Raw genomic sequence first — 72,089 nt, forward strand, 5'->3', positions numbered from 1 at the left:
TACGAAAAGCACAATATTAAATGTTTTAAATTGTAGAATTTTGAGTTCGGGTATTTGATTACTAATCAGTTATAGATATTCATGTCGGCCTGTAACTGTGAAATAAAATCATCTATGGTTATAAAATTTTTTTTACCGTTCTGTTAACGTTGATTCATCTGGGGAATATCATATTTCATCGAAATAATTATGCACATCAAATACAGAGGTGTATTTGCTTTGAAGGATTTACAATGTTTCCACAATCGCTACTTAAATTTGTAATTGTGACACTTCCGAAACAACGTTGTACTGCAGCTAAAATAACAGAGACAAATGCTCCATTTAACACTTGAAGCCGGTCGGTGTGGCCGAGCGGTTCTAGGCGCTTCCGTCTGGAACCGCGAGACCGCTACGGTCGCAGGTTCGAATCCTGCCTCGGGCATGGGTGTGTGTGATGTCCTTAGGTTAGTTAGGATTAACTAGTTCTAAGTTCTAGGGGACTGATGACCTCAGATGTTAAGTCCCATAGTGCTCTGAGCCATTTGAACCATTTTTTTAACACTTGAATGTCGAAAATCATTACGTGCATTAACATTAACAACAGCATTAATATCAGTAGTGTCAGCCTCTCTAAGTGTCCAAAAAATATCTAAACTCCTCCCGAACACGCCATGAAGGGCCAACGGTATCGACCGGCCGCTGTGTCATTGTCAGCCCATAGGCGTCACTCGATGCGGATATGGACGGGACATGTGATCAGCACACCGCTCTCCCGGCTTTATGCCAGCTTCCGAGACCAAGCCGCTACTTCTCAATCAAGTAGCTCCTCAGTTTGCCTCACAAAGACTGAGGGCTCCCCGCTTGCCAACAGCGCTCGGCTGACCGGATGGTCACCCATCCAAGTGCTAGCCCAACCCGACAGCGCTTAACTTTGGTGATCTGACGGGAAACAGTGTTACCACTGCGGCAAGATCGTTGGCTCTAAATTCCCTACCATTCTGCATTACCTGAGATAAAAGTGTTACTGCTGAAATGAAATAAAATGTTTACGCATCAGTATCTGTGACATCTGAAGGCATCTATTCTCCAAAATCTCTCCACTAATCAGCGAATCCTGTTGCGATATAACCACGTTTGCACGTTTGTTTTCAGGAATTTAGCCTCGCCCCATTAGTGGAGACCCAAATTCACCACTCTCACGAGTACTCTTTCTCTTTTTTTTTTTTTTTTTTTTTTTTTTTTTTTTTTTATGAAATCCCTCCACTTCTGGCTGCAAAATCTTACTTAGTGTGACTGCAATTTCGACATGTGGTCATGTTCAAGTATTGTATGATTTTGTAACCCACTCGATAATATAAAGCCGTGACACGCTGTGTAAGAGCAGTTGTGTCAAGTTTTGTGAATTTATATGCTGTTCCATATACCATATACGTTGTAGAGCTGGTGAAAAAACAATGTAAACATTGAAGTTTAAATTTCATATAGTAGACGTGGTAAACGGACCACAAAAGCGGCATCTCTGCCTCTTTTGTGACACAGTTTCTACACCAACTACATGAAACTTAAGCGGATCACGAAAGCGGTATTTTTGCTGCTTTTGTTGTCCAGTTTCTACGCCTACTCCATGAAATTTATACTTCCGTATTTACATCATTATTTCACCAGCTCTGCAACGTACATGGTATATTGAACAGCACATAAATTCACAAAACCTCATGCAACAGCTCTTACACAGCATGTCACAGCTTTTTATTCCTGACTGGGTTACAAAATCCTAGTATGCTTGAAATGAACAAATATCGAAACTGCAATCACAATAAATATTTTAGCAGCCAAAAGCACAATCATTTTATTTCAAATTATCACGTAGACTGTGGACCCAGTTATCACCAAAATTCTTATTCTTATTGATGTTGCATTGACCAGAGTTACAGATCCACAGCATTTCTTGATGTCTGTTGTTATACTATAATTTTAACGGCAACAAAAATCTTCACAGGTATTTTTGTGTGTTCTTAACGTAGAAAGGGCAAACATATATCTGGATCTCATTAATATGGCTCCTGTTAGTGTTGTGACAGTAATATTATTTAAAAACAAAATGTTAGGCAAAATAAAATATGGCGTTTCAGTGTTCGATCGCTATTCTTTATTTTCAATTACCGGTTTCAGACTAGCTGCCCACCTTCAGATCATATATTGTAGTTACAGAGTAACTTGTCCGTACAGAACACTCGGTTCGCTGTCACAAGTTACTCTGTAACTACAATATATGATCTCAATATGGGCAGCTAGCCCGAAACCGGTAATTGAAATTGAAGAATAGCGATCGAAGACTGAAACGCCATATTTTATTTAATGAACGATCACGGAATTCCCATTGAGACAATCATGTCTAGTTTTGATAAAAATGTTAGGCGTAATTTGTAATCATAAATTGAAAACTACAATCAAACATGAAAGCTGGTAGAGAAAATATGCTGCCTGACAAGAAAATGAAACACCCAGAAGAAAACGAAATAAAACTTCAGTAGTTCCAAAACTGAGTCGAATTTACAAAGAAGTTGATTCAAACAATGGAAAATCCAGGACGGAATGTTATATCATTATAAGAAGGAAAGTTGCTACTCACCGTACAGCGGAGATGCTGAGCCGCAGATAGGCACCACAAAAAAGACTGTCACAATTATAGCTTCGCTCCGTTAAGGCCTTCGTCAACAACAGACCCTCATACGCCCGCCCACACACACACACACACACACACACACACGCATACACATGCAAATGCAACTCTCTCACACACACGACTGCAATCTCAGGCAACTGAAACCACACTGCCTTAAGGGCCGATAGCTGTAATTGTGAGAGTCTTTTTGTTGTGCCTATCTGCGACTCGGCATATCCACAATACGGTGAGTAGCAACTTTCCTTCTCATAATATTACAAAGAACTTGGCACCCCAATGTTCAGCATATATGTATTGATTTCGTTGGTAAGGGTTGTACCACTCCTGATGCAAGTTGGTCCACAACAGTTGTAAGGGGTCCTTGATATCCTGGCTGTTGGCACTGGGACGGAACTGAAGTCCTAGCTGATCCTGCACACATTCCATCTAGGAGAGATCTGAAAATCTCTTGCTTGTCACAAGAGTAACTCAACATCACGCAGAGAGTTCGTAGAGACACGTACCACACGTTGACGAGCATTGGACTGTTGAAAAACGCATCACGATACTATCACGTGAGAGGCAGCACACGAGAACGAAGGATGTCCGTAAAACACCGTTGTGCCGTCAGAGCTCCATCAGCTACAATCAGCCGTGACCTGAAGTCAAACTCGATGGCTTCCTACACCATGACGCCATCGCTGTGCCTGAAAGGATGAGACCTCTCCCCAGGTCACCGCTACACTCGCTGACGATTGTCCAATGTTGCGGGGTGACACAGAATGTTGCAGGGAGTCCATGCGTTGTTCTCGGATGGTAGGCACAGATGTAAAGGGGTTATACTGGGGTTGTTGAACAACACGGCGATCGTCCCTTGTGGTGGTCAGATGTAGTTGACCCTAAACCTGGGCCGCTGTGGCCGAGCGGTTATAGGCTCTTCAGTCCGGAACCGTGCTGCTTCTACGGTCGCAGGTTCGAATCCTTCGGGCGTGGATGTGTGTGATATCCTTAGGTTTCTTAGGTTTGTTCTAAGTGTAGGGGACTGACTTCAGATGCCCTTAAGTCCCATAGTGCTTAGAGCCATTTGAACCATTTTTTAACCTAGAACTGGTGACGAGTACGCCTGCCCTCACGTTCATACGCAGTCCGACATCGGCCCGCTGTCCCATAAAACTGGATACTGGCCATTTCGACCCGCTAGCCAACATGAGATCCACAATGAGGTCCCCTTCAAACTCCGTACACTGCGATACCTCTGTGTCCTTCACAACGATAATTCGAGATATGATGCCGTTCACACTTCTTATATCTCTACCGCCGGCCGCTGCGGTTGAGCGCTTCTAGGCGCTTCAGTCCGGAACCGCGCTGCTGCTACGGTCGCAGGTTCGAATCCTGCCTCGGGCATGGATGTGTGTGATGTTCTTAGGTTAGTCTGGTTTAAGTAGTTCTAAGTCTAGGGCACTGATGACCTCAGATGTTAAGTCCCTTAGAGCCATTTGAACCATTTGATGACCTCTGATGTTAAGTCCCATAGTGCTTAGAGTCATTTGAACCACGTACTCTACCAACCTAGTAACGACACTAAACACGAAAAGCAGTAATGCACTCTGGAGGCCGTCCTCTGTCACAAACAACTGTGACTCTAAATCATTCGCGTATCCCCAAGGATGTAACAGGTGTACGGAGTTACATTCATTTCCGACCGTATCTTTTATGTGCACCTCATTTTTTGTCAGCCAGTGTATAAGTGAAACAGCTTGTCTGAAAAGGGATTGAAAAGTGAAGCAATTTAAGGTTGTAGCTGAAAAAGTTTGCTACGTTGCATCAGAACCAATTATTTTACCTCAGAATATATGTTATGATGAACAAAGTGATTTCTGCCTGAAGATAATGACTGTATTTACAAGGCTCGTCCAGGAAGTAAGTTCCGATTAGTATCGAAACCACAATGAAAATAAGAAATATTTTATTTGCGACAGTTAGCTAATAATTTTCAGCTACGTACTTCTCAACGTCGTCGCCGCTACGACTTTCACAGTGGTCATAGTGTTGTGTCAAATTTTCCAGTACCCTCGTCATAGAAGGCAGCCGGCAATGAGTAAACGCCAATTATCCACGTTGGTCAGTAGCTCGTTGTCTGTGTCATAATGATGTCTCCTGTCTCCATAACCATAGGTTCATCTGAGCATAGATGAATATTTGAGGGAGCCAAATTACACGAACATAGCTGTGTGTTGGCTCAAAGCCACGCACAGATTGCCTGACAGCATTCAAAATTTTCCCTTTGAGATTGAGACATGGGCGACACAAACATCCATAGGTCCATATTCAGTTTCCCTTAAACGATTAGTACACAGTTCCGACTCACGGTCCATCGCATAGCAGAAGCTACAGACGGCTCAAGGATTGCTGCACAATAAGTTGATGTACGTGATCGGACAGAATATACATTTTATGATCAGAAGTATCCGGACACCTGGCTGAAAATGACTTACAAGTTCGTGGCGCCCTCCATCGGTAATTCTGGCATTAAGTATGGTGTTGGCCCACCCTTAGCCTTGGTGACAGCTTCCACTCTCGCAGGCATACGTTCAGTCAGGTGCTGGAAGGTTTCTTGGGGAATGGCAGCCCATTCTTCACGGAGTGCTGCATTGAGGAGAGGTATCGATGTCGATCGGTGGGACCTGGCACGAAGTCGGAGTTCCAAAACATCCCAAAGGTGTGCTGTAGGATTCCGGTCAGGACTCTGTGCAGGCCAGTCCATTACATGGACGTTATTGTCGTGTAACCACTCCGCTACAGGCCGTGAATTATGACAGGTGCTCGATCGTGTTGAAAGATGCAATCGCCATCCCCGAATTGCCCTTCAAGCAAGAAGGTGCTTAAAACATCAATGTAGGCCTGTGCTGTCACAGTGCCACGCAAAACACGGGTTGAAAGCACCCTCCATGAAAAACACCACCACACCATAACACTACCGCCTCCGAATATTACTGTTGCCGCTACACACGCTGGCAGATGACGTTCCCCGGTCATTCGCCATACCCACACCCTGACATCGGATAGGCACATTGTGTGCCGTGATTCGTCACTCCACACAACGTTTTTGAACTGTTCAATCGTCCAATGTTTACGCTTCTTACATCAAGTGAGGCATAGTTTGGCATTTACCGGCACGATGTGTGGCTTATGAGCAGCAGCTCGATCATGAAATGCACGTTTCCTCACCTCCCGCCTAACTGTCGTAGTAATAGCAGTGGATCCAGATGCAGTTTGGAATTCCTGTGTGATGATATGGATAGATGTCTGCCTATTACACATTATGACCCTCTTCAACTGTCGGCGGTCTCGTCAGTCAACAGCTGAGGTCGGCCTATAAGCTTTTGTGCTATACGAGTCCCTTCATGTTACCATTTCCACGGAGCGCCCCATTCTGCTCTCTCACGATGTCTAATGACTACTGAGGTCGTTGAAATGGAATACCTGGCAGTAGGTGGCAGCACAAATTCTCCGTGACTCTGACCTCATCAATTTCGACGAGATTTCAGTGGTTCCCAAAGACGGGATAAGCGTTGTCAGTCGACGCCTAAGAAAAACCATGGATAATAATCTGGCTTATGGAGAACAAACAGTTCTGTGGGGTCAAATTTTTTTTTCAGTTATTACCCGTCCTTACACATGGCAGTAGAAATGCGAATGTCGACACTATAGCTAAACGATCACCCTTACGGCCTTATGTTAAATTTCACAAGTTGATTTAAAATGTGAGGGAAAATGGTGAACTCATTTACACTGAATTGTTACTGAAACTAATTAACGGTGATTTAATTTACTTAAGTGAATCGTTCAAAACCCCTAAACATTGTTGTTGTAGTTAGAACAGTTTTATTGTTACCATATTCAGTGCTACAGAAATCAAGGAACGAAATCTTTCCCAATCTTATTCAACTGCGATTCTACGTCCAGAAAATGATGATTGTACATGCAACAATTAACGAATAGGCGTTTCCAGTTTGTTACTTGGAGCGGCAACGGTTTACCTCATTTCTCATTCTGCATCACTTGAAGAAATAAACAAAGTTCAGTTGTACCTCGTAGAATACTTGAACTCTTCAATCCGTCTGGTTTACCACCTCATCAAACGCTTTTCCAGAAAAATCCTGTTCACTGAAAATTTTGACGTTAATCAGTGATTAATTATTGGTGCACGATTAGCGGTACCTCACTTATGCGAGTACATCTTCACTGCTAAATTCACTGACTCCGACAAAACTATGCTCATACACCGCAATACTTCCTGATCCAATCACGCTTTTCCTAATGATAAAAAAAAACAGTTTCCAGTAAAAGTAGCCTTCGCTATGACGATTAATAAAGCAGTACGTCAGACGCTTCAAAGGGCCAGACTTTATGCACCAGAACCTGTTTTATCGCAGTGACAGTTACATGTTGCTTTTTCACGAGTTCCCAATTTCAGTGACTTTTATGTTTGTGCCAAAGACAAACACAGTAAAAAGTAAACGATAGCACATTATAACTGATAACACTGTTTTGAAAGAAACATCGTAAAGCAAAGAATTTTAAAAAATAAAATTAATCTGACAAAGACAAGATTTGCTTTTTAAATGTTTGACAGTTGACTATATTGTACATAATGATGTCGATTCTTTATGATGACACTAATATTTGTTACTATTATTCAAAATATAATACTTTTTACCAACAAATATTTGCATTTTTTTCTCCATTACTACATTACTTATTGATGACTGATCAGAACAGACTGTGAATTACTCGCACGGGTCAATTAGTAATAGATATGTATTATTTAAAGTATAAGATAATGATTATGTTATGCTTCCTAATGATATTACGAATCATCAGTGAAATAATACTCAAAACTTTCATTCTTTATGAAAGGGAGAACCTGATTACTAACCCTCATCTCTGTGCGTTTGCAGTAATGGTGGTTAACTATAAGTCTTTATCTTACTTGCCACTCTGGGCAAGACAACAAGATAATCCGACCGATTATCTAGCAGATGTACCAACGAGTCGCTGTGAGCTATGTATTCGTCACACTGTAACCAGAGTGGGAAAATTAAGAAGCTCTGAGAGCATTTGGACGTCAGGAGTGCTTTTTATTTCTCGCGTGCTTGTGGTGAGACTGTGTTTATGCGGCAAGTGGGCAAGCAGCTATCTCACTCGCACACGGCACGATACCGGAACTCTTCAGAGAGAGGACAACTTAGTTCAGCGCGGTAGGCGGGTTTGAGAGCTGCAGCGTGCGTCAACCGATAGTGAGGGAGCCACAGTCAGTCAGCACCAGTGGCTTTCACTGTCGCTTCGGATATGGTGATACGGCAGCTCGGCAGAATATAGGGCCTCAATTCGATAAATGCGTTGAGTTCCGTGCCATAGTGCTGTATACAAAAGCTGTCACATTCATTTGGAAGTTGGTTACTTTTCTTGTTATAACTCGACGACAACCTTTTTCGTCAGTAACTTGGTTAGATCGCGTTGCGCAATTTATTCAAGAAGCAGACAAGTTCAACACGAATTAACACTAGGCCAAACTCACAGAGATAGTTATTGTCATTCGAAATTCTTAATTGAACAAACAAATGATTTTGACAGTAAATTTTGTGCATATTTACACACGAACTTTCATTTTTTTTTCTTTTAATTTCCCACCTACCCTTCCACCCTCTTCCCAGCTGCAGATCGCTAACGTTTGTTATCAGTATTATGCAAAAGCGCAGATCTCACATAATTATGGATGAGAGAGAGATTGCAAGGGACGGTACTGTCATTGATTGATGGCCTGCAGACGTCGTATGGTATTTTCAAAAATGAAATAAAATTTCCCCTAAACAGGGCTCGTTCCGAAGCTGTAGGCTCTGGTCGCTAGACCACCTTCCAACACTTTTTCCGACCCACAAGCTGCGTGTGTTCATTAACATGGCTCAGGAAATCGTTAGGATCACCTCACGTTTATTCCTCATAAATACTGTTCCTTCGCCTAGTATATAAGGCCAATGAAACAAATCGGGTCAACAATTTGGACACCTTTTCATTAATTACAGCTCATTTTATCGAATTAATAAGAGAGCAATTATAGCACCCATCTTACATTCAAGATCGCTGACCCTTTCCTTTTATTCTAAAAGTCACGCCGTGAAAGAATGGGTACAGAGCATAGAACTTCTAGCGCAATGCGTGCTCACAGACAGCTGGATCTTACTATTATCTCAGGTGCATCAAGTGCTCGATAATGAAAGATATATTACAGTTGTACACGCTGAATCAGTGAATGAAATGTTTCAGTTAGAAGATCCACGGTACTCACCGATGTCTGTAAATAATTAGCAGGTAGTTTGATGAAATTCGTTTTCCCAGAATAAAGAAACCCGCGGTATGCTCCTGACTCGGCGGCACGATTTATACACAGTACCAGCAAGAAGAAGAAACATTTCACGAAACGGTGGCAATGAAACACTCTCATATCGCACGTCGATCCCATCTTCCTCCTCAGGGCTGTCAAAACGACGGTATATTCATTGATGAGTTAAAACATTATTACCACCTGCTTATTATCTGGTTTTTTCGTCTTTGGAACGAAATACATCGGTGATTGTGCATATCATAGATCTGAGAGGTCGTTTGTTAAGTTCGTGGAGGTATGGTTCAAATGGCTCTGAGCACTATGGGACTTAACATCTGAGGTCATCAGTCCCCTAGAACTTAGAACTACTTAAACCTAACTAACCTAAGGACATCACACACATCTGTGCCAGAAGCAGGATTCGAACCTGCGACCTTAGCGGTCAAGCGGTTCCGGACTGAAGCGCCTAGAACCGCTCGGCCACATCGGCCGGCTTGTGGAGGTATGTAGCATTAGATGTCTACGCACAGTTCATGTAATTCGCGTAAATAACGGGGCTCAAATTTTTCTACGCGATGACGGCGCCCGACAGCTACGCAGATGGGTTCTATAGCATTTACATCACGTGAAATTGGTCGCTGAGACATCAACATGAATTCACTGTAATGCTCCTCAAAGCACTGTAGCTCGGTTCTGGCTCCGAGTCACGGACAATTATACTGATGAAAGATGACATCACCGTCGGGGAAGACAAACGTGAAGGGGTGCAGATGTTTCACAGATATCAATGTGTCTTCGATCAACACCACCGGCCCCATGCAAGCCCAGGAGAATGTCTCCCATAGCATAACACTACTCCCTCCAGACTGCGTCCTTGGCGCGCTGCACGTTTAGAGGCCTCGATCGCCTTGATGACGGCGTTTGTGAAGGCGACCAGCGGTATAGTGTGGCAAAAATGAAATTCATCCGAAGAGCTGACATGTTTACATTGTTGTGGACGGTCGAATCCCGATAGTCCTACGCCCAATGCAATCTTTACTGACATTGTCGTTTGATCAACATATGGACAAGTAGCGGTGGTCTGCTGCGGAGCTCTATGTTCAACAATTTACGATGAACGATGTGCTCCAAAACACTTGTCCGTGCACCAGCATTGTGCTCTTTCGGCACAGATGCCACAGATCACCATCTGTCCTACTTTACAGAGCAGACAAGCCTCCGATCTCCACGTTCTGTACAGAGTCGCCGGCCGCTGTGGCAGAGCGGTTCTAGGCGCTTCAGTCCGGAACCGTACTGCTGCTACGGTCGCAGGTTCGAATCCTGCCTCGGCATGGATATGCGTGATGTCCTTAGGTCAGTTAGGTTTAAGTAGTTTTAAGTTCCAGGGGACTGCTGACCTCAGATGTTAAGTCCTATAGCGCTCAGAGTCATTTGAATCATTTGTACAATGTCGTGGACATTCAACCATTTAGCGCCTAGTGGTAGTGAAATTACGTCTACCTCTTTCCGTAGACGCTCACGACAGTAGCACGTGAACATTCGACCAGGTTCGACATTTTCGAGATATTCGTCCACAGGTTCAGATTTTGGAGCATATACCGTACTCGAACATTATGAATCACCTTGAAGAAAATGACTTATTGATACTTAATCAACACGGATTTAGAAAATATCGTTCTTGTGCAATGCAGGTAACCTCTTTATTCCCATGAAGTAATGAGTGCTGTCGACAAGGGATCTCAGATCGATTCCATATTCCTGGATTTCCGGAAGGCTTTAGATACCGTTCCTCACAAGGAACTATTAAGCAAATTGCGTGCATATGGAGTATCGTCTCACTTGTGTCACTGGATTCGTGATTTCCTCTCAGAGAGGTCACAGTTCGTAGTGACAGGCGGTAAATCATCGAGTAGAACAGAAGTGATATCTTGCGTTCCGCAAGGTAGTGTCATATGCCCTCTGCTGTTCCTGATTTACATAAATGATCTAGGTGATCATCTGAGCAGCCCCCTTACATTGTTTGCAGATGAGGCTATAATTTACCGTCTAGTAAAATCATGAGGTGATCAATTCCCATTATAAAATGATCTAGAGAGAATTTCTGTGCGGTGCGAAAAGTGGCAATTGGCACTAAACAAAGAAAAGTGCGTTGTCATTCACATGGGTACTAAAAGAAATCCGATAAATTTTGGGTATACGATAAATGGCACGAATATAAGGGCTGTTAATTCGACTACATACCTAGGAATTACAATTACGAGCAACTTAAATTGGAAAGACAACATAGATAATATTGTACGGAAAGCGAAATGAAGACAGCGCTTTGTTGGCAGAACACTTAGGAGATGCGACAAACCCACTAAAGATACAGCCTACATTACCACTTGTCCGTCCTCTGCTGGAATATTGGTGCGCGGTGTGGGATCCTTACCAGGTAGGATTGACGGAGGACATCTCAAAAGTGCAAAGAAGGGCAGCTCGTTTCGTGCTATCGCGCAATAGGGGTGAGTGTGTCACTGATATGATACGCGAGTTGGGTTGGCAGTCACTGAATCAAAGGCGGTCTTCTTTGCGGCGAGGTCTATTTACGAAATTTCTATCACCAATTTTCTCTTCCGAATGTGAAAATATTTTGTTGACACCCACCTACGTAGGGAGAAATTATCGTCATAATAAAATAAGAGAAATCAGAGCTCGAACGGAAAGATTAAGGTGTTTCTTTTTCCCCACGCGCGATTCGAGAGTGGAATAGTAGAGAAGTAGTATGAAAATGGTTCGATGAACCCTCTGCCAGGCACTTGCAGAATAACCATGTAGATGTAGATAATACTCTGCTCTTTGTCAAAGTCGCCTAACTCAATGGATTTCCCCGTTTGCAGCCCATATCTTCACTAGGATGATCCGCGTCTGTGTCTGCTCCGCTTACATACTTTTTTCTTGCCGCGTTACGTGCCCGCAAAGCCACCAGGTGGCACTCAACGTCGCGGTGGGAAATCGTCGTAATGTTTTGTCTGGTCAGTGTTCAAGGTCTGACGATATACCATTAATGTGATAACAAACTATCGCATTCACTGTGGATGCAGAGAGAGAGATCTCTCTATCACAATAGCGATACATAATTCAAGTCCTACTGAGTGTATATGACACGGAGGAAATGGACTGGTTCACACAAAGAAATTCACACTGCTGACTTAAAACTGTAGCGTTAGGAAGGATACGGTGTTGTATGGACACGGTAAAGTAGGAAGAATGAAAAACAATTTGTAGTTATAAGAGGCAGTCAAATGAAAACGAGGCAGGCGGAAAAAAGTAATCGCCATAATGTCAAATATACTTATGACACTGTGGGAAAAGGCGATCAGTGTCTTCACAGAAAATTGTTTGCAAGTGCTTACTGGACCATGGCTGTACCCAGGCGTGCGGGCCCACATGTTCGCAAGGTTGCGTCGACTACGCTGCAGAAGTATTGCTGGAAAGCCGTTACACATCCTCCATGCAGTCCCGATCTGTCCCACAGTGATTTACATATTTTTGGAGGCCCGTACAAAAAGCATTCGTGGCTGTAAATTTTTTTTCAGACAACTAGGTACAGCCATGCTTCAGTAATAAATCTCCATCATTTTTCCATGAAGGCAGTGACCGCCTGATCTCACATTGGGATAAATAAATTAATAGTATTGTGATTCTTTGAAATAATAAACAGTTTACTTACGTTTTTCCGTCTCTTGCGGTTTCATTTGACTATCCTTTATAACTTAAGGGTATAAACGATGCGAAAATTTAGCACACAGCGCTATTACCTCTGGCAGCATCACTGCCTCTAAACTGGCTGGGAACAGAGTCCAAATGAGCTTGTGTGACACACATGGGTACGTCGTTCCACGCTGTTTCAGTTCTTTGACAGGGTTCATCAGTGACCGGCGAAAGGAGACCTAACAATCTCAGCAACAAATGACCAGACGTTTTCAGTGGGTGACTGATATGGAGAATGGGTTGGCCAGAACAATAGCCGAACGCCTTTTGTATCGTAATAGGGCAGGGCACCAAACGCGGCGTTGCATTATCGTGTCGAAAATTACAATATCGAGACTTCGAAAATAGGTCCGAGAGAGGTGGTGCAGCGATTAAGGTACTGGAATCGCCTTTGAGAGGACGACAGCTTAAATATCCGTCCAGTCATCCTGGTTTACGTTTTCCCTGATTTCCCTCAGTCAGTCAGGCTGAGTAGGTGCGGTGGTTCCATTGATGGTGCTCGGTCGATTCCCTTCCCCACCCTTGATACAATATGAGATTCTGCTCTACCTCTAATGATCTCAGTATCACGAGAGTTTAAATCCTAGTCTTCCTTTCGTCCTTTCTTCCTTCCTTCCGCCACCGGCCTTAAAACTGAAGCCTTAAATGCCTGCTGTCCAAACTACCGGCTTTGCGGACCAGAGGTGATCGAGGTGGCTCTCATTAGCATCGCAGCTGGTGTCGGCCCAGTACGATAGTAACGAATGTCGTAAGGTGGTCATGTCATTTTAGTTTTTATGTGTTATCGACGTGCACGTCAGAGGGAGAGCCAGTTACGCTACTGTTAAACAGTCTTTGGTCGTGTCGTGCCACGGGCTTGGCCTCTGCGCAATCTGATACAGTTTTAGTTGAAGTGTGGTAGGTGATAGAAATATTTAGTAGTGCTGTGTCGACTTGTGATTGTAACTGTTAGATGAAGAAAGATTTATTATAAAGGACCGCAAAGATGAATAAGATGTATATATCGGAAAGCGAAGAGAATATTAATTTTGAATAACTTTTTTTTTAGAGAATAAGCTTGAGGTAAGACTGCAGCACTGCGCAGGTAGTTTATCGGAATCATTATTGTCAGCTAGTTATATTTGTTCATTTCCTGAGAGCTGAGAGAAAGACCACCCTATTTCCCTGAGTCGTGCATTAACTGCTTAAGCAGTTTGATTTTTACAGAATTCTTTGTTAATGTTTCACCCTCATTAAATTATTGTTCGCATTGTTAAGCACAGTATTGTTCAGACCTGTGTTATGTGTGAAGATCACGCGAAGTATTACTCTGTCTTTTTGAATACATACTTCATTTCAAAATTACTGTCTTGGAACATCACTTCAAAGGAATAGACTAGTTACTCTCCCCATCCCACTGTTCACCATCACACATTAGAAAATTGTGCCTTGTGATATGAAACAGTTTGAATGTGGTTTGAAAACTCCATTAAGAAATAGAAACCTAGCCTAGCTGCTGCCTACTTTCTGATTGATGTGTGCTTTCGAGATGTTTGCAACAATATGGTCAAGACGTCAGGTAAGTGGAAATTTTGATTATAGCCAGACAATTGTTTAACTTCAGTTGCTCATTTAATATAAAGACAAGTAGCATTAGATTACATATAGTTCAGTTCAAATTAGGTTTTGTTTAGTCAACGGTTAGCATATGACTTTTAAGTTGGATGGCAGTTGCGGGCACATCATTTAGGTAGTATATAATTTTTTTATACAGTGGGTGGTAAACATGGGCTCAATTTCACACAGCAACAAATATGATGAAGAGGTTACATATGGCTACCCTCCCAGCATGGTTCGTTGGTTCCTTTCGTAATACGTAGTCAGTCAGTGCTGGATTTCTCGAAAGCAAAAAATACCGCTACGCTAATTTTACTAATGTTGTATTTCTTTTTCAGGCAATTCATTCAAAATTCTGTTTTCAATTTATGAAATTCTGTGTCGTCTGATGATTATCGATTTCTTTATCACATAAACGTTTGCCGAAATATTACACATTCTGTGCGAATTTGATTCATTGTTGACTATTTGTGAGCACAGTGGTGAAGTTTTGTCTTTGTTTGATTGGTCATTTTAGCAATTCTGTTTCTCCAAGAAATAGTGTTTCATCATGGTTGGTACAACATGAATCAATATGAAAATCCGTCGTGGCACAAGACAACAGAGGGGGTTGCAAAATAACGATTCGATACAGGATGAGATAAACCGCCTTGAGCAAATTAGCAAATACCGATAGTTTACATGAGATTGCAGGAAACTGCGCGGACCGCAACTGATTATCGTACAATAATGAAACAGTACACGCGGGGGATAATGAACATGTGAGTTCTGAAGTTGAGTCGGTCGGCGGTAAGTCGCCACAGTCCAGCGAAAGCTTGCCAAAGTCACCACAGTCGTGCGAAACTTTATAACTGGTAACAGACACATTAGAATCAGATTTTGTGTCAATATCGTTTGAATGAACACAACACACATCCCCTTCGGTGAACAATAATACAGAACCACACTGCGTGAATCCAACAAATTTTCTAGAATCAATTCCTCGAGGAAACGCAAGACGAAAACACTGAATCACAGGAAGAAACAAAAAACCACAGGAAGAGAATAGGAAATTATAGGTAGAAGACAGTAAATCACTTAGGGACGAAATAAAAAAATCACAGAGCGAGAACAGAAGGTCACAAGAAGAGAACAGAAAATAGCAGGGAGAAATGAAATTGCAAATACAAAATTTATCAGTTGATATTGGGGAAGAAATTAAAAACGACGTTCAACCAATAATTAGCAGTTTTGCAACTAGATTACCCGACCCTGAAACACAACACGAAAACCTGAAATCAAATCACTATAATGACAGGGAACAATTCGGTTCGCTAAAATCAACACTGTAGTTCCGAGTGCGATAGTCACACATATAAAAGAACAGAACGAACATCTTAACTCAACGGTAAAAGAAAATGTTGATGAATTGACAACGCAAATGCCAAATTTGTCAACGATTGTAGATGGAGATTCAAATGATACAATGACACAGCAGAATATCAGACAACAACAAATTTTAAAGACAACCAAGAGAAAATCAATCGAGAAAATAAGCATTGTAGAAACACTATTAATGAGAAAATCGAGAGTCATGAAAGAAAGTTTAACCGTGACGACCAAGTGGACGAATAGGACCGTGTACATTCACATTCAAAAAACTTTGCGGAGCATACATATTTATGGCGTTTAGGTGATTTCCCACGAGAACAGTACCAGACATCCAGATACGACAATGAATCGCCAATGTGGTGCAACAGAGAATATTCTGGTTCACACAGAAATGGTACTCGATTACAAACACTTTCTGACAGTACGTGAATTCAGTGTTTTCAGGAATTACAGTACCGAAATTCACACCCCGACCTGGACTGACGATTTCATGTGTCTTTACACCAAATTGGTCAACTGAACACAAATTACAATTTCTATGCGGTTATTTGAAAAATGAAACTACGGGAAGCATGTGCTCAGCAGTAGGAGATTGTCAAAGTGTAAATGATTTCTACCGAGCATTTTTGTCAACCTACTTGTTGAAGGCTACACAAGATCGGATAGAACATAGCATTATAGTGTTACGGAACTTTGAACAGTCTGACTTCTCTAGCCCAGCAAAATATTCTGAAGACTTAGTACGCAGAAATCAGTAATTCTCAAACCCATAGAGTCCGTCAAAGCTGATCCGCATTTGTTTGACAGTTACCTACGAGTTCGAGGCACATAATTTTGGCCGGCAGATGTGAAGATGATTTAGAAGCATTTCAAACATTACTTCAGGAATTGGAATTGGTCAGTGACCACGGTTTAACGAAAAGACGCAATAACAATCAAAATAGAAACTATGACACGCATGATGCGTCTGTACAGCGTGAAAACGTAAACTATGGGACTAGCATGACAAACACAACCACAGAAACAGTTACAGACTGAATGACCGACATCGTCCGTATGATCCACAATTCTCGCAGTTGAATAGTGATTATTGTGATAGAAGGAGTTGAAGCTACATAGCGAGATAATATACGGCGAGGCAGTAATGACTCGCGAAAACACTGCCGAATCCTTTACCTTTCCGTGTGTTGAGGACATTAGAGATAATTCACTGAGAGAGGATGATTAGAAACAACTCTCTATAGTCCATACAACAATAAATATTTCACTAGGCAACACCACATATTCAATTGTGCTTGCTTGTGGTAGCCATGCCGGCCGGTGTGGCCGTGCGGTTAAAGGCGCTTCAGTCTGGAACCGCGTGACCGCTACGGTCGCAGGTTCGAATCCTGCCTCGGGCATGGATGTGTGTGATGTCCTTAGGTTTAATTAGTTCTAAGTTCTAGGCGACTGATGACCTCAGAAGTTAAGTCGCGTAGTGCTCAGAGCCATTTTTTTGTGGTAGCCCTGTTTCTGTGCTCAGTGACACTGTATTCTACACATATATGACAGCAATAGATTGCCCCACTTTACCTCTACGTAAGATTAAAATACTACGTGCGATTTCTGGAAAAAGTGCTGACGTGAAGCATCAAATATGACTTTCTGCGCCTAGGCTATAAATTTTCGGTGAATTTCTTGACTGTTCCTCTCTTGTCCACTGAAATAATATTAGGAGTAGAGTTTCTAAACAAATATAAAGCTGTTTTCAATTTCAGTGCTGCCGAAGTTGAAATGGAAGTGCAGGGTAAATTAGAGAGATTCGAGCGCGCACGGAGGCTTTCCGGCAGTCGTTCTTCCCGCGAACCATACGCGACTGGAACCGGAAAGGGAGGTAATGACAGTGGCACGTTAAGTGCCCTCCGCCACACACTGTTGGGTGGCTTCCGGAGTATAAATGTAGATGTAGATGTAGTTTCATTAACATTTCAAGACTGGATCTCAAATCAAGTATCAGAAATAATTTTTTTAATATTTTTTGACAGATAATGCATCGCAAATTCCACCCGAGTATTTTCGTAATGACACAAGCTGTGCATATATATTTTACGATGAAATGGATCAGGAAATCGATATACACAGTCTCATTCAGGAAAAGATGGATAGAGTAGAGCAATACAGGGTGTTACAAAAAGGTACGGCCAAACTTTCAGGAAACATTCCTCACACACAAAGAAAGAAAATATGTTATGTGGACATGTGTCCGGAAACGCTTACTTTCCATGTTAGAGCTCGTTTTATTATTTCTCTTCAACTCACAGCAACAAAACAGACCAGCGTCGCATGGAATCCCTGATGCGCTGATGCAGCCCTGGAGAATGGCGTATTGTATCACAGCCGTCCACAATACGAGCACGAAGAGTCTCTACATTTGGTACCAGGATTGCGTAGACAAGAGCTTTCAAATGCCCCCATAAATGAAAGTCAAGAGGGTTGAGGTCAGGAGAGCGTGGAGGCCATGGAATTGGTCCACCTCTACCAATCCATCGGTCACCGAATCTGTTGTTGAGAAGCGTACGAACACTTCAACTGAAATGTGCAGGAGCTCCATCGTGCATGAACCACATGTTGTGTTGTACTTGTAAAGGCACATGTTCTAGCAGCACAGGTAGAGTAACCCGTATGAAATCATGATGACGTGCTCCATTGAGCGTAGGTGGAAGAACTAAAATGAGCTCTAACATGGAAATTAAGCCTTTCCGGACACATGTCCACATAACATCTTTTTTTTATTTGTGTGTGAGGAATGTTTCCTGAAAGTTTGGCCGTACCTTTTTGTAACACCCTGTATACAGAAACCGACAGAAAGGATCTTCTTGACATTCTCCGCACACATTCCATTATTTGAATACATCGTGCAGGAACTATTACGGTTTTTCAACATAAATTCCAGGTCAAAGAGCACAATAAGTTTTGAATTAAACCATGCATCATTCCAGCTTGCAACAGAGAAGAAGTGAAGGCAGAAATTCTGTCCATGCTAGAAAGGAAGTCATAGAACCTTCAGTCAGTTCATATAACAGCCTATTACATATTGTGAAGAAGAAACATGGCTCGATTACACTTGTATTAGAGCCTAGACAGATGAACACTATTATTTAACGGAAACAGATAGACCACAAACATTATAAGCACTCTTGCAAAATTTCTATGGTGTGCAAATTTTGTCTTCTGTAGACCTGTGCGGAAGTCTTTGGCAAATAGCGTTACACCCAGATTGTCGAAAACATATTTCTTTCTTATGTTGTGTTGTGTTTTGCAAGTTTCGTAGATTACGTTTTGGTCCCAATATCTCGTCAGCTATTTTTATGCAAGGTCTGAACACTAATTAACCTGACTGTCTGAAGAGACAAATAACATCCTATGTTACTGATAGTCCTGTAGCAGAAAAAACTTGGTCGCAGCATAACCATATTTTGAGAAGCTTCATGCACAGTTTTGAGGGTTAGGGAATCACTGTCAACTTAGAAAAATCAGAGTTTGGAAGCACAAAAATAAAATTTCTTGGTCACATCAGGAGGTACTGAACCAAAGCCAGAGAAACTTGAAGCAATTAGGGCAATCACTCCCAATCGTTTTTTTTTAATGAAAATTGTTGCCCTCTCAAATTATGTCCAGTTAGTGGAAAAAAATACCATATGCCACTGGGAAAGAGTTTCAGAGTTTGAAAGATGCACTTCTTAATGTTGCAATACTTGCTCATCCCGATTCATCACGAAACTTTTGCTTGTAAACAGACTCATCAAGAATGGGGCTTGGCGCTTATCTATTCCAAGAGTTTGAAGAGAATGGTATAACTGTGTAGAAAAGGATAGCTTTTGCCAGTGGCGTCTAGTCTAAGTCTGAAAGAAATTATTCTGTAACCGAAATGGAAGCACTGGCAATTATTTGGACATTTTCTAGATTTCGGTTCTTCTTTTTTCGGTACTATACTAAGGCGTACACTAATCATCGAGCACTCCAATTTTTAATGTCATCTAAACTAAACCATGATCGTCTGAAACTATGGGCTCTGTATTTACAAGAGTTTAACTTCACTGTTATTCACATTTCTGGTACTTGTGAGGTAACGGGCGAGTAGTCGCGCCCTGAAAATATTCTGAGTTCGGGAGAGTACTGCACACGACATGGGAGGTGCTGGACGGGACGGCGCGACGCACGCACAGTCTCGAGAGGGACTTGGAACGTGTGGAGCGGTTTACGCATGGTCACGGCAGATAGAAATATTTCGTAGTGCTGACTTATGCACTTGTGAGATTTCTATGGTTTCTACAGTGAAGCCGTAGTGTGCGTTTAGAAGTGAATATCTCACGAGCTTTGTTGTTGTTCATAACTAATTACGTGCAGTAGGAATCTATTGTTTCCCTGTTATTCAAGTTATATTTTATTTAATTGCTGGACCATCGACACCAGTAAGTGTTTTGCAGAAAATACCGCATTCTCAGAAATACTCCTACTATCATACTCATCATTTAAAGTCGTTAAGATAGTACGTGCAGATTTTATTTAATTGCAAATCTTTTATTTTTAAATTTATATCTTATTTCATAATTCGCAATTGCCGAGTGACAGAAACCTTCGACCATTCGATTCGTGTGTGTATTCTTATCGTATACTGTAGACTCAGCAGTATTTGGCTAGTAATGCAGCAACTACGTATCCCAGCCCCTAGACAACGAAACCAGCCAAAACTTTTAATATAGCAACGTAGAGTCAGAGGGTGCGTAGTTATTTGAAAGCCCGCATACTCAAAATGTTGTACCGGATATTTCTTCACGATCTTCTATTGGGTATGTCAAGAATACTTATGAAAATTATTTGCTAAAAAACTTCAGTTTGTTGCATATAGAAAAGGTAGCCTTTGAAAACTTCATCTCCTTTTCCTCATAAGGCATAGAGCATGAAGTGGATAAGATGTAAAACGTACAGGAAAGTTGTAAAATGTAAGTGGTATGACAGAACAAACACAACAACAAGACAGTTTTATTTATTACATAAAAACATTCTTTTCAAAAGGTACACAGTCAGTGAATCTCTTTGGGTTGTGTGCATACCCGATGATTTTGTAAATAAGCTTATTTGGTATAGACACCTCAGCTGTGCTAACTTTGGTCTGAGAAAATGATTTCACAATTTCGTACAACTTCTTCCTTTAATAAAAAGCAGGAAAGAATAAAGAGAATTTTAGCAATATGCAAACTTTCTCAGAGAGACAAATCATCAACCATTACCCATTGAGCACCATTATTTCCTATAAATCCTTCTAAACTAATGGGGCTGGCTGCAGTAGACCAGTTAGGACCTCTTATCAGATCACTCAATGGATTCTCACACATTTTTGTTGCTATTGAATTGACTTCAAAATTCGTTTCATTCACTCCTTTACGGAATGTTACTGCCAAAACAGAATAGAAAGTCTTTGTCAATAATTTTCTAAGAAAAGATGGCCGCATTGATAAAATCATTTTAGACAATGGTCCACAATTCCGCTCAAATAGTCGGTTACGTCGTTTACGACGTCGCAATGTTAGACCTGTTTTAATTTCGATCTACTGGTCTCAATCCAATCCTGCAGCACGCATTATGAGAGAAATTAACAAGCTGTGCATAACATATTGCCATCGACAACACCAGACTTGGGACAAAAACATTCACACATTCCAAGAGAGTATTCTCCATCGTTATTCCGTTGCTTGTACTCAAAAATCAACACAGCGTTAATATCATTTCCAGCTTCGAAAAAAATTACGTCGTAAGGAAGAAATAGATACAGCGGTAAGCTACATCAAAAAAGCTGCAGATAGAAGAAAGAAATCTCAGAAAGGACAAAGTTTGACAAAAAATTTTGGTTCAATCTCGTAGTTTACCTTGTGAAAGGAAGTACCTTAGCGACAAATTCTTTCTTGCATATAAGGTACCTTATAGGGTTTGTAGAATTGTAACGACAATGTTCTGGTAACTGAAACTATTTGGACACACAAGAGCAAGGGACTTCAACATGTTTCACATATCAAACTATATGTAGAATAACCCTATTTGCTAAAGTTGTTACAATTACATTCACTTATTTTGAAAATATTTCTTGAATTACAGAGCACAACAACAGTTAGCGATAAACAATGCTACTGCACCACATTCCAGAGCGACTCCCGTAGCGCGGCAGGAAACTTTTGACAAGACTCGGTCGACTGTCGTCCCTCAAAAATCTTCAAAAAATGGTTCAAATGGCTCTGAGCACTATGGGACGCAGCTGCTGTGGTCATAAGTCCCCTAGAACTTAGAACTACTTAAACCTAACTAACCTAAGGACATCACACACATCCATGCCCGAGGCAGGATTCGAACCTGCGACCGTAGCTCTCAAAAATCTTCATCTATCACGTAACGAGTAAAGCGATTTGATTCCAAGACGCGTACCCTAAACAAACTCCGAAATTTCATCTATAATCCGAATAAGAATCTATAATTTGCAATAAAACGAACATTGACAGCATTTTTTCAAACCAGTTCTGAGAGGATACACAGGTTATCAGCAATTTATTGTTCACTTGAGAAATATTTTTGGCTATACACAGTGATGTGAATTTAAGGAGATGATAACTGGGTAAACTGAAAGAATCAGAGGTCGTAGAGAGTTTCAGAGAGAGCATTATGGAATGGTTGACAAGAACGGGGGAAAGAAATGCAGTAGAAGAAGAAAGGGTAGCTTTGAGGGATGAAATAGTGAAGACAGCAGAGGATCAAGTAGGTAAAAAGACGAGGGCTAGTAGAAATCCATGGGTAACAGAAGTCATACTGAATTTAATTGATGAAAGGAGAAAATATAAAAAATGCGGTAAATGAAGCAGCCAAAAAGGAATACAAACGTCTCAAAAATGAGATCGATAGGAAGAGCAAAATGGCAATGCAGGGATGGCTAGAGGACAAATGTAAGGATGTAGAGGCATATATCACCAGGGGAAAGATACATAATGCTTATACGAAAATTAAAGAGACCTTGGAGAAAAGAGAAGCACTTGTACGAATATCAAAAGCTCAGATGGGAGCCCAGTTCTAAGCAAAGAAGGGAAAGCTAAAAGGTGGAAGAAATATACAGAGGTTCTATTCTAGGGCGGTGTACTTGTGGACAATGTTATGGAAATGGAAGACTATGTGGCTGAAGACGAAATGAGAGATATGATACTGCTTGAAGAGTTTGCCATAGCACTGGAACACCTAAATCGAAACAAGGCCCCAGATGTAAACGACATTCCAGTAGAACTAGTGATAGCCTAGTGAGAAGCAGCCATGACAAAACTCAACCATATGCTGAACAAGATGTGTGAGGCAGGCGAAATACTATCAGAATATAATAATTCCAACCCGACAGAAAGCGGGTGATGACAGATGTGAAAATTAGCGAACTATCAGTTTAATAAGTCACGATTGCAAAACAATAACACGAATTCCTTACAGACGAATGGAAAAACTGGTAGAAGCCGACCTCGCGGGACATCAATTTGGATCCCGTAGAAATGTTGGAACACGTGAGGCAACACTGACCCTACGACTTATCTTAGAAGATAGATTAAGGAAAGGCAAACCTATGTGTCTGTCATTTGTAGACTTAGAGAAAGCTTTTGACAATGTTGACTGGAATACTCTCTTTCAAATTGTGAAGGTGGCAGAGATAAAATACAGGGAATGAAATGCTGATTACAATTAGTATAGAAACCAGAAGGCAGTTATGAGTGGAGTGACATGAAAGGGAAGCAGTGTTTGGGAAGGGAGCGAGACAGGGTTGTAGCCTATCCTCGGGACAGAGTTGTAGCCTATCCTCGATCTCTGATGTTATTCCAACTGTATACTGAGCAAGCAGTGAAGGAAAAAACAGAAGAATTCGGAGTAGGAATTAAAATACATAGAGAAGAATTAAAAACTTCGAGACCTGCCGATGACGTTGTAATTCTGTTACAGACAACAAAGGATTGGAAGAGCAGTTGAACGGAATGGACAGTGTCTTGAAAGGAGGATATAAGATAAACATCAACAAAAGCAAAACGAGGATAATGGAATGTAGTCTAATTAAATCACGTGATGCTGAGGAAATTAGATTAGGAAATGAGACACTTAAAGTAGTAGATGAGTTTTGCTATTTAGGGAGAAAAACAACTGATGATGGTCGAAGCAGAGAGGATATAAAATGTAGACTGGCAATGGCAAGAAAACCGTTTCTGAAGAAGAGAAATTTGTTAACATCGAGTATAGACTTAAGTGTCAGGAAGTCGTTTCTGAAAGTATTTGTATGAAGTATAGCCTTGTTTGGAAGTGAAACGTGGACGACAAATAGTTGTAGACAAGAAGAGTATAGAAGCTTTCGAAATGTGCTGCTACAGAAGAATGCTCAAGATTAGATGGGTAGATCACATTACTAATGAGGAGATACTGAACAAAATTGGGGAGAAGTGAAATTTGTGGCACAACTTGACTAGAAGAATGGATTACCTCCCTCCCCCCTTCGCACCCACTTGAAAACTATCGAAGGGACATCCTTGCGGTCTCCCCTTCTCTCTGCCCGTCTTCGCCTTCCCCCCTCTTTGTCCAACCCCTCCCCCCCTTCTCCTCAACACTTTGCCTGTCCATCAGTTCTTTTCTCTGGCTCTTTTCTCCCCCATCTCTGTCACACCATCTCCTCCTCTCCCATCTCTCTGTCCATCTCCTCCTTCCCCCTTCTCTATGTCCATTTCCTCTCCCCCCCCCCCCCCCCACCCACCAAATTCATCCGCTCACATCTCCTTTTTTGATCTCTATCTGACCTTGAGTCTTGTTTATTACTATTGCAAACGAAATCTTGAGTTGGAAGTCCCTTAAAGCGATTGGTTGGGTAAATCGGTTAGGATAATTGGTGTATGGAGTATGAGAGACCTTGTAAGTTGGCTGTTTCTGTTTTCTTATTGGTAACGCCACGTAGCGCTCTGTATGAAAACCACTGGCTGTGCTGTGTGCAGTCTGTGGCTAGTTTGCATTGTTGTCTGCCATTGTAGTGCTGGGCAGCTGGATGTGAACAGCACGTAGCGTTGCACAGTTGGAGGTGAGCCGCGAGCAGTGGTGGATGTGGGAAGAGAGATGGCGGAGTTTTGAAATTTGTAAGACTGTCATGAACTGCTATATATATTATGACTTTTAAGGTAAATACATTGTTTGTTCTCTATTAAAATCTTTCATTTGCTAACTATGCCTATCAGTAGTTAGTGCCTTCCATAGTTTGAATCTTTTATTTAGCTGGCAGTAGTGGCGCTAGCTTTATTGCAGTAGCTCGAGTAACCAAGATTTTTGTGAGGTAAGTGATTTGTGAAAGGTACAGGTTAATGTTAGTCAGGGCCATTCCTTTGTAGGGATTTCTGAAAGTCAGATTGCGTTGCGCTAAAAAATATTGTGTGTCAGTTTAAGCACAGTCATGTATAATTCTTCAAAAAGGGGACGTTTCATATGTCGACCCTTAGCCGAGGATATCTCACTGGAATCTTCTGATTTTTTCTTGTAGTTTGTGTAATTAGTGTAGCTTTTGTTTATTGCTAGCGCGTAATTGTAGAGAAAATCTCCTTTGTAGTTGCAGTCTTTCATTGTTGTACAGCTAAACAGTTGTGGCATGCATGTAGATTTGCACCAAGTATTTCGCAGCTGCAATTAACTAGATATTATTTTCAGTGTTATGTTAATGTGTTCTCTTATTTTTGCTCTTCAAATTGCGCTTTTCTGTGTTATCGTGTGAAATATTGTGACAATAATGGCGTGTGAAAAACGTAACACTAGGCTCCAAAGTAAACTGAGAAATAATAGTGACGACGAGCATAGCTTATCAGCACCACTGTGTAATGAAGTAACAGACATTCAAAGTAGTAATTTGGTAACTCTGCATAGGGAAATGGAGCGGGCGTCAAATAATGGTGTAGACAGTGAAACAGGTAGTGAACAGGGAAGCGTTATCGATCGATCGGTCGGCAACAGCTCGCCTCAGGAATCGGGAATGACAGAACACAATATTGCAAATACTGTAGACTCAGGTTTTGGGTTCTCACCGGTTTCTCAAATGAGTCAAGACACATTTTCCGCTTGTCAAAATATGAACGTTGCCGGTGCAAATTCACTGCCGAAAAGCACTGAGGAACATGTTTCAGACACCAGTGCATTGTTATTACAATTAATGCAACAAATGGGACAAAAGCTTTAAAAGTTAGACACAATGGAACAAAATCTTCAAAAGTTAGACATAATGGAACAAAATCAGAGACAAACACAGCAACAGTTACACACAATGGAACAAAAGCAGAGACAAACACAGCAAAAGCTTCAAAAGTTGGACACAATGGAACAAAATCAGAGACAAACACAGCAAAAGCTTCAAAAGTTAGACATGATGGAACAAAATCAGAGACAAACACAGCAACAGCTTCAAAAGTTAGACTCATTGGAACAAACTCTTGAACAAACACGTGAAGATTTAACTACTGAGTTACATAACATTGAATCGAAATGTCAGAAAGTCTGTAATGACGTAAAAACTCAAATTTGTGAGCATTTTCAACCTATTTTTTCGTGGCATGAAAATGCATTAGAGAATCACGAAGCAGCCATAAAAGAACTGCAAACTACTGTTCATGAAAATCATGAGACCTTGCAAGCTAAATTTGACTCAGTTGCATCTACCGATTCGGTCACGCAACTTGCAGAAACTCAGGAAAACTTAAAGGACACAGTAGATTCTCTGAAACTTGGTTCAGAAAAACACACTGAGGAAATAAGTACACTATCGGAGAAAGTAGCCGAACTTTCGGATCAGTTCACTAATTTATCTACAAAGGTAGATGATAATCTGAATGACACAAAACCGGTAGTCTTTAATGACACAGAAGAGTGCGAACAAATTAGGAAATTCAATCAAAATCAAATCAATATACAGTACAAAAGAGAAATCCGGGAAGTACGAGATCAGTTGGCACAGGTAATACAAAAATTACGAATTTCAGAGGACACTCGCGCTCCAACACGGGAAGAGGGACTTAGAAATACGGAAAAGACGCAAAATAATAACACAGGGCATTTCGGAAGTTATGAAAGAAATTGGCAATGTGCACCGAATTTTGAGATGGAACCGCCGACACGACCTAACAATGACCGATATGCTACTCGCCGACACGATGATTTTGACTATAAGCTGTTCATTACTACACGTGAATTCAAAACATTTAAGAATTCTGGCAACGACTTTCATCCACAAGCGTGGCTTCATCAATTCTCTCATTGTTTTCCTCCCAACTGGTCATTAGAACACAGATTAGAATTTATGTGTGGCTACTCAGAGAATGAACCAGCTGTAAGAATGCGATCGGTCATTCACGACTGTCACAGTGAAGGAGAATTTTATCATGCCTTCCTCTCAGCATATTGGTCTCAAGCTACACAAGACCGAGTAAAACATAGTATCATCATGAGGAAACATTTCGAACAATCTGAATTCTCCAGTCTTGTGAAATATTTTGAAGACATGTTGCACAAGAATCAGTACCTGTCAAACCCATACAGCCACTCAGAACTCATCTGCATTTGCTTAATCAAATTACCTGAACATTTACGGCACATTATTTTGGCAGGACGTTGCAAAGACGACATTGAAGCTTTTCAAGGACTCTTACAAGAATTAGAAATTGACACTGACAATCGCGGAATGCGAGAACAGGAACACAACAATTACAGGTCACATCCGTCGCAATTCCGCGATGAAAGAAATAATAACTGGACACGACAAGGCTATTCTCACAACACAAATCGTGACCAAAACAGACACCACCCATATGACAACCGTTGGCAGAGTAATAAAAGTTACAGAGAAAGATCGCATTTCCGTAGTAATTAATATGACAGAGATTACCATAGAAACAGACAATATGGTAACAAAAACAGCTATTATCAAGGGAGGCAGAATAACTTCAGACGCAACAGTTCAGCTCGCAGTTACGATTCAGGAAGAAATTCCCCACCACGTGACTGGCAAGAAAGAAACTATGGAATCTACCAACATGACGACAGACAATATAATCGTAACGACAGACCTGAATTGCATCAGAACTGGCGAGCTTCAAACAGGGCAGGGCCTTCTCGTCAAGGTGAATTTTTAGAAGTTAGGTCTCCTAATCCCAATAACGATGCACGCCAACAAAGAGACAGACAATGACTCGCACCGCAGGCAGCCATGTGCGCCAGCTGGGCTTGAGAAAAATAACATAGATGTTAACCTTGAGAAAAATTTCAGTGTTCCTTATCGACGTATACCGCATGATAATTGCGTTCAGGTTGAAACTCTGCTTACTAGGAAGAGTAAAGGATTGCACCACATTTCACATGTAAAACCGTTTATTGAAAAATAATCTGATTTTCAACTTTGTCTGTGCCATACAACTTTTCACTTTACATTACTAGTATGCTTTGTCAGACTTAGAATCTGTTAACATGCAACACTGTTTGAAGTTAAATATCCAGTCAAGAATCAAGAGAATTTATTTAAACAGAAATTACGAATGCATTGTTATTGTGAACAGATGACACAGTGTTATTGTGTGTGTACATTCTTGCTTGGTAATTGCACGATTACGTAACGACTATAAGGCTCACATACTTAGAACATATACCGGTACTGCTAATGAGATTTTAATGCAACATTTTGGTTTACTTGAAAATACATTCTTGATTTAAAGTACTTTCTGAGAGATATCAGATGACACAGTGGTTAGTTTATTTGACAGCTACACGATTATATCACGTCGCTACTAATGAGTGACACAATTTATATTATTGCTTTTGCGCTGTATCTGTTTTATATCTGCACAGTTTTTCTGAATTATTCTGGAAAGTAAAACATGTTTTAGTAGTAACTTTTGTGGTATAGCTACAATGAGACAGCCTTTTCCATAGCACAACAATACGTTGCAGCACAGTACTTTCTTCATCACGGAAATAAGCATAATAACTAAGATATCTATACGCAAAGCATCTCACTTTTGTTTATCGTGAGGTAAGTACATTGACTTCTGCAGACCTTAGCTTTCGGAGGACGATAACTACGACACTTCCACAGAGATTATCTTACAACAAGATGCACAGTTTAGCGCTACAGTACACGTACTTGAGTGATTAATTTTGTACTTAAAACATTTACTTTTAAAGATTTTTGAATTACAAAGAAAGTTTTCTGTGATACATTTCATTCCATTGCTGTAATCTGTAACACCTGAGGGTATAATTACATTAATCCTCATGCTGTCGTAAATATTTCAGTAAGGAAGGTAAGTGACCTTGACGTAATGCGTTTTGGGCGCCCAGCTGAGAGGTTGTCGCCTGACAAAAGAAAGTCATTAGGTGGAGAAAAAAAAAGGAGGCCATTATCCTCGCTATTGACATTCCTTTGTAGAAAGCATCGCAAAATACGGCACGCTCAAACTTGAAAACATATGATTACACTGTGGAGCTTGTAATTTATGACGTTTACTAAAATGCCTAATGAAATGATGAGAAACATTTCGCATCTACTGCCTTGCTAGTTGAAAGACTGTTTACTGCATTATGAAATGCCATATGGTTAATGAATGATGTTTCATGCCGTCCTGTGTACATATTTGCTCATTTTGTTTAATATCTAGTTTCTAGCTGCACTGCAGCATTGGTTAAAACAAAATTTTATAGATGTACTAATATAAATATTTTATGCCTACAGATCCAGTAAATAATAAAATTTATGATCTACTTAAAAAAAAACCGAAGGAGCACAAAAAGACATTTCTCGTCACAGGACTTGCATATATAATTTTCTTTTCAAGTACTTGGTAATTTATTTGGTAGCATAAGTTGTGGTGCACCACGTTAATGACATAGATATTAAGATGTTAATAGACATTTCCCTTATCTGCATTGTTGTCTTTACTGTAATATTTTTCTGCTTGAGCTTTGTCATGTTTAGATATAATTTATTGCATTTGCTTCTGCTGTTTGCCAGGCATAGTACTACTAAATTTCACTTTACATTACTCTGTTAAGCCAGTTTTACTACTGATTTATTTTTCTTGTTTGCTGCTCATTGCGTAATATTAGTTGTAATATTGCTGCTTGCTTGGCCAATTTGAATATTTTGTCATTGCTGTTTGTGTTAATTGTTTTGTACTGCTGCATTGCCTTGTCCCTTAGTTTAGCATCTGAGCTCAGTAGATTTAAGTTAGCTTAAGAGGGGATAGACTATATAAGAGAATGAGTTGCGATGAATTGGAAGAAATGCATTGAGAAGTTATACGAAAAAAGTACAGAAAGCAGGTATAGATAGGACCTTTTGGGAATAACGATGAACGAAGGGAGATCTCCAAGAAAAAAAGGTTTTGTTTGCAAAATACTGCAGTACCAAATGTTACACTGAAAACAAACCCTGCCCTTTCCTCTTGTGTTATTCTGCTATGTGTTTGTGTACTCTTGTATATTTGTGTTTTTCCTGTCTTTATGTGTTTAGTTGATATGAGTTACATTGTAGAACTTTTCTAATACTATGTTATTTACCTTGTAAAGATGCTTAGACATTCTTTATTCTGTTTTGTTTTAACGCTCATGTGTGAAGTTGATGTTTCAAAAGTTATTACGATATTTTATGTATTTACTTATGCCGTAATTCCTGTAACACGGATGTATATGTTTATTTCTATTCTTTTGTAAAGCCCCTATTACTACAAATGTTATCTGTATTATTATGCTTTTAGTGATGTATTTTGTACCGTTGTTATTGTATTCTTATGTTATAAAATTGTAATTGATACCAGTTCATCATATTATTAGCTTGTAAGTTACATTTCACTGCACACGTTTCTGTTGGTCGTAGTATATGGGCAATATGTGAGAAGTAGGGACTGTTAGTGTTTGCACGTGTGTTAATAATTCAGCAAGGGACTGGATAACAGCATTTCTAGTTCTAAGGACAATTCCAAAAACGTTGTGAGTGCACAAGTGGCGGTTATGGACTTGCTATATTATCTGCAAGACTCTTCAATGGTGATTGTGCACCTGCACAGTCACAACAGATGGCTGCTGGCCATCTCTACAAGGACTACAGTGGGTCTGCATCTTTGATGACCCACCAATACCATCATTTCTACAAGGACTACAGTGGGTCTGCACCTTTGATGACTCACCAATACCATTATTTCTACAAGGACTACAGTGGCTCTGCACCTCTGGTGGCCCACCAATACCATACCCTCTACCAGGACTACAGTGGGTCTACTCTGTGATGACCTACCTAGCAATATTCTTCAAAACGTCGAATGACTCTGCTGTGGGTTTGCTCTGTTGTGGCCCATTACCTGTCAGCATGTCAAGAGTCAGCTTTGTCTTTCTGTTGGAAGGACAACACTACTTCTTCAAGACTGCATGGAAATCCACTACTTCCGTGTGCATTTTCTTATACTGCTCAGACTTTGAGAAAAACACTGCAATTTTACTATGATGAATGATCAGAACTGTCTTTATGGACTGTGAGAAAATTTTACCATTTGACCAACATTGTATCAATAAGTGTGTGCATTTGATTTCTCTGTTACTGTAATTGTGAAAAAATTTTTAACAAATATGTATTGGCCAGTGGCCAAAACAATTTGTAAAATTTTTTGTGGGGAGCATGGGGGCTATGTAAGTAGGCTGTTTCTGTTTTCTTATTGGTAACGCCACGTAGCGCTCTGTATGAAAATCACTGGCTGTGCTGTGTGCAGTCTGTGGCTAGTTTGCATTGTTGTCTGCCATTGTAGCGTTGGGCAGCTGGATGTGAACAGCGCGTAGCGTTGCGCAGTTGGAGGTGAGTCGCCAGCAGTGGTGGATGTGGGAAGAGAGATGGCGGAGTTTTGAAATTTGTAAGACTGTCATGAACTGCTATATATATTATGACTTTTAAGGTAAATACATTGTTTGTTCTCTATTAAAATCTTTCATTTGCTAACTATGCCTATCAGTAGTTAGTGCCTTCCGTAGTTTGAATCTTTTATTTAGCTGGCAGTATTGGCGTTACTTTATTGCAGTAGCTCGAGTAACCAAGATTTTTGTGAGGTAAGTGATTTGTGAAAGGTACAGGTTAATGTTAGTCAGGGCCATTCCTTTGTAGGGATTTCTGAAAGTCAGATTGCGTTGCGCTAAAAAATATTGTGTGTCAGTTTAAGCACAGTCATGTATAATTCTTCAAAAAGGGGACGTTTCAACCTCTCTAGCTGCTAGATCTGTAGCTGTAATAGCTTCAGTGACAGTACGTCGCATAGTTTTAATCTGTGAACTGTTAGGGTTACAAAGTCTCAGATGATTTAGATTCCTTAGAAGTATTCTGACCATAAGCCATCCCAAAGATACAGGTTTCGTATTACAGCCGACTGAGAGGAATGAAACGAATCAACACATTCTTGTGTAAGAGTCCAGAATCTTGCGGCGGCAACATTAATAAAAATTTCTCCGAAACCGCGTCAAATAATTAAAATTGTACGAGGTATCGGCCAAGCACTCCTTGGCCTTTGTCAAGTGGTATGAATGCCAACTGGCTGCCAGTAAGCGCCTTATGTACACTAGCTGCCGTCTGTGACCCCACTGGTGCCCAGGGCATCGCCATATACGGACATATGGTGACAAGGCGTTCAATGCTCTCACTTCAGCGGCTCAATCGCTTGATCCTACACTGCTGAGATGCAGGCAACAGTCTTGATCACGGTGTTATCCAATGGCTTCTATAATTACATAATCCCATAAGCCATTTGTGCTAGCTATGACGGATGTTTCGTCAGATTTTATTCGGTGTCCATTTTCTAAAGCGTGCTCAGCTAAAGCAGATTTGTCGGATTATTGTAGGAAAATAAAACCTCTTATGCTCCTTCGTCTGTCGTTTCACAGTATGTACTGTTTGTCCGACGTAAGACTAGCCACAATCGCAAGGTATCTTGTAGATCCCAGGTGTTCAGGGACCTGTTGCGTTATTAACTGGTCTCAGTAATTGACAGACTTTGTCGATGGCCTGCAGGTCAGTTTGATCTCATGTCATTTCAGCAAGCGACGTATCTTGCCCTACACGGAGCCACAGATCGACAAGATAGCAAATTTCTTTTCCTGTTCCTTGTCGGTTGCCTTGTTATAAGTCTTGCTTGAAGTCCATTTATTTTGATGGACGTTATGGCCGTTTCTCCTGGAGACATTGACTAGGTGGCTCAGCTCATGGAGCAGGTTATCAGCATCTAATATCATTCTTGCACGATGCATGTATGTTTGTGAAACTATGCGCTTCTTTGCCGGGGGATGACGACTGATCGGCGTGGGTGGGTTTTCTATAGACGCTGTGGCCAGGGCATCCATTTCATTTGCGGCGGACGAGAACATCGAGGGAGGGCAGTGCATCGTCTTTTTCTTCGTATATGGTAAACTGCATGGTACTGTTGAAACGTCCCCTTAGAACAATTATAGATAACTCTGCTTAAACTGACACACAATATAAATTTTTTTTATTTATTTTTTTTAGCGCAACGCAATCCCAACAAGAGAATGGCCCTGACTAAATTAATCTATACGTTTCACAAATCACTTGCCTCACAAAAATCTTCGTTACTCGAACTACTGCAATACAGCGAGCGCCACTACTGCCAGCTAAGTAAAAGATTCAAACTACGGAAGGCACTAACTACTGATAGGCATAGTTAGGAAATGAAAGATTTTAATAGAGAACAAACAATGTATTTACCTTAATAGTCGTGATATATATAGCAGTTCATGCCATCCAGTCTTACAAATTTCAAAACTCCGCCATCTCTCTCCCCACATCCACCACTGCTGGCGGCTCACCTCCAACTGCGCAACGCTACGCGCTGTTAACATCCAGCTGCCCAACATTACAATGGCAGACAACAATGCAAACTGGCCACAGACTGCACACAGCACAGCCAGTGATTTTCATACAGAGCGCTACGTAACGTTGCCAATAAGAAAACATAAACAGCCTACTTACACTGTTAATGCAGTTGACGTGTTCCAAGAGCTAGTCAAGTTTCTCAAGTCAAAAAAATGGTTCAAATGGCTCTGAGCACTATGGGACTCAACTGCTGAGGTCATTAGTCCCCTAGAACTTAGAACTAGTTAAACCTAACTAACCTAAGGACATCACAAACATCCATGCCCGAGGCAGGATTCGAACCTGCGACCGTAGCGGTCTTGCGGTTCCAGACTGCAGCGCCTTTAACCGCACGGCCACTCCGGCCGGCTATTCTCAAGTCCGTGAGGCCAAATGATGTACGTGTCGTCAACGTATCGAAAGAAACAACTAGGCTTTAATGGCTGACAGGACGCAATTCTGCCTCATCATATCCACAATTGATTCACCAACATACAAGCTGGCGAAGTACTCTGCCATTCTCCTTGCTCCACATTTGGGACACTGCGAACATCATATTAAATATCCAGCAGATTTTATCAACCGAATTAACTGTCTTAGACTTAGTGAGGGTGACATTATAGACAGTTTTGATAAGAGGGCACTCTTTACGAATGTTTCTGCCGAATACTTTTTGGACCTAGTACCCCAGTTCTTTGTAAGTGAAGTGGTCAAGCTATTTAGGCACACACTTATGCCTTCCTATTTTCTGTACTTGCACGATATCACCCATCATCACCTGGCACAGAAGCGCACTGTTTTGCAAGCTTTGAGGCACAGTGCAAGAATTATATCAGACACTGATAAGCTGCCCGATGAGCGGAGACACGTACGCCATGTCTTCAGGAACGACGACTGTAACGTCCATCAAATAAATGAAGTGATTTCAAGCGAGACTCAGAACAAGTACACCGACGAGGAGCAGGAAAAGAAACTTGCTTTCTTGCCGCTCTGTGACTCCGCGCCGGGCAAGATAAGCCGCTGCTGAAACGACACAAAATCAAATCGAACTTCAGGCCTTTGACAAAAATCCGTCAGTTACTGAGAACAGTTAAAGGTCTCAGAACACTGGGGTCTACAAGATACCTTGCCAGTCTTACGTCGGACGAATAATAGACACTCGGAAACAACAGAAAAAACGAACATGAGAGGCTTTATCGCCTACACTATCTCAAGAAACCTGCTTCAGCTGATAATGCTTTAGAAAACGGACACTAGATAAAATTTGAGGCGGGAGGAGGGCGAACGAGATACAAGAGCCCTGCAGTGAACTTGTGACGTCACACTAGTCGGCTTGTCCGCCACACTTAGCGAATGCTCGGCTCCGTGCAGAACCGACGGGAAATCAATATTTAATTGAAAAGGTACCCACTAAAGGTTTTAATTTTGTCGTGTGCTATCGAGAACGTGCAGGCATTTAAACTCACAGTCAGTAATTATTAAACTCCTCTGAAATAGCCACTCTCTCACCACTGGTGACGGCTGCTGGCACTCTTAAAACCTGCAGTGTCACGTGCTGTGACGTATGCACCATGGCTTGTCTTTCTCGGGGGTCTCGAGCAGAAGCAATGACGTCAGAGCCGGTAGCTCGTTTATACTCGTCTAAGGGGCGTGCCAGCACCATACCGCTTGACAATGGCCAATGAGTGCTTGCCCGAAAGCATGTGTAATTTTAGTTACTTGACACCTTTGGAAACCCGGGAGCTTTTTATTCAGCACATTGTTGTCTATACACTTTTGTTGGGTGACAGTATTGTCAGTTTTGATGTGGTGGCGCTGTTTACGAATGTGGCTGTCAAAGGCTTTTTGGGCACAGTATTGCAGGTTTTCACAACACAGAATTTTCTTTCTCCTGGCCGTTTTAACCAGAAACCAGCATATTATTGTTTAAAAATATAACACAGCCTATATCCATCCGAATGGTTATTAGAGTGACGTGTATAAATTTGAACTAAATCGCTCAAGAACTTATCGAGATTTATTAGGTAAAAATGTTAGCAATGTCCTTTCTTTATATAGCTGTATAGTTGCATACTGTTCTATCCACTTTGTGCTGCTGCTTTGAAATGCTAATCATATGCATACCCAAGCATGTAAATATCAGTGGCGAAGCTAATGGAGTAATTGTGGGTAGGCTTACCTTATACCTTTCTATACAGAAGTACCACACATCGATTATTGTTGGTAGTAAAGTTATCAATCACGTTATCTTCAAATTTCTGTTCACTTGTAAGTTGTTTGAGATTTATTTCTGTGGCAATTGTGCAGAGAAATTTAATCTATTGTATTTCTGCTTCTTTCACACGAGGCTGTAGTGAAGGGAATGTACAAGTCAATTTGATAACCTTTGTTACTCCGTTATAAATATTTTGAAGATCATTTTGAGAGGGTGCCTGGTTGCGAGATGAAACTAATCCCCTGATCTGTCTAAAACCTGTACCTCAGTATCGTGAAAACACACGCCAACCCCAGGAACTGTGACTCTCCCCTGTTATGCTCAGTGATGTCCGAATGCAAAAGAATCTGTTTGGTCTTGTCTTTAATGACACTTCATTGGTTTATCCCATTACATAACTTACAATGTACTGAATAATCTCCCCCAAAAATATGATTAAATGCAGGGTATTCTAAAGTGGTTCTATAATTACTTGATTGATAGCGGGATGTTCTTTCACTATGAGATTTATTGATTAAGAAAATGAATCCAATCTTCAAATATTATGACAATATGTGACTACTTACATACATGACAAATGCAACAAATTTCTATGAATAATTAGTTGGCAAAGGTGAAGTGGGTACCGTTCAAATAATTATAGTTCACATTCGTCTTCTGTGAGCGGGCTGATTATCCTAACACACTGCTAATTCGCTAACTTGGGGTACAGTGATCGAGTAACAGCACTCATCTATAGAATCCCACATGTAAATTAGAACTGCTCCTGACACTGTGTGGTGGTGCAGGCGTCAAAATAACGGACTGCCTACTTTGCTGGAGCTGCCAATTATTTTACCACATGCAATGCTTGATTCGTGTGGAATCAGCTATCAGCGATGAGCTGCACTGCAAGCTGTAACAAGTACTGTTGACAACCCTCACGAGCAGTGCCCACGGACGATGTTTCGAAAAGCCGGGAAATCGAACCCGAGTTACGCTGATCAGCGCTTATAAAAACTCTGCCCGATCTATCGAGGTATCGAGTACTCTTAAATCGCCGGCCGCGGTGGTCTCGCGGTTCTAGGCGCGCAGTCCGAAACCGCGCGACTGCTACGGTCGCAGGTTCGAATCCTGCCTCGGGCATGGATGTGTGTGATGTCCTTAGGTTAGTTAGGTTTAACTAGTTCTAAGTTCTAGGGGACTAATGACCTCAGCAGTTGAGTCCCATAGTGCTCAGAGCCATTTGAACCATTTTGAACCATTTTTTTTACTCTTAAATCGACCAATCTCCAGTGTCTACTTCACGTCTTCTCGTTCTGACGGTCCAGGATAGAATCCGTGAGTAGTTCGGTTTCTATCCCAGTCCCTGAAAAATTAAGATGTGCCGACCTCACCAACCCGCAGGGCTGCCAATAGAGGCTGTTCTCAGATGTTAGGGCCAATCACAAGGGTACAAATCGCCGCACATAACCCCTCCAAGACGCTACGAAAAATTACGCTATAATTGAGACGCTTGCGTCCAAAAGCTAGCGGCGAAAAAACGACAGCAAGCGTCACAATCAGCTTGCTCTTTTAATGTGCACTCGGGAAGACCACGGCGTGGGACGAGTAACTTATATAGAAAAATACTATGTCTACGTGAGTTGACAGCTTGGCGGACGCCCAGCTCTCACCAAGCCGCAGTTCTAAGAATGCAACAATATAAAACCTGCCTACCCTGTCGCAGGCACCAAGGCGTTGAGCTGTCGGATTTCTTGCAACCCTCGTTGCCTTCCCTCTGACTAAGAGAAAGCCGTGGTTGGGGTTGAAAGACAGCGTCCCCAACCTCCGCTATTGTCACCTGGGCCCGTCTTCCTGAAACCCGGCAGAGATGGACGAACACAGCTTTCCAACGGGGCACACCTCTCCCACACAGAACGTCAACGAAGAAACTTTGGAAAGTATAAAAAACGGAGTAAGACCCATCACGCTATTTAATTCTAGCAAAGAGTAATTAAAGCCTTTGATCCAGTCACCTTCCTATCATCTTCACCTGAGAGGGCAGTTAAAGAAAATAAATGAGAGAGGACAAGCCAAAAGAGTCTGGCATCCCTCAATTGTCCATCATGAAATTCAGAAAGTCTGCCGGTGTTGATAATATTTCGATACTCGTTTTCCAGTCGTTCTTTATCGAAGAACAGATAAGTTGTGAGAAGGCCATCCAGTTTCATTGTTGGGAAATTTTGTTTTTTCCAAACTGATTCTTATGAAGCAACACTATAACATGAATATTCTGAAGATTTCCAAAAAGCATTCCCATTTGCACTTTCATGTTATCTAATATCCCAAACATAGTAACTTAAGAGACTTGAATTCACACTCACTAACACTTACTTCACTGTGAAATTTCTTGTTACAGCTTTCAGCAGTTGAGGTCAAAGTTTTTTGGATCTCAAGTCCTGTAAGAAACTGATGATAGTCTTCATGATTTCAGCATTGCACTATCATATGCAGTTTTGTGTTGAAGACATGTATGAAACTGGTCAACATATACAAATACTTGTTTGTAAAGCCAAAGCAGGAGAGGAACTGAGATTTATTAAGAATGCTACGAAAGCCATGAGCACTGTTGAACGACTCTGCATCTCAGTCTTCATTACCTGTGGTGATATTTTGGAAAATGTCTTCCAAGTAATGCTATTTGAGATATATTGCCTGTAATGCTCGTGAATTGATATTCCAGCATGTAGCACATGTTTGAGGCACTCTGGACCCTTTATTTTCTAAGAGTTGTGTTCTCTTTGACGACTCTCTAAAGAAGTGACAGACTGCTAAAGGATTGTAAATAAAAATCCTAAGTGCTTTGATACTTTCATAACAACGTAAAGGCACTGGATTAAGTTTATGAGGATATCGGTGCAAAAATATAGCCCACAGACAATTTCGTTTAGTAAAATTATGGACACTTCTATGTTTATTTGGCATTACGGAGGCTCCATCTTACATTTGGCTCACTATTTTGTCAGCAACACCCTAAACATCACGTGCATCAAGTAAAATTTCTAATGAATCCTGAGCAGTTTTATCCTTAGAAATATTGGGACAACCAATAAACTAGTCTATGGAACCGTTCTGTGCAAAAAGCCTGAGAATACTACTCATTTATGACTTAGAAGAAACATCCAAGATTTCATGTGCTCGCCCTCCAGCAAACTCACATGGCGGTAACTTTTCTTTAATGTGTTTATTAATGACAACGGTAACCGATCCAGTTTATTCGTTCTGAACTGTGCTTGAGCGTGCAAGTGTTCACGAATAAACTGTCCTTGTCTAGACAAAGGTGCCAATAATTCTAGATAATTCCCTTTGTTATCAGAACTTTCATCTTCAAAGTGTCCTCAGGAAACAAACACCATGAAGAAGTCTTTCGATTGCAAGTCTGTTTTGCTTCACATTCACATTATGTTTTAAGGCTAGAAGTTTCGCTCCTTCAGAAACCTAATATTCGGTTTATCCAATAACTGAAAAGTCTCTTGCTTCATAAGGCACCTTCTCGAATTCTGCTGTTTCTCACCTTTTCTGTCAAAATTTTTTGTCACACATACTCCAAAACAAAGAAATCCCAAATTCACCAAACAAAAATTCAGTTTACTTGTTAAGAATTACCTGTAAAAGGATACTTTTTATGCAAGGAAAATTGAAATTTCCTATTTCGTTTCCCATCAACTGTTGTAATGCCTATGTGCGATGTGACTCGCACTTTTTATACATCCAGTTTGAAAATGGTTTGTGAATTAATTCGCTACATAAAGACACAAGTGTTCCCTCTGTACAAGCCACGATATTGTCAGTTTATCACACGCACCCACGGATCATACGCCACTAAAACAAGTTTTGTTAAGCCAGGACTAAACTGTGAATGGAACAACACACAGTATCATTGCTAAGGCAAGCCTCGTTGCACGCTCCAGTTACACAACCGACTGCCTACCGTTCTGTCAACGGCCATATTGAAGCAAGAGGCTATTTCTAGAAGCCTCTTGCGAACTGTTACAATGGATAGTATGCATGACACAGTGAATTCTCAACTCTTGGTCGGATCAGATGAATCTGTTCTAACTTACATAACCAGCTCACACTTTATTTAAACACTTTGTTATATAGCAAATATAAGTATGTTTTGAAATATTTGGATAGGCTAAGCCTCTGAACGCCTTGAAACGTCCCCTTAGAAAAATTAAGGAATTACTGTGCTGATAAACCTCTTACATTATTTGATTTTCAAACAGCTGAGCAGAACTGAACGTACTCAGACATTTCGCTCTTTACCTATTCTGATCAACACTAAACTGTCACACAATATTTTTAGTGCAACGCAATCTGACTTTCAAAACTCCCTACAAAAGAATGGCACTGACTAACAGTAACCTCTACCTTTCATGAATCACTTACCTCACAAAAATCTTCGTTACTGAAACTACTGCAATACAGCGAGCGCCACTACTGCCAGCTAAATAAAAGATTCTAACTACTGAAGGCACTAACTACTGATAGGCCTAGTTAGCAAATGAAAGATTTTAATAGTGTTCAAAGGTCATAATATATAGCAGTTCATGACATCCAGCCTTACAAATTTACCGTCTCTGTCCAGATCATCCGCTCTCAAAAATCCGCCATTCACTCCCCACATCCACCACTGCAGGCGGCTCACCTCCAACTGGGCAGCGCTACGCGCTGTTAACAGCCAACTGCCCAACACTACAATGGCGAATATTGCAACAATGCCGACCAGCCTCAGACTGCACACAGAACAGTCAGTGATTTTCATATAGAGCGCTACATGTCGTTACCAATATAAAAACCTAAACAGCCTACTTACAACCTTTGTCGCTGGTTAATATAAGGTTTATTGTATGCTTTCTTAATGGTACTGCAGTTTTAATTGACAGCAGTGCATTGCCAGATTTGTTACTTCAAATACTTCGTACTGTTACCACATTACCACCAATACAACAGTTAATTTCCGGAGTCATTATCGATTAGTACTTCTAATTACTGCCGCAGCCAAGAAATCAACTCCAGTGGCACAAATTCATTATAAAACTGTGGTCAGAAAGACGAGGTGAATTCTACTGCGGAGGCACCCTGCAGCAATTTCGGAAAACGACACATTTCCACATACTGTACCTCTAAAAGGAGAGCACATTTCTCTCCGCGAACACTGGTGCCGTGGAGGCTTCCCTCCTTCTTTCATCTTCCACCAGACGGCCGTTCTAAGCACGGAGGGAACGAAAGGGCAGCGAAAGACTTTGAGTTTATTTTATTACCGTCTGAGGGAGTGTGGGGCGGCCTGGAAACCTCACAGTGGTGCTGTATGAACCTTTAAGCAGGAACGACTAAAAAGACGTTTTAAGTTTCGCGAAATTTAATATTGTTCTCTCGGATATTACGTCTGAGATTCTGAGTCGCAGTTTATGAAAACGTATTCCACCTTCGGGCGACCCGCTTTTACATCCTAAGGTCGCCGCCAGCAGAGATATGAATTCTCGGAGCGGCGGCGGCGTCTTGCGCTTTTACAACTTGTTCCAGCGCTGGAGCGAGGCGCCGCCGAGGAATGTCTCTGCGCCAGTGAATTTAACACAGCCGGGCTCGTGAGGGCCGACACCGCATAAGAAGAAGCCCAGGTACTGCCTAATTAATGCTACACATCAGTCTGCATCTTGCCACACGTTCACGAGTTTGAATTTCTGCCCGAGCACCCGCCATGCTGATATTTATGCGCATGCTTCTTACTGCAGCATAGTTTAGCCGACATCTCTAATTACGGCCAGGGACAGAAATTCCGCGAAATAATATTCACACTCTCCATACATTCTATAGAAAAATCCTTGACATACATCGTCCTTTATTCCATATTTCAAAATTGACACCGGACTAATTGTTACACACTTCGGAGATTTTGAAGATAGTGCCTAAACTAAAAGCTTCATAATGCTAGTTCCATGTTCCCAATCACCCTCCTCCCCCCCACAGTATCAATAGTCTTTGGTTTAGAGATGAATGAAAACAACTTCAAGGTCAAAAATCGACTTACGAAATAGGTAGTGCACTGACAAAGCAAGTTTAACATTTAATGAAGCCTGCGGCCGCATACGTACCAGCGAGCACTGTGATTGGTCGACAAAGCTCGCTCCGCGCATGCGTAAAAGGTTTCGGTGCATCTATCGCCGTGAACCGTCGCACAAACGACCCGCGTATTGTTGCGAAACAGTCGATCAGAGAAGCCGCGTTCTCCGGCACTAAACTGTGTATGCGTTCTCACTTAGGAACCGCAAAGGCTGCTTGGGAATACAGATATGATTCAAATGGCTCTGAGCACTATGGGGCTGTGGTCATCAGTCCCCTAGAACTTAGAACTACTTAAACCTAACTACCCTAAGGACATCACACACATCCATGCCCGAGGCAGCGTTCGAACCTGCGGCCGTAGCGGTCACGCGATTCCAGACTGAAGCGCCTACAACCGCATGGCCACACCGCCCGGCCGCTTGGGAATACGACCTGAAGTAAAGTACACATATTTTTCACACACAAAAAAAATAGTAATAAATTTGATTTTCACGTTTTTATACAATAATTTTGCTCATTTTTTTACACGATTTGGTGAAAGGTGGCCGCGAACCCCCTAGAAAGAGCCGGCGGACCCCTAAGGGGTCCACGGACCACACGTTGGGAAGATCTGGTTTAGACAAAAGGAGAATAGGAGGTTTCGAAATGTGGTGCTACAGAAGAATGCTGAAGGTTAGATGGGTAGATCACATAACTAATGAGGAGGTATTGAACAGAACTGGGGGGAGGAGAAGTCTGTGGTACAACGTGACTAGAAGAAGCGGTCGGTTGATAGGGCATATTCTGAGGCATCAAGGGATCACCAGTTTAGTATTGGAGGGCAGCGTGGAAGGTAAAAATCGTAGAGGGATACCAACAGATCTAAAGAGATTCAGAAGGATGTAGGTTGCAGTAGGTACAGGGAGATGAAGAATCTTGCACAGGATAGAATACCATGGAGAGCTGCATCAAACCAGTCTCAGGACTGAAGACCGCAACAACAACAACAACAACAACGCGATTGCTGCACTTCTGGCCCTCATGCAAACACTTATTCGTCTTGGGACTGACTGAAAGACTTGTAGGATGTCCTCCTGGGGGGAGACGTGCCAATTTCAATTTTTGTCCAATTGTTGAGTCAAATGGCCAAAATCCCGAACTGGTTCGAAGGCCCTACCCATAGCGCTACAAACGTTCTCAATTGGTGAAAGATCCAGCAATTTTGCCGGCCAAGATGGGATTTACAGAGCACGAAGACCAGCAACAGAAGCTCATGCCAAGTGCGTGCGGGCGTTATCTTACTGAAATTGTAGTCCACAACGGCTTGTTACGAAGGGCAACAAAACAGGGCGTAGAGTACCGTTGACGTACTGGTGCACTGCAGGGTATCCGCAGGTGTCAACCAAAAGGGTTCTGCTATGGAAAGAAATGGCACCCCAAACCATTGCTTCAGGTTGTCAGGTTGTATGGCGGGCGACAATACGTTGGTAATCACCATCTGATCGGGGCATCTTCAGAAAGGTCTTCACTGGTCATCAGGGCTGAATTTAAAGCGTGACTCATCACTGAATGACTGTACTGAAGTGAAGGAGATTCCATGCCGAAGATGTGTTGGAGACGCCTCGGACAGCAGTCAGTACCATCGTTACTGTAGCCCACCTTATACCCGCGTGATGGTCTAAGGTGCCATTTGTTTTAACAGCAGGTCGCATTTGGTTGTCATTCGCGGCATCGTTACAGCGCAACGGTAGACGCCTCATTTTGTTGCCCTTCATAACAGTCCTTCTTGGGCTTACACAACGGCAAGATAATCCACACAGCGAGAGTTTCTACTGTTTGTCTTCATGCTTGCCTAGCTCTAGCATGGCCAGCAAGGACGCCGGGTCTTTCCTCAATTGAGAACGTTAGGAGCAAATAGGGCTAGGCCCTCGAACCATATCAGGATTTTGGTAATATAACGCTCCAGTTGGACAGAATTTGGCACGATATCCCTCAAGATAACATCCAACAACTCTACGAATCAACGCCGAGCCGAATAACTGCTTGCATAATGGCCAGAGGGTTACCAACGCGTAACTGACTTGCTCAATTTGTGAACCTCTTTCGCTTGAATTAATCATCAAGTTCTTTCGAAATCACAATCATTTGTTTACATGGCCATAAAATCTTAAGATTTCCGTCCCATTCGGATAATTCCTTTTTCTTCTTTTTTCGTTGTCGTAGAGTGTACTTACACTGACGGAAAAAAATCGCAACACAAAGAAGGAATTGTGCGACTTAAACGAAAGTTGGAAGTCCTGTTTCTAAATCTCAGAGATGATGTCTGCGAAACTGGTCGTTGTGATTTCATGTTAGTCAAGAATGCCTTTAAGGCGACAAAGACGCCATTGTCAATACCTCACTGAGTTTCAATGAGGTCGTGTAATAGGGCTACGAGTTGTTGGATGTTCCTTCTACGATACTGCAAAATACTTTACAGGAATGTGGCGACTGTACGTGTTTGTTGGCAGCGGTTGTCTGGAGAATGTACGGCTGCAAGAAGACCGGGCACCAGATGGCCACGTGACACTATCTAGAGGGAACACCATTGTGTTCGGTGTACGATTTTGGCGCATCGCACTGCATCTGATGCGGAAATCTGAACAGCAGTTGACACCACAGTTACGCAACAAACTGTTACAGATCGGTAACTTCAAGGACAACTCCGAGCCGGATGCCCTGTAGTATGCATTTCGCTGACACAAACCACCACAACCTGAAATTTCAGTGGTGTCAAGCGAGAGCACGTTGGTGGATAGCGTGGAGGTCTGTTGTGTTTTCTAATGAAAACTGGTTCTGCCTCGGTGTCAGTGGTGGCCGTGTGTTGGTTAAGGGGAGGCCAGGTGACGGCCCGCGAACAACCTGTCTGCATGCTAGGCACATTGGACCTACACCTTCAGTTATGGTCTGGTGTGCGATTTCGTCTTACAACAGGAGCACTCCCATGATTATCCCAAGCAGACTCATTGCAAATTTGTTCGCCAATCTGCTGACTGAAACTGTTGTGCTGTCATTCACGAACAGCATTCCAAGGGTGTTTACCAACAGGATAACGCTTGCCAACATATCGCTTTTGTAACACAACATGCTCTGCGTTGTGTCGCCGTGTTTCCTTTGCCTCCTCTATCATCAGACGTGTCTCCAGTCGAGCTCATATGGGACATCATCGGACGACAACTCCAGCGTCATCCACAAACGGCATTAATCGCCCCAGTATTGACTTTGCAAGAGCAACAGGCATGGAACTGCACTGCACAAACTGACACCTGGCACCAGTACAACAGAACGCACACACATTTGCAAGCTCGCATTCAGCTTTCTGGCGGTTACCCGGTTATTAACGTACTAGTATCTCACATTTTCAACATCTGATCTCGCGCTTATGTGAATCTGTGACCTTGCAATGTTAATCACTGACATATGTTACCTAGACAAACTTATTCCCAATAGTCCATTACTCTACATTAATTATTTTTTGGAGTTGCTGTTTTTTTCCATCAGTATATTTCTTCTTCTTTCACGTATGAGCCACTATGGTCTACAGTTAGAACTGTTTCTCGTTTCTTTTCTTCTACGTTTCTCTCATCACGATGTTTCTCTCGCCTTTCCTCTGTCCAAGTAGATTCACTCCTCTTCTTGGGTTTTACATGGAATCATCTGGAGTCCTGTGATTTCCTTCTCAGTGTCAGCCTCTCCTCAGTATCTTGCGGAGTAACTTGGAGTTGGCCAACGCTCCTTTCAACATAACTGCATCACGTGTTTTCGGTTTTCAATATACTGAAGTAAGTAAACTGTCTTATTTTCCAATCTGTTAGGGTTCATCCTTCGGATGTGTTCGTAAGTAGTAGGGCCATAAGGACATCACCCCACTCTGTACTGTTGATAAATTTATTCAAGATGGCTGATCCAATATGGTGCCAATAGATGTGGAAATGTTGCAATGGCTCCCCTCCCCCTCCTGTTCCCTCCTCCCCAAGAAAATGGCAGGAAGTCCAAATTTTGGCAAGAAAAAGATCACTCGGCCTACCTCCACTAACCTAAGTAAATGGTGGGGAAAAGGTCACTTGGCCTACCTCCACTAACGTAAGTGATCTGATCACCACCTCTTCGTTGGAATTTGCAGAAAAAGGACTCAGCCTGTGCTGGATAAGAGAACATAGGTATTTATTTTGCATGCACTGTTTATTTAAACCAATTGTGTTGTCATAGGCAGTAGCTCCTTCCAGCGTGTTCAACACGAGGTCTGGAGTCCAACGACCTAGTACACAGTACTGCCACCACAGGGCTCTGTCGTCCCATGGCAGTCTGCGGAAAAGTAATGGGAAAAGGTCTGAGTCTATGTCCGACTGGTGGAGAGAGGAAGGAGTGTACATTATTTATTTTGCAACAGTTTATTTAGGGACGGATTTAACATAGTTTATTTATTACACTGTTACAAAATACTCGCCATGACGTGCTTGGGGTCACAGTAAATAGCCTACAGATCTGAAAACTACTCGTAAATCGTCGAAATAATGCAGAACACTGATGTACAGGCATGCAAACAACTCGTAAATTGTCAAGATAATGCATGTAAAACGCTCTGCAAACACACTCACTAATTGTACACTGTCGAAATAATGCATTGCACAGCCTACAGACCTGCAAACTACTCGTAAATCACCAAAATAATGCATGTATAACGATCTGTAAACACTCTCAGTAATTATAAACTGTCGAAATAATGCATTGCACAGCCCACAGACGTGTTCACATAATAATCCAGTACACTGATGCAACAGACACTTTCAATACCCATAAAATTGGCGAAATAATGCATGTATAAAGCTCCACAAAAACACTCACAACGCTGAAACAGCCGAAATGATGCAGTGCACACACACTTACCACATGCAAAAACGCTTTCGTACTATTGTTAAGAAAATCTACAGTGACGTGTCAGTCAATTGTTCCCTACAGAGGCCCCAAGCATGCACGCCATGACGGCGCGAGCACATTGATTCAGCCTGCGAGATGCCTCCAATTGTGCATGTGTTCATCTAACCACCGTTGCTGGTGGGATGATGCATAGCCTTTCTACCTGTGGTCCAGCAAAGACTTCATTTCCAAGCGAGTCACCAACGCAAGTGCAGTTAGAAGGTTCTCACTGTTATACTGACGCCACACGTCTATGTAAATAACAACCAAGTCTCCCTCTGGATGCACTGTAGAAATCTTCTGCAGTGCTTTCAGAAACCGTTAGTGAAAATAGTCCAGAATAACACCGAATGCTTTCTTCCTGATGCTCCTAACGGCAGATCCCGTCCATCACATATCAACGCCTCACAGAAATCGTAAAGGGTTGCAGAAATAGTTAACATTCGCTTTCGTTGTTGTTGTAGGAGCCTTCATGATGTCACAGCTTGTCTTCATGGAAATTCTTGGCCTAATGGGAGCTGTTTACGGAAATAGCTCTGAATAACATCGAATGCATTCTTCCTGGTGGTGCTAATGAGACATCCTGTGCTACCATTCCTGAAAATCGTGACATCCTGCTTTGAATAAACGTCTCCGAAACGGTAAACGTTCTCACCGCTATGTAGAGGCTCCTATGTCCCAGCAATAAGGATGTCATGTGAATGACTGAAACCTTCTGATTGGCTCTTATTGAATTTACCTGCTAAACTGCTGTGGTCTTTCAAGAATACATGTAATTTCACATGGTTTACCAGAACATCATACCGTATCGCAACACTACTTGATATCAAGCGCATAGCAATATCGCCTGCATAACAGTATCGCCTGCACAGTATAATTCCGAAGATATAGACTCGAACTTATTTCTCTAGAAACCCCAAACTTTAGCGAGGTGGAGCTTCCTGTAAACCACTGAGGAACTAGAAACTTGTCTGTAAGGACCTTCACATGAAAACTCGAAAAAAAATAGAGGAAGCTGATATTCCCACTCGCGAATACTGATGTCAGTGACATAACATATTCCAAATCATGCTTGTAATTTACAAAGTTACCTAAGGTGTTTCTCATGTCCCGAGAACCAGCGAATGTATGTTCCACCTGTCTTTCACCTCCATCATGCATAAAAACCACCCATTTCCTGTTTTTCTTAACTGTCTGCTATTATAACAACGCTTTCAAATCTACTATTGTACACTGACTGATGTCAGCCTCCTTGACATGCGCATCTGGAGAAATGTGCACTTGGATGGTTGTGGACTCAGCTCCATTCATTCCCGTAATGCAGAATGTAGCAGTCAACTGCTAGTCAGCTGCAGATTAAATCGGTAACGGTGCTGCAGGGTGGGTTGGTTAAAGACAGTTTGAGGGAGTCTTTCAGTCTTGATCTAGGATCAGTCATCTTGAATAAATTTGGCAACAATGTTGAGTAAGGTGATGTCCTTGTTGCCCTAATGCTGTTGTAGGAAGCTGTTCGTTTTTTCTAATTATGTCTGTAATCTTTTTCAATATGCGTAATGACACTGTTATTATTTCTCCTTAACTGATCACAAAATTACCTCTATATTATTCCTTCTGTGATTTGCAATGCTTTCATGATCGCCTTTCCGTTCAGAGTTAAACACTCTGCTGCATAAAGTCCTTCTGGGTAAATTACTGTAGGACAGTCCACAAATTTAGCGTTGATGGATATTGAATTCTTATTACATAGCCTACGTTCTTAGTCAGGTAGTATATGTTTTTGTTTTGTTAACTCTTGCTTTCATTGCTCCTTTCTGCGGAACTACTTTTTCAGTTTGAATTTGTTAAGTACTTCCATATTTAGGTTCCATTATGTTTCAGGCTGCCTCACGTTCGTCAAAAATTTGGTTTCCTCGGACATTTGTAAGCGTACTTTTTCAGCTAGTACTTTGAGCAACTCTGTCTAGTGGCTGTTTCGATTCAGTCCCAAAATATAGCCAAGACAACAACAAATGCTAAGCTGTATATATGTAGGGAGTCCGTTTTGTAGCGTTATCTACCTACCTCATTTATTTGGCTTTCTCCTAATGACAGTCTCCATTGTAGCCTCCCCACAAAATAATTTACCGTAACCTCCCAACAGAAAATATTAACATTAATAATATTCACGTTTAGTGTAACCTCCCCACAAAATTCTTTCACACCTAGCGTAACCTCAAAACAGAAAAATTCCTAAACCTCTCAACAGTAAAAATTATAATTATGTCGCTCACATTCAGTGTAACGTCCCAACAAAAAAAAAAAAATTTCAATAACCTGGTAATAATACAATGTAACTAACCTCTCAATTATATTGTCACTCACTTATAACTTTTCAATAATTGACTGTGAATTTAACCTGGTAAATTTTGGACGTCAGCAGTGCTGCGTCATGGCCCTGAAAGATCATTCTGAATTTAAAAAAAGAAAAATTCTTACCTCAATGAAGTCACCGGATAACGCATATATATCTGCTCTTAAAATAATGTTTTCTGGCACAGCCCTGTGCAATGCTGGCCAATAGATTTGTCATTTATGGAAGGAAGCAACTCATTTTTAGTTTGCAACAATCGGGATGATCATGGATGGGAGAAATTAGTAAATTCTTTAAATTGGAATGAATGGTTGTGAAAAGTTACTTTTTTATGAGAAAGATTATTATTACGACATTTTTAAAACATTTACGTGGGACTTGAGATGACATTACTACATATAGGCGAGGCTGCTTTTTACCTTATACAACAATACTCAGACTCCGACATCGCTGCACCGCGACCAGCCCAGCCAACACGATACACCTGACCAGAACAGAGCAGACTGCAGACTAGCAACAACTTACTGGTACAGCTACACAGTTCCTACTGCAATCAACATTGCTCTCTGGTCATAGATTCATTTATACCTTGCATATCGCAGGCAGCACATGAGCAATACATCGAAATTACATCTGCTCGGACATCTTACACCATTCCCCTTGCAATTTTTTTCTAAAATACAATTAAGACCGTCTCCAGGGACTCTCTAATTTTGGTCTCAAATTCTAGAAATTTCGCCTCTAAATTTCACTTTAGAACTTGCGTTTGCTTAGTTAGGGCTGTGGCTTTACTATCTAAGCCCGGTTAAGTGAGTAATGCTTACAGTGACTTCGTATCACGTGAGCCATAGGCTTTCCTGAAGTCAGCAAAAGTGGTTACGAAATTTTTATGTCTTCCTTTTAAGGTACATTATTTATCCTGGCCATATTAGGACCTCTGAATCCTCCCTTACGGTTAAGCAGGCGTCCTACTTTTACCATTCCATTCATTATGAGAATCATAGAGTTTTACATTTGATATCGAATCCTATGTTTGAAAGGAACTGTGATATTAAGTGTGGTCAAGGTAACAGGCTCACCATAGTTAAGAAAATAGTTTAAATTCGTTCATGAAAATCAAAACAGTTAAGATAAATTAGAGACTGGAAGATGCGAACTATGAGCGATGTGATCATGAACATGACAGATGGCATGGGAGAGGGAGAAAACAGGAACCTGATAAAACAAGTGTCCATAGATGTCGACAACATAGTGCACCGAGAGCAGCGACCTGCTACTATGTATATTTAAAAATGGACAGTCGAGATTACAATAATATTCCTTTATTAACGGGTTTCGCTCATATAAAAACCATCTTCAGAATCTTTTAATCCCCTATGGCTGGTGCTGTCGGCTCCTCAGATTTTTCGTGATACCACGATCGTATACGCATTTTTAGATAAAGCAAGTGTAATGATAGGAGACAAGAAAGTGGTATGGCTCATTGAGACACGAAAAAGGAAAAAAGCGTAACTGGGAGATGATGCAATCATTTCCTTGGCTGTTCAAGTAACTGGTCTGTACGAACGAAGAACGCAGACTGGTGACTTCGAGAACCGCCTGTATTTCAGCCTCTCACTTTCAAGGCAAAGCTGCAGCAAGTAAATGGTGTCAGATGTTCAAATGTGCGTGAATTCCTAAGGGACCAAACTGCTGAGGTCATCGGTCCCTAGACTTACACTCTACTTAAACTAACTTATGCTAAGAACAACACATACCCATGCCCGAGGAAGGACTCGAACCTCCGGCAAGACTGTCCGCGCAATCCGTGCATGGCGCCCTAAGCCGCGCGTCTAAACGGTGTCCATTTCCTTCGCTCAACGATTACTTGCTGCGGCGTTGCTCTGCAAATGACAGGATTGTCACCTGTCGAAACGCCGGCGGTTGTCGACGACGTCATCCGACAACATTCACGTAAGTTGTCTGAACATTCTGAACACCGGCAGATACGCACGTTTCACATTTGCTGGACTGTCTGAATCATGTAGGTTAACTTTTTAGAGGGAGAGGAGTGGGGCAGAGTGGGAAGGTTTCGCAGTTGACAGAAGAAAGTGTTTATATACCCTGAGGATATGGTTAGTAGCCGGGTTTCTCTGTCTTTCGTCTTTTGCGCTTTACTGCAGCGACTTGCATGACCCACCATCCAGTTTTCTACCCTCGTCCAAAATATGTTGTAATGTTGTTGCATTAATTTGTTATGAAAGCGGTGCTCATATTCAAGACCATAAAAGTGGGTTAAAACCTGTGAGCTATCTGAGGAAGTTAACCTTGCATTACTGCGCAACTGTTTCACCAGATATCCAGTCCAGCTTACCAAATTCCCAACCAGAGTAACATTAATCACAACCTTTTAATAGTCGTACGACAACCGGTGATATATATATATATATATATATATATATATATATATATATATATAAAAAAGAGAATTTAAATAAAAAGAAATATAAATCAGTTTATATTTGGAAATTTATTTTAACATTCATCATTGAAATTTCAGCATATTAAACTTGATTCATAACTAAACTGGTGCCTTATTTAGGATTGTGAAAATGTGAGATTGTAATCTTACGGAACACATCAAATATGGAGCCAACATTGGGAGACTGCATACAACACTGCACTCATAAAATAACACACGAAGAACGTTGAAACATATGCAAGAGGAAATTAACCAAAACCAACCGATTCAATTTTCACCCAAAGAAGTTACGTTCGTAGCGCAATCCTGTCCGTCATGTAATTACCACACACTCGTATACTAAATTCATACTAACTCTCTGTGAAATCTTCCCGAAAAGAATAGCTGAGGGCTACTTTGATGATTACACCACATGCTTCACGTGGTCAACTTGGTTTACACAAGCCCGCATCTCGTGGTCGTGCGGTAGCGTTCTCGCTTCCCACGCCCGGGTTCCCGGGTTCGATTCCCGGCGGGGTCAGGGATTTTCTCTGCCTCGTGATGGCTGGGTGTTGTGTGCTCTCCTTAGGTTAGTTAGGTTTAAGTAGTTCTAAGTTCTAGGGGACTTATGACCACAGCAGTTGAGTCCCATAGTGCTCAGAGCAATTTGGTTTACACAAATAGTGTAACTCCACAATAATTTTGATAGTTAAAATAAATTAGATCGAAAAGCAATTTACAAAAGAAAAACCTCGAACTGGTTACTATCGTCTTACTATTAACCTGATGGGTCAAACCGTTGTATAAGCACGTGGTACTGGTCTCACAAAGTACACTCCACGTGGGTTGAACATAAAGAAAAGTTGCTATACTGAAAAATATTGTCAAGACGAGACGTTATAATCTCACGCACATTAGCATTTAAGATTGATGATCTTAGTTAGAGTTACTGATCAACACGTGGTTCCACTTTACTCACAAAGTAGTGACAAAGCAACTACCGGAATATATTCTGAACTTCACACTCGAATTACACTGGGTTGCAATTTAAGATAACATTAGATATTTTAGAGCTAAACCTGAAATAAAGGTGATTAAATTTTCAGCTAGGCTGAACTTAAGAAATCCATTGTCCTACGGACTTAGCAGACACGCGCTTAGCTGGAGATCTTACCACTTCAGACGCTCGCCGCGGACAGACTGACCTGGGCTCCTAGCAAGGGTGCTTCCGTATACAAAACGGAAGTGACCAAAGAGGCAGCTTCATATACCAACATGACAAGGGACGGACAGGACCATACTAAGGATAGAAACCTCTTTGCTTTTAGAAAGCGTAGCTACCTGTTCCGACGTTGGTCCTACTGTTCTCTAGCAGACAGGCTTGTTTGCTACCATCCAGCATGAAACTAGAAATACATTTGCTCATTCATCCTCTCACACAGAAGGGAAGGGGGATGACAGTATCTTAGCATATACAGTATATAAAAGAAAGCGGATGTAGGTTCCGTATGAGACTGTGTGACATGAATTACATATAAACTGTGTTTTAAAGTGTAGTAGTGTGACAGATCGTTCTTGTTTATGTGTAAACGTAACACGTTTCACTGCTCAGTCTCCTCCCAGATAGTCAGAAACACCACAGTAAATTTAGAAGAGGAACTTATGCCGTAAATGACAACATATTTAAGAAATTAACATGAAAGGAATCCAACAGAGACCTTTCAATGTGACATTTCCATACAACATGTACTTAGAAATTCATCGACAACTCTCAATACTTATTACTAAGTAATGATATGGAAGTAATGTTGTTTATCATGTTAGTTATTTTAAAGAGATTCGCTTCAGTTGTACTAATATTTGGAGAGATTCGCCTCAGTTGTAGTAATATTTATTTGAACCACGATCTGTTTTGGGCTTTTAAAATCCCGTCATCAGGTGTATGAAACTGGAACATACAAAGGAGAAGAGGGAAGAAATATAATGCAATGTGTATGTCAAAGCCAAAAGAGCAGACTTCCGAAACATGGCGCCTTACTTGTTGTATGAGATAACATACAACATGCAGCCGAGCCAATCAGTCTAAGAGCTCCAGTCACTGCATGCTGGTGAAACTACAGAAAAGAAAAAAATGGGAGGGCCCAATAATCAAATTGACCTAAAAATGTGACGTCCCGTTGGGTGGGAATAAGTAAACAGAAGCCGAGAACAAACACAGTACTCCCACTGTCCGCCGCCGGGCAGCCGCACCGTAGGAACACCATCCGCTGCCGTGTGGAGAGCCACGTCGGACATCTGGAAGCGCGGTGCGGCGCGGCGCGAGCGCCAACACTGTACAAGCAACTAAACTGGTGTTATCAGCGATGATATGTAAAGTATGGAGCGCTTACAACGCACTATTTGATATAATGGAATATGAACGAGCTCTGGTACGCCGATAGGCTGAATAACTATCAAGCATGTGGCAATATGTGACGTTTTTGAGAACATCTTAATGTCACAGAGGTAAAATGAATCAACGAGGGCCGGCCGCTGTAGCAGAGCGGTTCTAGGCGCTTCAGTCTGGAGCTGCGCGACCGCTACGGTCGCAGGCTCGAATCCTACCTCGGGCATGCATGTGTGTAATGTTCTTAGGTTAGTTAAGTTTAAGTAGTTCTCAGTTCTAGGGGACTGATGACCTCAGATGTTAAGTCCCATTGTGCTGAGAGCCATTTGAATCATACGTTTACCCCCATCTCCGATAACATTCCTTTGTAACTGAACGTCTTTCTGACCAGTGGTGTTATTTCTACAGATGTTTGAAAGTATAACTTTAATTGTAACCACCCTGTACATAAAAATATATAAACGTAAAAACAACATAAAAATTCTGAAGTATAAGTGTACCGATTTACTTAGCTTGGTATATACTACCATTTTATCACTGTTTTTATCCATTGTTCAGTCTGCTGCTCGTTGTCTCGCGGTTGCGTTCTCGCTTCCCGAGCACGGGGTCCCGGGTTCGATTCCCGGCGGGGTCAGGGATTTTTCCTGCCTCGAGATGACTGGGTGTGGTTGTGTCGTCTTTATCATCATCATTCATCCCCATTACGGTCGGAGGAAGGCAATGGCAAACCACCTCCACTAGGACCTTGCCAAGTAAGGCGGCGTGGTTCTCCCGCGTCGCTCCCCTACGTTCTGTAAATAAGTATGGGACTCATCATCATTATCCACTGTTCATTCCTTTTACTTACTTACCATCGCCTTGTTGCCTATAAACGTCACTTATTGACTGGCCATTAGCAAACAAGTAGTGAGCTCTGCGTCCACAAATCCACTCCCCAGAGTTCGTCACCGCATGCGGAAAGCATCCCGTGACCGAAAACAGAAGTGGTGGAGTAGGTACATGGTGAGGAGTCGTACGGGTTGTTAGTGCCAGCATCTGTCACACCAAGAACCGGACACCTCTCGAGCCGCGCGGAGTGGCCGCGTGGTTAGAGGCGCCATGTAACGGATTGCGCGGCCCCTCCCGCCGGAGGTTAGAGTACTCCCTCTGGAACGGGTGTTTGTTTTGTTCTTAGCGTAAGTTAGTTTAAGTTAGCTTGAGTAGTGTGTAAGTCTAGAGACCTATGACTTCAGCACTTTGGTCCCTTAGGACTTCACACACATTTGAACATTGGAACACCTGTCGCCGGTTCGCGCACAAGGCGATACTCGTCCGTGTCCAGAACACCACAGGCGAATGGGGTGTCTGCAAGGAAAATCCCGTGAAGGCGTGACCGGTGTACTTGCTCCCCATTGACAGTAAGGTACGATGTAGACTGGATGTCAGTGTAAAGATCAGGAGCGCACACCGATCGCCAAACGGCATACGAGTCGACGTTGGGATGCTTCCCATCAACCTCGTTTGGTCACTGGTGCTGCTATGGATTAAAACTTTTTCCCGGAGTGAAAGGCGAACTCGAGACTTTTACCTTTTGCAGGCAAGTACTCTACAGACTCAGTTGCACAAACGTGACTCACAAGCCACCCTCACAGCTTTAATTCCGCCAGTACCTGTTCTCCTACCTTATTCTGAAGTGGAGTGTGCGCTTCTATGAAACTTCCCAGCCGATTCTGGAAACATATACATTGCTTTGCTGAAAACAATTAAAAGTTAAGAGTTACCTAAGGACAGCTGTATTCGATCAGGTTTCCCCATTTCGAAGTTATCTGTAGTGTGTTATATAGTCCTGGTAGCACAATCAATAGGTCATATGCGTATGCGAGAAACCCATCACCAGACAACAGAGTGATGAGAGAATTGAAGGAATCTTTTGGCAGTGTTTTATTACCTCACAGTCTCCCGCTGTCCTCTCGATCACCCACCCAGTTCTGTTCTTACGGTCGCTATAGCTGTTACCTCAACTGCCTCAACGTCGCAGGTCAATAAAAACTTTACATTGAAAAAAATATTTCTTTCAGTTACAAGAAAAAACTGTCTTTTTGGAGGAGAATTCACCCCCTGTTTTCATCCACTTATGGTTTTTGTAAGTGCTTACGGCAGCCTTAGAATTGCTGGTATCTGAAAAAATCATAAGTTTTCGCAAAAATACTTCTAAATTCAAATGGTAAAAATCTGTCAGCACACAAAGCGATCAAAGATATGACTAATGTAAGAGAAAAAAAATCAAACCCAAAAATATTTCCGTGCCAATTTATTGCGATACATTGCCCAGGAACGTCGCTCTATAAGGACCAGTAGTAGTCGGACAACCACGTAGTATATCAAATGAATTCACAGTTGTGAATAATGACTATCATCAGCTGTAGAATGGAATGACGACAGTGCAAATTTGTGCCGGATTGGGACACGAATTCGGGTTTTCCGCTTATTGCGAGCGCTCTCCTTACCATTTGGCTATCCGTGCACGACTCTCGACCAGGTCCAAACTTCCACATGTCGCCAACCATGAGTCTACGACCTGTACTCGTACATCCATTATGTATATTCTCGTACAGGCCGGGCCTGTATTATTCTGATTACGATGCAAGATTCCTTTGGACATGCATGGATGTTGCAAGGAAATTTGCATCGTAATCAGATTAACACAGGCACTGCAATGTAAGCATTTAATAATCTGTTTGCCTTGATAATCCTCTCCATTTCAGAATGGTTCCAGCTATACTTTCCTCCATGCGTTCAATAACGACACAAAAGTTATCATAGAAAAGTCCAAATGGTGATTCAAGAAGTACAGTGTGTATCAAAAAGAATCATTCGATTTTTAAAAAACGTCATAACTATTATTTTATTTGAGGTAAGGCGTAGGGTCCACTTTTACACAAAGCACATGTCTCGATATGCTTTAGAACTTTCTTTTCCCACATTTACCAACAGGGAGGGGCGCCGCCACACTGGCATCTGGAAGTGATGGAATTTTTAAACCAAACGATTACTGAGCGATGTCTCTGACGCACTGGACCAAAGGTTTCACCCTTACATTACTGATCTCCAAGGTCACCGCACCTAACTGTATGCGAATATTTCTTATGGGAGTTTGTAACAGACTCTTTTTAAATGCTTCCGTTAACAACAACAATAAATGAACTGAGAAATCGCATAACAGCTGCTACTGAAGCTATAACCTAACAGATGCTCACTGCAGTGTGGGAACAACATATGCTGAGCATCTAAAGGGTGTAAGGGGGCAGGGGGCATACTGAAAACCTGTAAAAGGTATGAAAAAAACTTTTTGCGTTTCCCGTTCATCAAAAAACAAAATTAATTGTATATGTATATTAGTTTCAGAAATATAGACGTGCAAAATCGGATGCTTCTTTTTTATACACCCTGTATAGTGCAAGTGACATATTACGTCCCATAAGGTGATACAATGAGATGCTTTTTTTTATACACCCTGTTAGTGTAAGTGACATATTACATCCCATAAGGTGATGCAATCGGACGCTTTTTTTTATACACCCTGTATAGTGCAAGTGACATATTACATCCCATAAGGTGATGCAATTACAGCAATTCCTGCACAATACTGCGTCAGCTCTCTGCTCTATACTGGCCTAAAACGCCGGTGCATAGACTTGTAAAAGACAGCTGCACCGTGCTTTGAAACCATTCAATAAAGGAAATATTCATTAGACAATTTTTTAATCGGTGACCCTACAAATATTCCTTCCACTATTTTTTTCCACTGGCCCTTGGAAATTTCTGTCAGAAGTAACTGAACCCACGTGGAGGTGCCTCCTTTCACAAAGTTTTGGGTGATATTAATGTGCAGCGAATATATATTTTTGGGGCCACCAGGTGGAAAGTTGGGCACTTTTTTTGTGTCCCGGCAGTAGTACATTCCTAGCAGGCCATTTTTATCATAATTGCGATTTATTTTTTATCTCATGTCCCGCCCCGCATGGAAAGAAGCAGTGCTTAGAGTAAACGTGCTGCATGCCAGGAACAACTGAAATTATACTGAGTCCTCCACTTATACTCCATTTGTGTTCCTCATATTGGATAAGTGTAAGTAAAAGATCATCTGAGTGAGCAATCGGAACAGAAGAAAATTTGATCTTATTGTGGAGGAATTCTGCTTTCAGAATAACATTGTTGGAATTTGCTAAGAAGTACCATTGAAACTTTGTCCAAGAATCTTGTCACCTTCCTAGGAGAAATATTAATCCAGCACGGTGGAAATAATAACACCCTTTCGTAACACGAAGAATAACATTTCATGCTTTCAAATGCGATGTTAAAAGCTCACACCGTTGCTTTGACAAACTTGTAACACAAACAAGAACACTGCAATGCCGATGAACAATAAGTGAGGTTCATTTGATTCACAGTGGTGTTATAATGTTGGGTCAGTAGGCGTATCCTCTTCGCTGTCTTTTGCGTGTTCGTCGGTGTTCGTTTTCACAGGCTGTCACACTCTCAGGAGGCACGGTACCGGCAATTCTTTACTATGACATACTGATCTTAAGTTGGATGGTAAATCAGGGTATTGCACCGTTTTCGTTGTGTTCGGGTCATCTTATCTACTCTTGTCACTTAAAAATAACAATCCACTGTATGATCCCTTTGTTTCCTCCATATCATGAGAACAGCAAAGGACGTGTAACGTGTTTCTTTTAACCACCCTGTAAGGAGTGCAGTACCTGAAGAACAGCATAAGAATTAGCGACATTCACAGTTACGAGGCATTTCTTCATATGAGTTAACACAAAACACGAACCGCAAATTCCACAAACTTAGACCAACAATCAGTCACTTCCAATAATCGTAAGCACTCTCAGTGCTGAGATGCAAGTGGCTAAAAACATAATTAAACTGGCAGGTCTCACCTGCACTACTGTCACACCACCTTCCTTTCCTGGAGGTAGATTTCTGAAGAGGATTATGTGTTGTAACACCTCGTGCATATTTCGATTACTTTTCAACAGTAGAGCCTGCAAAATATTTAAGTTAAGCCACAGAAAAATAAAGAGAAAGGAGTATACCGCGCCACAAGAAAACTGAACTCCCGTGCCAATAACTAATTTCCAGCGCCAACGACTTACTAAAGAGTACCATTCACGTTCTCTGTAAAGAAGACCATGCTGATCACTGTTATCAAAGGTGCCTGCGATATCGCTAATGATGTCAACCGAAAGTCAGTCTAGTGCAAGAGGCGGTAACTGTCCTCTGAGTTTGGTTTATCGCGTCATCAGCCGAATGTTCTCGTACTTGAAATGCAACTGGCACTGCCTGAGGCCTAATGGCAAACCCGTCTATAGATTTTACTCTCCGTGGGACATGTGTGATTCCACTTTCATCATTATAATAACCTCAGACGTGATCCACATCTCCGAAACGCTTCTAGATATCTGTGTTCCGTTTCGTAAAGGAAGGCAGGTACTCCTTAACAATGTCTTCTATTGTTTGCTCCTCCGATCCGCAATCGCAGTCAGCAGATGAACTGAATCTCCACTTCTTCAAGGTGTAACCACGCCTCCCTTGACCCATCCTAACGCGTGTCAGCTTCGACCTGTGGTAGTAACAACCCTCAGCGTTCTTTGTGCGATCATGAACCAGGTAAGCCGTCACGATTGACAAGCGCCTCAGGCATTCGTAGTTTCACTGATTCATTGATAACAGACCTCTAAAAGTTTTATGTATGCACCATAATTTTTGTTCCATTATATTTCGTCGAACGACTGCTGGAAATACTAAGCTTTGAACAAGCGGCAAGCATGCCATTGTTGTTCCACATTACGATCCTGAGCAGTGGGCATCGTTTGCGCTGTACATGATTTACCACACTCAATTTGATAAACACCTGCCTTTCGAGGTTCTAACTCGTCTCTGACTCACCTCAGAGTACTAATAACATACAAGGTTAATGTAATATTCTGCCCCCCCCCCCCCATTCCCAAAACAAAAAAGCCTGCACGGGTTGTTGATCAGTGACAGCCGATTTAGATCTGCACAAGGAATATGTTTATAAGATTCCGTGAGAGTGTTACAAGTCGCATGTAGGGGAAATGACACACATTCTTCAGGAGCATACTGAAGAACATAAGCGGCGTAGTCGCCTCCTCATAGCCAGCGAACTGGTTCTTACAGGCGCTAATGGTAATTCGATGACGTACAATAAAACAAAAGTTGAGTTTCACATCTCAAATTTTTGGAACTCCGTTATCAATGAATCAGTGGAAATACATCTGAGGTCTTTAACATTAAGTGCACACTACAAAGACTGATAAAAACTACGAAGAAGAGTTAATAAAAACTCAAGAAAAATGGACATTATGTCATAATACAGTAACGCTGACATCAGATTTAAGTCTATAATACGGAATGTAATAAAACGAGAGACAGTACACAGGCTACAAACAAGATAACTTAATAATTAGTGTACTACGGAACAGAAGATAGGAGATAGAAAAATCGAAAGTTTCTTGAAAAACGCGTCTCACATAAAATTCAATCACATGGATCTCTCCAAATTGTCCTTGTGAAATTAGGAAATTATATGTTCGGTCAAAACTAAAAGCGGGAATTTGATGGTATTTCCGACAGAGTTCAGTCTTTTTTTAAATATGTGGTGCATCACTAACTCAAGTCATTTTCGCTGTGAAATTGAAACATTCCATAGATTAATCCCTATATAAGAAAAGGGATAGGAGAGATGGCGATAACTACCAATCTGTTTCACTTCTGGCATCATTTTAGAATAATTTTGAAAAGGTGATATATTTAGATGTCAACCTATGCAACAATTAAATCCTCAGTACATCACAGATTGCGTTTCAGAAGAGTTGCTCAGCTGAGAATTCTTTACAGATTATACACCAAAGTTTGCAAGAATTAAAAAACAAACTAGCGGTGGCTAATATTTTCTGTGATTTGTCTAAGGAATATGACTCTATGAAATGCTATAGTCTCGTAGATAAACCAGGATTTTACAGAACTGATGGTATACCCAACAAATGGACAGTGTCCTATCTAACCAAAAGATTAAAGAAAGTTGAACTTATTAATGCAACCAGTGTAAGCAAGAGAGATTCTTATGACTGTGGAGAAGTCATTTATGGGGTTCCATAAGAATCAGTCTTAGGTCCACTAGTGTTTCCAATATATGTAAACAACTGCTGGTAGATACACACATAAAAAAATGTTTTGCGTCACCCCAGTTCCCAGAATTCCTGAAGATAGACTGTGGTGTCACCGCCAGACACCACACTTGCTAGGTGGTAGCCTTTAAATCGGCCGCGGTCCGTTAGTATACGTCGGACCCGCGTGTCGCCACTAACAGTGATTACAGACCGAGCGCCGCAACATGGCAGGTCTAGTCTAGAGAGACTCCCTAGCACTCGCCCCAGTTGTACAGCCGACTTTTCTAGCGATGGTTCACTGTCTACATACGCTCTCATGTGCAGAGACGACAGTTTAGCATAGCCTTCAGCTACGTCATTTGCTACGACCTAGCAAGGCGCCATATTCAGTTACTATTGATATCGATATTGTGAATTAATTGTACCCGTGGTCTAGGGGTAGCGTCTTTGATTCATAATGAAAACGTCTTCGGTCCCGCGTTCGATCCCCATCACTGCCAAAATTTTGATAAATGATCAGCATTGGCGGCCGAAGACTTCCGGCATAAGAAGTCAGCCTCATTCTGCCAACGGCCTTGTCAAAGAGGGCGGAGGAGCGGATAGAGGTTCAGGGCACTCTCTTGTCCTGGGAAATTGCCCCTAAAGGCGGAAGAATCAGCAATGATCAACGACATGAGGATGCAGAAGGCAATGGAAACCACTGCATTAAAGACACGTAAGGTGTATCCACAGGACATGTGCCCTGTAATTGAAGAAGTGTCATGATGATCTCTCCATTGGCAAAAGATTCCGGAATTGTCCCCCATTCGGATCTCCGGGAGGGAACTGCCAAGGGGGAGGTTACCATGAGAAAAAGATTGAATAATCAACGAAAGGATAACGTTCTACGCGTCGGGGCGTGGAATATCAGAAGCTTGAACGTGGTAGGGAAACCAGAAAATCTGAGAAGGGAAATGCAAAGGCTCAATCTAGATATAGTAGGGGTCAGTGAAGTTAAGTGGAAGGAAGACAAGGATTTCTGGTCAGATGAGTATCGGGTAATATCAACAGCAGCAGAAAATGGTACAACAGGTGTAGGATTCGTTATGAATAGGAAGGTAGGGCAGAGGGTGTGTTACTGTGAACAGTTCAGCGACCGGGTTGTTCTAATCAGAATCGACAGCAGACCAACACCGACAACGATAGTTCACGTATACATGCCTACGTCGCAAGCTGAAGATGAGCAGATAGAGAAAGTGTATGAGGATACTGAAAGGGTAATGCAGTATGTAAAGGGGAACGAAAATCTAATAGTCATGGGCGACTGGAATGCAGTTGTAGGGGAAGGAATAGAAGAAAAGGTTACAGGAGAATATGGGCTTGGGACAAGGAATGAAAGAGGAGAAAGACTAATTGAGTTCTGTAACAAGTTTCAGCTAGTAATAGCGAATACCCTGTTCAAGAATCACAAGAGGAGGAGGTATACTTGGAAAAGGCCGGGAGATACGGGAAGATTTCAATTAGATTACATCATGGTCAGACAGAAATTCCGAAATCAGATACTGGATTGCAAGGTGTACCCAGGAGCAGATATAGACTCAGATCACAATATAGTAGTGATGAAGAGTAGGCTGAAGTTCAAGACATTAGTCAGGAAGAATCAATACGCAAAGAAGTGGGATACGGAAGTACTAAGGAATGACGAGATACGTTTGAAGTTCTCTAACACTATATATACAGCAATAAGGAATAGCACAGTAGGCAGTACAGTTGAAGAGGAATGGACATCTCTAAAAAGGGCCATCACTGAAGTTGGGAAGGATAACATAGGTACAAAGAAAGTAGCTGCGAAGAAACCATGGGTAACAGAAGAAATACTTCAGTTGATTGATGAAAGGAGGAAGTACAAACATGTTGCGGGAAAATCAGGAATACAGAAATACAAGTCGCTGAGGAATGAAATAAATAGGAAGTGCAGGGAAGCTAAGACTAAATGGCTGCAGGAAAAATGTGAAGACATCGAAAAAGATATGATTGTCGGAAGGACAGACTCAGCATACAGGAAAGTCAAAACAACCTTTGGTGACATTAAAAGCAACGGTGGTAACACTAAGAGTGCAACGTGAATTTCACTGTTAAATGCAGAGGAGAGAGCAGATAGGTGGAAAGAATACATTGAAAGCCTCTATGAGGGTGAAGATTTGTCCGATGTGATAGAAGAAGAAACAGGAGTCGATTTAGAAGAGATAAGGGATCCAGTATTAGAATAGGAATTTAAAAGAGCTTCGGAGGACTTACGGTCAAATAAGGCAGAAGGGATAGATAACATTCCATCAGAATTTCTAAAATCATTGGGGGAAGTGGCAACAAAACGACTATTCACGTTGGTGTGTAGAATATATGAGTCTGGCGATATACCATCTGACTTTCGGAAAAGCATCATCCACACAATTCCGAAGACGGCAAGAGCTGACAAATGCGAGAATTATCGCACAATCAGCTTAACAGCTCATGCATCGAAGCTGCTTACAAGAATAATATACAGAAGAATGGAAAAGAAAATTGAGAATGCGCAAGGTGACGATCAGTTTGGCTTTAGGAAAAGTAAAGGGACGAGAGAGGCAATTCTGACGTTACGGCTAATAATGGAAGCAAGGCTAAAGAAAAATCAAGACACGTTCATAGGATTTGTCGACCTGGGAAAAGCGTTCGACAATATAAAATGGTGCAAGCTGTTAGGGATTCTGAAAAAAGTAGGGGTAAGCTATAGGGAGAGACGGGTCATATACAATATGTATAACAACCAAGAGGGAATAATAAGAGTGGACGATCAAGAACGAAGTGCCCGTATTAAGAAGGGTGTAAGACAAGGCTGTAGCCTTTCGCCCCTACTCTTCAATCTGTACATCGAGGAAGCAATGATGGAAATAAAAGAAAGGTTCAGGAGTGGAATTAAAATACAAGGTGAAAGCATATCAGTGATACGATTCGCTGATGACATTGCTATCCTGAGTGAAAGTGAAGAAGAATTAAATGATTTGCTGAATGGAATGAATAGCCGGCCGAAGTGGCCGCGCGGTTCTGGCGCTGCAGTCTGGAACCGCGAGACCGCTACGGTCGCAGGTTCGAATCCTGCCTCGGGCATGGATGTGTGTGATGTCCTTAGGTTAGTTAGGTTTAACTAGTTCTAAGTTCTAGGGGACTAATGACCTCAGCAGTTGAGTCCCATAGTGCTCAGAGCCATTTGAACCAATGGAGTGAACAGTCTAATGAGTACACAGTATGGTTTGAGAGTAAATCGGAGAAAGACGAAGGTAATGAGCAGTAGTAGAAATGAGAACAGCGAGAAACTTAACATCAGGATTGATGGTCACGAAGTCAATGAAGTTAAGGAATTCTGCTACCTAGGCAGTAAAATAACCAATGACGGACGGAGCAAGGAGGACATCAAAAGCAGACTCGCAATGGCAAAAAAGGCATTTCTGACCAAGAGAAGTCTACTAATATCAAATACCGGCGTTAATTTGAGGAAGAAATTTCTGAGGATGTACGTCTGGAGTACAGCATTGTATGGTAGTGAAACATGGACTGTGGGAAAACCGGAACAGAAGAGAATCGAAGCATTTGAGATGTGGTGCTATAGACGAATGTTGAAAATTAGGTGGACTGATAAGCTAAGGAATGAGGAGGTTCTACGAAGAATCGGAGAGGATAGGAATATCTGGAAAACACTGATAAGGACAAGGGACAGGATGATAGGACATCTGCTAAGACATGAGGGAATGACTTCCATGGTACTAGAGGGAGCTGTAGAGGGCAAAAACTGTAGAGGAAGACAGAGATTAGAATACATCCAGCAAATGACTGAGGACGTAGGTTGCAAGTGCTACTCTGAGACGAAGAGGTAGGCACAGCTGAGGAATTCATGGCCGGCCGCATCAAACCAGTCAGTAGACTGATGACCAATAAAAAAAAAAAATAATTGTGAATCATGTATCTTCAAGAGCGACGTTCCTCATTAATGGATTAAAGTTAAGGATCAAACTAGATACGTCCGCTTTCTGAATTCTAATTCCTTCTCATGTTCCAGACCTCACGTCAGTATAGTCCTTCCCTCCTCATGTCAGCCTGTGCGAGCTAAAATGCGTGCATTTCGGCCTCCTATCGTAACACGGTGTTGGCTCTTTTTCCAACACAACATAGACACAATCCCTTTGACTGTTTAGAGATGCCACTAAATCCACCCAAAGATGTAAACAACCATGCATGAGCTGCGCTTATTAGACGGATGGCGTCCGACATCCGATCAGTTCCAGTCATTCCACCAGGAAGGAAGGGTTCTCAGTAAGGGAAGTGCCGAGGCGTCTCGGAGTGAACCAAAGCTATGTTGTTCGGACATGGAGGAGACACAGAGAGACAGGAACTGTCCACGACATCCTCACTCAGGCCGCCCAAGGCATACTACTGCAGTGGATGACCGGTACCTACGGATTGTAGCTCAGAGGAACCCTCACAGCAACGCCACCATGTTGAATAATGCTTTTCGTGCAGCCACAGGACGTCCTGTTACGACTCAAACTGTGCGCAATAGGCTGCATAATGCCCAACTTCACTCCCGACGTCCGTGGCGAGGTCCATCTTCCCAACCACAACACCATGCAGCGCGGTACAGATGGGCCCAACAAAATGCCGAATTGGCCGCTCAGGATTGGCGTTACGTTCTCTTCACCAATGAGTGTTGCATATGCCTTCAACCAGACAATCGTCGGAGACGTGTTTAGAGGCAGCCCGGTCGGCTGAACGCCTTAGATACACTGTCCAGCGAGTGCAGCAAGGTGGAGGTTCCCTACTGGTTTGGTGGCGGACGTACGCCGCTGGTGGCCATGAAAGCCGCCGTAAGATACGTGAATGCAATCCTCCGACCGATAGTCGTCTTCATGGACGACAATTCGCGCCCCCATCGTCCACATCTTGTGAATGACTTCCTGCAGGATAACGACATCGCTCGATCAGAGTGGCCAGCATGTTCTCTAGACATGAACCCTATCGAACATGTCTGGGTTATTTCCAGAATGATATTTTCACTCTGCAGCGGAGTGTGCGCTGAAATGAAACTTCCTGGCAGATTAAAACTGTGTGCCGGAACAAGACTCGAACTCGGGACCTTTGCCTTTCGCGGCCAAGTGCTCTACCATTTGAGCTACCCAAGCACGACTCACGCCCCGTCCTCACAGCTTTGGAAGGTAGGAGACGAGATACTGGCAGAAGTAAAGCTGTGAGGACGGGGCGCGAGTCGTGCTTGGGTAGCGCAGATGGAAGAGCACTTGTCCGCGAAAGGCAAAGGTCCCGAGTTCGAGTCTCGTTCCCGCACACAGTTTTAATCTGCCAGGAAGTTTCATGTCTGGGATAGATTGAAAATGGCTGTTTATGGACGACGTGACCCACAAACCACGCTGAGGGTCCTACGCCGAATCTCGACCAACAGTGCCTTGATGAACTTGTGGATAGTATGCCACGACGAATACACGAATGCTTCAATGCATGAGGACATGCTACTGTGTATTAGATGTAAAGGTGTGTACAGCAATCTGGACCACCACCTCTGAAGGTCTCGCTGAACAGTGGTACAACGTGCAACGCCTGGTGTTCATGAGCAATAAAAATTGCGGAAATGATGTTTATGTTGATCTCTACTCCAATTTTCTGTACAGGTTCCGGAACTACGGAACCGAGGTGATGCAAGACTGTTTTTGATGAGTGTATTTAGCAGAGTAAATAGAAATAAATTCACAAAATTTTATTTTGAAACTTCAGTATTACATTAAATTCTTGGAGTATATTGAGGAATGAACAACTGATATTTAGCAACACAGTTTTTATATGAATTTTTCTTTATGTGAGCAAAGATATCGATACCCTGGTGTTGCAGTTTTCCTCATCTATCACTGGCTTCATCATATTACAGTACTCATTTCTACTTTACTGCAATATACCAGTAATCAATGTAACATATAGTGAGGAAATATAGGTGAAGTGGAAACACCAAAATGTTTAGATGTCCATACTGAAAAACATTTTAGATCTGATGAATAAACTTAGTTCAGCCACATTTGCACGTCAGAACACTGAAAATCCTCGGGAAAGTCAAATCAGTAATGTGACGTTGTTTTCATGATTCTTTTGATAATGTCACATTGTATAATGTTCTGGTGTAACTTGTCTTTCAGAAAGAAAGTCTACATCGCACAGAAACGTTTTGCAAGAATAACAAGTGATGCACACCCACAATCATCTCGCTGGCATCCGTTCCATGAGTTCAACATTTTGACTACTGCTTCACAGTATAATTATTCCCTCATTAAGTTTGTTGTAAATAATCCATTACAATTCAAAACGAACGAAGATATAATTAATTACAATATCAAACGGAAAAATTACAATCATTATGACACGTTAACGTTGTGTTTAGCACAGAAATTGGTGCAGAACGTTACAACTAAGAATTTGAAACAAAATGTTTGACAGACAGCTATGTTAAATTTGAAAACAAATTGAAAAAACTTATCCTTCACAGCTCCTCCTATTCCATAAGAGAATTCTAATTTTTTAAATCTGTAAATTCTGCTAGGTTACATCATTATGATTAATCAGACAAAAGATCCATCAAACCTGAAACTAATTAAATGTGTTAATTGTTTGAAACCTATTCTATTGTTAGTGTACAAACTTCTAACACTTTTACATGCTTATAGTTTCATTTAAGTTTTCAACAATACATTCAAATGAATATTACCTTCTTTCTTGTTTTGCCTTACCTAGAATTTACATTATTCTTTGTTGAAGAGATTCATAATTACTTCGTCAAATTTAACCATCAGAATGTATCCAGAAACAAAATTAAACATTTCTTCATTAATGTAACTAACACAGAATTAGTTTCCATTCTCCCAAGGATGCTGTTGGTATTCATTGACACACATCTACCTTGTAACACTATTTATAACTGAAAGTAACAGAAGACAATTACTTTCTTTTAAAATCTGCAGATGGGATAGCGGAAGGACGGAATAAATCAAGAAAGGAAGGAGGGATTCACCTAATTGGGAATGTATTATTTGTCAAACAGTATATTCACTAAAAATCAACCTATGCAGTTATTTGCTCTAAGTTCCTCCTACCCTCTGTCACACTCCAAAATTTTGAACACATTTACTACTGGTAATATAGTAGCAGTTTTATCTATACTAACAACCTGTACCTTTACCTTTACAATTTGCCGATAACCCATCTCAACATTGTTTGGATTGGTTTCCGGCAGTCGCATTTCAATTAAATTATTTCTAATATTACAAATTCTTCTTTAATTGCGAATTCTGTCTCAATTTCACTAGCTGTATCAATCACTACATTAACCGTTTCCACAGATACTTCCACATTCTGTACCTCAACATTAATTGTTCTGTTTAGGAAATAATTTCATTATAATTGTTATCAGAGTATGACTGAGTTACTACTTCTGAAATCGCCTGACAAGAATGACCGGCAAGTACCATCTCATCATTAGAATTTTTCAGGTTTCTTTCCTCTGCTCAACATATCATTGTCAAAAGTTACTATGTTTGATTCTAAATTTTCTTTTACATCTTTAATTCTGCTTTCTACACAAACTTTCATTGTATCTACGTTATTACTTACGTCATTAACGTCATTGCTGAAAACTTTCTAAATTACTAATGTCACTTTCAAGATCATTACTATTTTTTTGCAGTTCCATACCCATCACATTACCGATATCACTCATGAATTCGTCCAAAACTCCATGTATTTCCCTATATTGTATATCAAGTTTAACAGTGATTAACTAAATAACTGCTCCATAGATTTTTGCATCACGCTAAACCTAACCTCAGGAGCTGATTGTTGTCTATACAGAGCAAATGAGATTAACTGTAATCTTTTATCACTGAACATGCACTTCCAAACATTCTTGTCGTTCATATTGGCAGTAGTTATTAGACACCCAAAGGAAACAAACATTTCTACCTCCATAATTTCTGTATTGGTTTCTGTCGCTCATGTTTTCTTCGAACGATCAGCAGATATGTTTGCATTTGGCTGGTTTCTCATTGACTGATTTACATTAAACATGGCAGTCATCTCCGAAGTTTCCCCTTGGCTGACATCTTTCGAACACGGTGGCAAGTTTTCCAGCTATCCAGTGGCTGGTATCTCTCCAGCTTGCCGTCTGAAACACACGACTACTGGGTGTCAGACCCAGATTTCTTCTTATTTCTGCACTGCTACGCTTCAAAATACAAACAATTCATAAACCAGAAAAGTATCTGTGTCTCGCATGCTGTAACTCACACATGCATACAGCCAGTTTTTAATAAACACTGTCTGTACATAGTCCACAGCCACATTACATAAAGTCCCCTACTTCTGATCTCAAAGTCATGAGTCACTTTTACTTATGCAATGCCCACAAAAAACAGTTCCCAGAACAATCGGCACAACTTGTAAGCTTACTGACCTGTTTCGTTGCTAGTAGTCCTATAAAATCTTGAATCTTTCTCCTACTGTTAATGGGCTTTACTGGCATTTTTTAAGGAAGTACAGCAGCACGTTATTTTCGGGCTCCTCTTATTTATTGATGCACAATTTCCCTTTGTGATGATCAGGTTTCAGATTTGCAGAAGCTGAAGAATTAAAAGTTACGCTAACTAATGAACGGTCACACAATTCACTGATCCTAAAGTAACAATAATTCTCACAAGTTTAATAGGTCCAACCATCTGACACTGATTGACTAAGAAATACATGACGTTTTAGTGCGAGTTGATATAGAAGTCATTATTTCAATCAGTGAACGACAAGCAACTTTACATTTTGGTTCTCAAACTTTGACCCTAATGAAGGTTGTTTGTGAGTTCAGTTCTACACACTAACTGACAGGATTTGTGCGCCACACCTACTTGTAGATGTATGTATTACAGGAATCAGAAAATGGTAAAATACACACTTATTACATGCTGAATAGCAGCATAAAAATAGAAAAATCAGAAGAAAGAATGACACAGTAAACACTGCGTAGGATTGTTCTAGGGGTCTAGGGGTAGCGTGTTTGATTCATAATCAAACGAATCTAGCCGCTGCTTAAATTTTGATTAATAATCAGCGATGGCGGCCGAAGACTTCAGGCATAAGAAGCCACCCCTCATTCTACCCACGGCCTTGTCAAAGAGGGCGAAGGAGCGGGCGGAGGTTCAGGCCACTCTCTTGTCCCATGGGTGGGAAACTGCCCCTAAGGGCGGAAGAATCTGCAGTGACCAACGGCATGAGGATGCAGAAGGCAATGAAAACCACTGCATTAAAAACGTGTGACGTGTATCTACAGGATACTGGTAATTGGAAGAAGTGTCATGATGATCTCTCCATTCGCAAAATATTTCGGAATAGTCCCTCACTCGGATTTCTGGGAGGGGACTGCCAAGGGGGAGGTTACCACGAGAAAAAGATTGAATAATCAACGGAAGGATAACGTTCTACGCGTCGGAGCGTGGAATGTCAGAAGCTTGAATGTGGTAGGGAAACTAGAAAATCTGAAAAGTGAAGTGCAAAGGCTCAAGATAGATATAGTAAGGGTCAGTGAGGTGAAGTGGAAAGAAGAAGAAGAGTATAGGGTAATATCAACAGTAGCAGAAAATGGTATAAAGGGAGTAGGATTCGTTATGAATAGAAAGGTAGGGCAGAGAGTGTGTTACTGTGAACAGGTCAGTGATAGGGTTGTTCTTATCAGAATCGACAGCAAACCAACACCGACAACGATAGTTCATACATACATGACGCCGTCGCAAGCTGAATATGAAGAAATAGATAAAGTGTATGAGGTACTGAAAGGGTAATACAATATGTAAAGGGATATTAAAATCTAATAGCCATGGGATACTGGAATGCACTTGCAGGGGATGGAGTAGAAGAGAAGTTTACAGGGGAACATGAGCTTGGGACAAGGAATAAGAGAGGAGAAAGATTAATTGAGTTCTGTAACAAGATTCAGTTAGTAATAGCGAATACTCTGTTCAAGAGTCACAAGAGGAAGAGGTATACTTGGAAAAGGCTGGGTGATACGGGAAGATTTCAGTTAGGCTACATCATGGTCAGACAGAGATTCCTAAATCAGATACTGGTTTGTAAGGCGTTCACAGGAGCAGACATAGACTCAGATCGCAATACAGTAGTGATGAAGAGTAGGCTGAAGTTGAAGACATTAGTCAGGAAGAGTCAATATCAAAGAAGTGGGATACGGAATTACTAAGGAATGAGGAGATACGGTTGAAGTTCTCTAAGGCTATAGATACAGCAAAAAGGAATAACTCAGTAGGCAGTACAGTTGAAAAGGAATCAAGATCTCTAAAAAGGGCCATCACAGAAATTGGGAAGGAAAACCTAGGTACAGAGAAGAGAACTGTGAAAAAACCACTGGTAACAGAAGAAATGCTTCAATTGATTGATGAAAGGAGGATGCACAAAAATGTTCAGGGAAACTCAGAAATAGAGAAATACAAGTCGCTGAGGAATGAAATAAATAGGAAGTGCAGGGAAGCTATGGCGAAATGGTTACAGAAAAAATGTGAAGACATTGAAGAAGAAATGATTGTCGGAGGTATAGACTCAGCATATCAGAAAGTCAAAACAATCTTCGGTGACAATGAAAGCAAGGGTAATAACTTTAAGAGTGCAGCAGGAATTCCACTGTTAAATGTAGAGGAGAGCCCGGGTAAGTGGAAAGAATACATTGAAAG

The sequence above is a fragment of the Schistocerca americana genome, chromosome 6 (assembly GCF_021461395.2).
Source record: "Schistocerca americana isolate TAMUIC-IGC-003095 chromosome 6, iqSchAmer2.1, whole genome shotgun sequence".
NCBI classification, from domain to species: Eukaryota; Metazoa; Arthropoda; class Insecta; order Orthoptera; family Acrididae; genus Schistocerca; species Schistocerca americana.